The sequence below is a fragment of the Sciurus vulgaris genome (assembly GCF_902686455.1).
Source record: "Sciurus vulgaris genome assembly, chromosome: X".
Lineage (NCBI taxonomy): Eukaryota > Metazoa > Chordata > Mammalia > Rodentia > Sciuridae > Sciurus > Sciurus vulgaris.
In genome coordinates, this window is record NC_136471.1 from 17,822,490 (window position 1) to 17,894,578 (window position 72,089).

The following is a 72,089-nucleotide window of genomic DNA, read 5'->3' on the forward strand; positions in this document are numbered from 1 at the left end:
CAACTAGATGAAAGCCTAGTCTCCTCAGGTCTTCTCTGAGCATCTATCCATCCCTGGGTATGCACGTGGCTTTCTAGAGTCTTCAGCATATTGAGGAGCTTTACAAAGCCCCTATTCCCCATGCATCTCCTTCTGAAACATCTGACTTCCCAGGGTTTTGGTCCATAAATTGCTGGCTCTCTCTGTTACCCCTTGCCCCAGGCACCTTTGGCAAGTATATTTGCCTTTAAATTCTTTCAGCAAATGTTGCTCAGGAGACTTCTGAAGCCCTGAAGATGTTCTAAGACAGGCAAACAGAAGCAAGCCTCTGAACTGATTCCTTAAGGAGCCATGTGGGGTTTCCTTACCTACAGTAAGTGACATATGTATTTGATTCTGCAACCGGGCATGACTTTAAATAAGCCCTTTAACTCTAGGTTCAAGAATAGCAGCAGTTGGGAATTGGAGCACCAGGGGTGGGAAGCAAAGAATCCTGAGCCTGGATCGATGCACACTTTTTGTGCTCTTCAAGGAATTCCTCCCCTGCACCCCCACAAGTTGTTGATAGAAGATCACAAAATAACAGTGGTTATCAAGGACAGGCTCATGGAGGGAAGACCTATGAGTTCAGTCTTTTGTTTTTTTTTTGTAGCAGGAATTGAACCCAGGGGTGTTTAACCACTAAGCCACATCCCCAGTCCTAGTTCAGTCTTAAAACATGCTAAAGAGGGCTAAGGATGTGCCTTAGTGGTTGAGCAGTTGCCTAACATGCACAAGGTCCTGGGTTCAATTCACAGTGCCACAAAGAAAAAAAAAAAACATGCTGAAGAATTTTCTAGTTGGACCTGAGAAGGTTGAAGCCAGATGTGGGAAGTCCCTCCTACAGAAGGAACACCCAGCAAAGACTGGGAAGTCTGAAACATCTTGTATGCTCTGTAAAATATAAGCAGTTGGCTGAAGCATTTTGCATGCACTCTCATGTCAAATCATCATAACGTTCCTAGGAAACAGAGGTATCATTATCCCCACTTTACTGATGAGGAAACAGACTGGAGGAATTAATCAGATTGCCAAGGGCTATTCACAGAAAGTGTTAGACATTTCTAGTCACTATGCCCCACTGTCCAACACCACAGAACAGAGACTTTATTCTACCTTCACTTCCATGGTGAGACCTCAGTTAGCCCATCCTGAGTGGGGCTTATCATTCTTCCTCACCCTTGGAAGCTTCTGTTGCCCTTTTGTGGTATACCTCTATTCATAGTAGCTTTTTTTTTTTTTCTCATAGTAGCTTTTCAAGAACTAGAAGGTGGATTTCCCAGTGGCTACATATGACTCATTCGTTCATACCTTACCTCAGTAAGCAGCACAAAAAACACCTCCCTTGGCCCCTGTGTTTACCCTAAATGTTTTGCTCATGGGAGGAGGCCTAGCCATCTCCACTACTTGTTGGGAGAAATTCTAGTTCTTGGCTGGCAGCAGTGAATGTCTCAAGTGTGTAAAGGAAAACCTTTGCACATTCACACCTGTCAGGAAAAACTGCATAGAGGAGCATTCCGCTCTGGCCACCTAAGAAAGTAAACAACTGCTCCAAGTTGACTCAGTGTTCCCAAGGGAAACTGTATAGGAACCTGGTGGTCTGATCCCACGTGGCACATTGTGATTGGGCAAGAAACCTATAAAATGTATAGCTATTCCCACAATAAATGAGTTTGCAGGCTGCTCAACACAAGCCTGCTTCCACCCAACTCCCAGAGTCTGGGGGTATTGACTCGGCATCCTTACCTGAACCTAAGCTAGCCTGGCACAGCTAAAACTACTGTAAGCCTCTCATCCTGTATCCCTTCCTTCCTCCTCTCATCCCAATTCTGATACAGTGATAATCTGTGTGGTACTTTAGGATTCCAATATTGTCTACATTTCCAAAGAACTATTCTGCTTTGGAAAGTTCCTGAACAAGTCTGATGTGCTTATCTTCATTCCATTTGCCAGAACGTACTCCTGTGACAGCTGTAACATCATATTATATGAAGCTTTCTTTTCTCATACCTTCCAGTGGTTCGAGAATTTGAAAAGCGAGTAGATCCCTGCTAGTTTCCATTTTCCCAAACAGACATTTGATTACCTTTAAGTGGTCAACAATAATTAAGGAGATGCTACATGACTTGTGCTTTGCTGAGACACAATCCCTAATGAGATTGTGAGATAGCCCTGGCATCTCACTCCTGGAAAATGTCCTAGTTCAACTGCCTTCCAGGTATGTCAGTCAGGACTCACCAGAGAAGCAGAATTGTAAGATATATCTGTGTCCATATCTATATCAATCTACTCATTGAGTTTATTACATAGAACTGGCAATTGTGAAGCCTGGTTTCACAGTTGCCATTTCTGTGTGTGTATGTTCCAAGTGTATATGGCTGGTAGTCAGGAAGGATCATGGCATGCTAGAATCAATAGGCATGAGCTGAAGCTGAAGTCCACAGATGCACTTACATCTGTCTCTTAGGGAAACATCAGCCCTGCTTTTTAAATTTTTAAAAATATTTTTTATTAACTTGTATTAATTATACATTGTTTTCACAGTTCTGGGAAATGAACCCAGGACCTCACACATGCTAGGCAAGTGCTCTACCAGCAAGCTGTATCACCAGCCCTTTTAAATTTTATTTTGAAAAGGGTCTTGTTAGGTTGCCAAGGTTGGTGTCCAACTTGCGGAGTCCTGACTCAACCTCCCAAGTAGCTGGGAGTACAGGTGTATATGGTTAATTATGCATATCAGTGGGATTCTGTGCGATATTTTCACACATGCATATAATATGCATTGATCAAATCCGACCTCCCTTTACCCATCCTCCCCCCTCCAACCCTTCTCAACCTTTATTAATCACTATTCTACATTCAGGTCAACATTTTTTAGCTTGCACATATGAGAGATAACATCTGGCACTTGTATTTTAGTCTCTTGCTTACTTCTTTTAACCCAATGTCCTCCAGTTTCATCTATTTTGTTGCAAATGACAGGATTTCATTCTTTTTTATGATTGAAAAATGCTCCTTTGTGTATATACACCACATTTTCTTTATGTATTCATCTGTTGATGGGCACGTAGGCTGATTCCATATATTAACTATTGTGAATGGTGTTGCAATAAATGTGGGCGTGCAGGTATTTCTTTGGTATGCTTATTTCATTCCCTTTATATATAGACTCAGAAGTGTCAGTCCTGCTTTTGAGACCTTCAGCAGATTGAATCAGATTAACCAAGATAATCTCCCTTACCTAGAGTCAACTGATTAATTTATTTACAAATTCCCTTTATAGTAACACCTAGATTAGTGTTTGATTAAATAGCTGGAAACTGTGATCTAGCCAAACTGACACATCAGACAAACCATTGTAAATAACATGAGTTCAAGTCCCAGAGAATTCTTCCCAGGTATCTGGGACCGAGGAAAAGTTCTTAACAGATTCATATAGTCTGCTATGGGCTTCCATTCTGGCTCAAGGAAAGGTCTGTTTTTTTCTTCAAAATTCAGTGTTTCTCTGTCCTAACTTACAGACCAGTTCTTGACACTTCCTCTCCTGATGTTTCTCAAGAGATGATGCAGTCACACCTTAGGCAAATCATTCAAAGCTGGATCGTGTCCTTTAACTATATCTATACCTATATAGAAATTTGTACATCTACCTAGATATAAATTTTTGATAAACAAAAGAATCCATGTACTCATTTAATGCCATTTGAAATTACACAATAAATCAAATATCAGGAAAAACAAACCAATTCACCAATCCAAGTCAAAGGAATTACCCTTTATATTACTTTTCTATGGCTTCTGTAACAAATTACTACAAACTCAGTGGCTCAAAACAACACAAATGTATTAGCTGATGAAAGTCTTACTGGGCCAAAATCAATGTGTTGTTTGAGCTGTGTTCCTTTCTGGAAGCTGTTGAGAAGAATTCCCCTTCTTTCCTTTTCCAGCTTCTAGAGGCTGCCCACATTCCTTAGTTCATTGTTTACTTCCATCTGCAAAGTTAGCAGTGGTCAGTGGAGTTGTTTCTACCATCACATAACTCTGACATTGATTTTTATACTTCCTTCTTCCACTTTTAAGGAATCTTGTGATTTCATTGGACCTTCCCAGGTTGTCAAAAATGATCTGCCTATTTTAAAGTAAGCTTATTAGCATAATTCCACCTATAATCTTAATTTCCTCTTTCCACATAAAATAACATAATATAACTTATTCACAGGTTCCAGAGATTAGGACATGGATATCTTTGAGGGAGGCATTATTCTGCCTGGTATACCATTTTTGGCTGTTTTTCTCCCCCAGAACTTTTGATGTATTCTCTTAGGAGTAGCAATCACAATTCCTGATTTCCTTCTCATGTACATTCAGTGCTCAAACAAGGCACCTGTCCAAGGGCTAAGTGTTAATAGCCAAGTCATCTCAAAACTCTTTTTCATGATGCCTTAAAGGCCTTCAAATTTGAGAGAAGTAAATATGTTTCTCAAGGTGCCATTCTGGTAGTTTAGCAGTTGAGCAAGCATGGAAAGAAACACAATGTTCTTAAAATGCTTTAACCCAGTTAGGCTCCTAAAATGTAACCTGCATTTCTCAGGACACCAGCATAGAGATATAAATAGGGTCATTGTAATAATAAACTCTAAGAAGCAATTTTCTATCTGAACTTCCACCTGCTTTGATGATGCCCTACATCCCCTCCCCAGTGACTCCCTAAGTACTCTATTTTTTTGCAGTAATGGGGATGGAACCCAGGACCTCACACATGCTAGGCAAGTGCTGTACACTGAGCTACATCCCCAGCCCCCCTAAGTGCTTTTTTGGAAGTACCTCAGGGACTTCTCGTATGTGCTTTGAAGAAGAGTTGTCCTCAGTTTCAATTCCCACTTCCTGTCGTCGTCCATGTCTCTTGGTGCTGACAACTACTACTGCTACTGACATGGCTCCCTGTCTGCCAAGCTGTGCAGCCAGCCTAGTGGTCCCTGCTGAGAAATGATAGTGGTGCATTGGAGTGGTGGAGCAAGCAAGTGGTGGTCCAGGTGGTTTGGAGTGCCTGGTAGCAAGCATGGCCCAAGGATGTGTTGAGGCCACCATACAGGTACAGCTGCTTTAAGGCTCGGTGACTCAGCACTGAGAGGAGCCAAGGTCCACTAGCCTATCACCCCTCTGTGGCCAGGCCCGAGCACAGTATGGACACCTGCTGCAGAAGCCTAGTCCAAGTAGCAGTGCAGCCCCATCCCACAACCTCAACCTCCCACTTCTTGACCTGCTACAAGAAAAAAGGAAATGGGGCAGACCTGAATGAAAGTTCAGCCTCAAGAATTGACCAACAGTGTTAGGACACCCTAATTAGCATAAATTTGGACCAAAAGAGTTAGTACATTTCCAAACCCTAATTAGCATAAATTTGGACCAACAGCAGCGAACCAAGTGCTATATAAACCCCTAGACTAGCACACATAGGTGGAGAAAACCTTCTGAGTCCCCTGTTGCACTGCAAGAATTCTGTTCCTATTTGTTTCTCAAATCCAACTCTTTTACTCACTCATCTTGGTCTGTGGATTTCATTCTTTGAGTTCATGAGAAAAGAACCAAGAAAGAAGAATAAATTGACAGTGAACTGCTGGGGTCTGCTGCAACACCTGTGAGCTGCAGAGGCCTGCACCTTGCCCAGACGTCACCTGCAAACAGAAGCAGAGAATCAAGTTTTATCTCGAAACTCCAGTTTTACTACTACCCTGCCCAGTTCCAGAGATTATGTAAAAGGTACAGACTCCCATGACTACAGGGGTCATGAACACACAGTCCCATTAATTGAAGAATCAAATCCACTATCCTATTCTATTATTGATCTCCTAAGTACAAATGTAGAAAATAGGTATTTTATCTTTAGAATAGAAAGTTTCTGTTGTGTGTCATTCTAAATTTCCTTGGGATTACTAGTCTGGGACAGAAGGGGAGAGGATAATGCTGGCAGGCACAAAAAAGTCATGGTGAGGAGTCTCAGTGATTGACCACTGAGTTATAGGGATACGTAATCCCTCAGAGATGGTGGAATGACAACCTGAACAACTCTGATATCCAGGGAAGATTAAGAACCTGAAGTTTGGGCTTAGGGAAGCACCTGAATGTAGTAATACAGCATTTGCTATGGTGGAAAAAAGCACTAAAGTGCTGGGACTCAAAAATTCAGTTCTGCTTTTGCTTAAGTCTTTCCATGCCTAAAATAACAGATAGTGTCCCTTCCTAGACTCCCTAGTACTGGACTTGAATAGCAATGCTCCTCCACAAAGTACCTGTGGTAAAAAGTCAGGCTTTTTAATTTTCTAACCAGTATGAACGAATAGTTGTGTAAACAAGTTCAAAAATGAATTACTAGACTCATATTAAGAAGGATACTACAAAAAATGGAAAATAACCAGTGTTGGCAAGGATGTGGGAACATTGGAACACTTATGCACTGTTTCTGGGATTGGGAAAACATTATGAAAGTTCCCCAAAGATTTAAAAATATAATTATATGATCCAGCAACCCCACTTCTGGATATATATCCAAAAGCATTGAAAGCAGGATGTCTCAGCTAATTTGACTGCTGTATCAAAATACCAGAAGCAGGGTAATTTTATAAGAAATAGAAATTATTTCTCACATATTTCAAAGCAGGGAACTCCAGGATCAACCAAGTGCCTGTATTTGGTGTCTGATGAAAGCCTGGTGTCAACACATGCTGAATCATCATGTAGCAGAAGGTATGGAAAGGGAAAACCACGCCCCTGGATCCTTTGTTAAAGGCCGCATGCTCATCCATGTGTGTTCCACCTTAATCATTTAATCACATCTTAAAGGTCCCATCTCTTAAACTATCATTTTGGTGATGAAGTTTGAACATATGAATTTTGGGGGACACATTTTACTGTGGAAGAAGGCCTCTAACAGATATTTGCACACCCATGTTCATAGCAGCACTATTCACAATTGCCAAGCATAAAAGAATAGGATACACAATTGTGTACAGTACATAAAATTGATAATAAATAATTGTTACTCTATTTTAAGTCTCAGTCATGTAACATGACTGTACATGCAAAGAAATATTACACAGCCTTGAAATGACAAGAAATTCTGTTATGTCCTTCCACAAGACATGAAAGGAACCCATATCTGCATGCACAGATGAATGGATGAACAAAATGTGGTATGTAGCATCATATGTCACTTAACAAAGGGGGTATGTTCTGAGAAATACATTGTTAGGTGATTTTGTTTTTGTGAGAACATCATACAGTCTACTTACACAAACCTAGATCATATAGATCATTCACTCAGTGTGGCTTCTTGATGCAATCAATAGCCAGGCACAGTGGCACATGCCTATAATCCCAGTGGTTCAGGAGGCTGAGGCAGGAGGATCATAAGTTCAGAGCCAGCCTCAGCAACAGTGAGGTGCTAAGCACCCCAGTGAGACCCTGTCTCTAAGTAAAATACAAAATAGGGCTGGGGATGTGGCTCAGTGGTCGAGTGCCCCTGAGTTCAATCCCCAGTACCCCCCAAAAAAAGATACATAGTAAATGTGAGATGTATGAGGCTGCTGCCAGTGTAATATGGCATGTTGTTTTACAGTAAACTTTTCTTCATAAGTAGAAGTACACTCTAAAATAATGATAAAAGCATAGTATAGTAAATACATTAAACAGTAATATAGCCATTTATTATCATTATCAAGTATTATGTACTGTCCATTATTGTATGTACTGTGCTTTTGACTGTTTGCACAGTAGGTGCATTTACAACAGAATCACCACAGATGTGAGTAATATATTATGCTATGATGTCATGACAGCTACAATGTCCTTAGGCAATAGGAACTTTTCAGACCCATTATAATCTTATCAGACCACCATTGTATATGCAGTCCATCATTGACCAAAACGTTACTATGCAGTCATTTACAGCATGCAGTGGAATACTATGCAACTTTAAAAAGGAAGGAAAAATAAATAAATATAAAAAGGAAGAAAATCCTGTCACATGCTACAACATGCATAATCCTTCAGGACATTATTCTAAGTGAAATAAACCATTCTCAAAAGATAATGCTGTATGAGCCCACTTATGAGTTGTTTGATTAAATTCACAGAAACAGAAAGTACAGTGGTAGAGTTATTGTTTGGATTTAGAATGTCCCTGAAAAAGCTCATGCTTTGAAAACATGATTTCTAATGCAGGAAGATTCAGATGTGAGGCTTTTAGTCAATAAGAGCTGTAAACACTTCAGTGGATTAATTCATTTGATGAATGAATAATTTGAATGGACTACTGGATGGTTATTATAAGCAGATGTGGTATGGCTTAAGGAAGTACGTAACTAGGCAACTAGAGGGTGCTCCTAGGAATTATATCTTGTCTTGGCCCCTAGTTTATTCTCTCTCTCTCTCTTGCAGTATCTCCCTCTCTTTCTCCTTCCTGGCTGCCATGAGCTGAGCAACTTTCTTCCACCATGCTCCTCTGCCATGATGTTCTGCCTCACTTCAGGCCCAGAGCAATGGTGTCAATCAACTATTGACTGAGACCTCTGGAACTGTGAGCTCAAAATAAACTTTTCCACATCCAAGTTGTTCTTCTCATGTATTTTGATCAAAGTGATAAAAAGTTGATTACCCTAAGTAGTTACCATGGGCATGGGGGAGGGGTGGAAGGAGAATTGTTTAATGAGCACAAAGTTTCAAAAAGAAAAAGTTTTGGAGATCCGTTTCACAATGTAAATATACTCAGCACTACTGATTTGTACAATTAAAATTAAGATGGTTTTTTACTACAAAAAGTCTTTTAAAATATTAGAGCTCTATTTAAAGAAATTTTAAACCTGTTAGTATGAATAAGAAATAATTGAATGGCTAAAAAGTTAATTACAAGAGAATATAAGGGAATTAAGTCAAAATAATACAGGGCATTTATGAAAAACACAAAGCTAACATAGTAATAAATAATGAAAGTCTGAAAGTTTTCCCCCTAAGATCAGGAACAGGGCAAAAAAGGCCTACTTTCAACACAGTACTGGAAGTTCTAGACAGAGAGAAATTAGGAAACAAAAAGCATCCAAATCAGAAAGGAAGGAATAAAACTCTATTTGCAGATGATGCAATCTTTCACAAATAATTTTCAAGAAATTCAGAGCTAATAAAAAAATCAGAAAAGTTGCAGAATATAACACCAATATGCAAAAATCAGTGATATTTCTACATACCAACAACACACTATCTGAAATGGAAATTAGGAAAACAAATTGTAATTACTATACATAGTATAGTAAATACATTAAACAGTAATATAGTCATTTATTATCACTATCAAGTATTATGTACTGTCTATGAAGAAAAATTAAATACATGAGAAAAAATTTACACTTGATATGCAATTTACATTTGCATATTATTTATCTTTGCTTGTGTATGCAAAAGTATAAAACATTGCTGAAAGAAATTAAAGATGACCTAACTAAGTGAAAAGACATCCTGTGTTCATGAATTGGAAGACAATATTGTTAAGATAACAATAATCCCAAAACTGATCTACCAAATCAATGAAATCCCTATTGAAATGCCAATAGACTTTTTTGGGGGACAGAGATTGAAAGACGATCTTAAGATGTTTTTGAGCATGAGATCCTATGTTCAGTCCCCAGCACAGCCAAAAAAATGTTTGGAATTGCAAAGGACTACCCCAGATAACCAAACTGTGTTACTCACATAAAAATAGACATATAGACTAATGGAATAGGATAGAGAGTCCAGAATAAAACCCATACATCCATGGTTAATTGCTTTTCAACAAGAATGTCAAGAAAATTTAATAAGGAAAGAATAGTCTTCAAAAAATTGTGCTGGGTCAACATACACAAAACTATATAGCTGAAACCCTTCCTTAAAAACTGTACAGAAAATTGATCAAATACCTAAGTACTAGTGCTTAAACCATAAAGCTCTTAGAAGAAAACATAGGGTAGATCTTCATGACCTTGGCTTGGCAATATCATCTTAGGACACAAAAGCATAGGCAAGAAGAGAAAAAATAGGTAAATTGAACTTTCTGAAAATTAAAACCTTTGGTACATCAAACAACATTATCAAGAAAGTAAAAAGACGACTCACAGAATAAGAGAAAATATTTGTAAAATGTATATCTGAGAAGGGTCCAGCATATGTAAAGGACACTTAACAACTCAAGAACAAAATAGACAACTCATTAAAAGATGGGTGAACAACTCAAACAGACATTTCTCCAAAGAAGATATGTAAATAGCCAACAGCATATGAAAAGATGATAAATGTCATTAATTATTAAGGAAACATGAATCAAAACCACAAGTAGATATCACATTACATTCACTAGGATTGACCTTAAAAAGGAAAACAATGCTGGGTTTTGTGGCACACGCCTGTAATCCCAGTGACTTGGGAGGCTGAGGCAGGAGAATTGCAAGTTCAAAATCAGCCTCAGCAAAAGCAAGGCACTAAGCAGCTCAGTGAGATTCTCGCTCTAAATAAAATATTAAAAAGGGCTGGAGATGTGGCTGAGTGGCTGAGTGCTCTGCATTCAATCTCTAGTACAGAAGGGGAAAGAAAGGAAAATAACAAGCATTGGAGAAAATATGGAGAAATTAGAATCTTCATTGGTGGAAGTATAAAATATTGAAGCTGCTGTGGAAAACTGGTAGTTCCAAGCTAAGTGTAGAATTACCATATGGTCCAGCATTTTCAATCCTTGGCATAGACCCAAAAGAATTAGAAATTGGTATCAGATACATGTGCATTTGTACATACATAATACATAGCAACACTGTTTACCACAGACAGAAGGTGGAAACACTCCCAATGTCTATCAACAGATAAATGAGTAGATACATAAATAAATATTGTATATCCATTCAATGGAATATTATTCAGTCAGGAATAGGAATGGAGTACTGATACATGTTATGATGTGGATAATCCTTGAAAACATGAACCTAAGTGAAAGAAGCCAGACACACAATACTACATATTGCATGATTCAATTTTTATGAAATAACCAGAATAGGCAAATTCATAGAAAGCAGATTAGTGGTTGCAAGGGATGGGAAGGGGAAAGTGAAATGATTACTTAATGGATACAGAGTGATGAAAATATTCTGGAACTAGTGATGTTTGTACAACATTGTGAATGTACTTTGTGCCATTAAATATGATGCTTTAAAATAGTAACTTAAAATGGTAAATTCTATAATACATACATATATATTGCCACAATAACAAGATACCAGGGCTTTCCACTCCTGAAAAGAACAAATGTCTTGCTGGGGTTGTAGCTTGGTGGTAGAGCACATGTCTAGCACTTGTGAGGCACTGGGTTCAATTTTCAGCACCACATAAAAATAAATAAATGAAATAAAGTATTGTGTCCATCTGCAACCAAAAATATTTTTTAAAAAGAGAAGAACAAATGTCTTTATGAATATTTGCTTTAAGAGATCACTGAGGATGTTAAAGTGGTGGTGTACAAGTGTAGGTACACATAGATGCTCATACTTGAGTGTTTATGAAGAGATAGGACCCATGCTTGCTCACTCTGGTTAAGGCTAATCAGAATAATCATTAAAAGAAGAGGAAGCTAAGAAAAACTTGACCCTCCTGATCTAGAGGAGATCAGACAGCCCTGCTGTGAATACCTATGGGGGACGTGGGGCCAGGAGCTGTGGGTGGCCTTTAGGAACTGAGAGTGAACCCTGGCTGACAGCCAGCAAGAAAACAGAGACTGCACTCCTAAAACCACAAGGAAATGGACTGTATCAACAATCAGCGAGTTTAGAAGAGAACCTTGATGTTAATTTCCAGGATATACAAATAACTCAAAAAGCTTAATAACGAACAGCCCAATCAATAAATGGGCAAAGGAGCTGAACACACACTTCTCAAAAGAAGTATGATCAGTCAACAAATATATGAAAAAATGTTCAACATCTCTAGCAATTAAAGAAATGCAAATCAAAACTACACTGAGATTTCATCTCACTCCAGTCAGAATGGCAATGATCAAGAATACAAGTAACAAATACTGGTGAGGATGTGGGGAAAAAAGAACACTCACACATTGCTGGTGGGACTGCAAATTGGTACATCCACTCTGGAAAGCAGTGTAGAGATTCTTCAAAAAACTAGGAATGGAACCAAAATTTGGCCCAGTTAGCCCACTCCTCAGTATATATCCAAAGGACTTAAAATCAGCTTACTACAGTGATGCAGTCACATCAATGTTTACAGCAGCTCAAATCACAATAGCTAAGTGATGGAACCAGTGTAGGCACCCTTCAACAGATGAATGGATAAAGAAAATGTGATAATATATACACAATGGAATATTATTCAGCCATAAAAAAGAATGAATTTATGACTTTTGCCAGTAAAGGGATGGATTTGAGACTATCAGGTTTAGTGAAATAAACCAATCCCAAAAAAGCAAAGGTCAGATGTTCTCTCTGATATGTAGATGCTAACTCACCATAAAGGGGGGGGGGTGAGGGGAAGAATAGAAGTTCATTGGATTAGACAAGGGGGAATGAAGGGAAAGGAGGGGAATGGGAAAAGGAAAGACAGTGGAATGAATCAGATCACTTTTCTATGTTCATATATGAATACACAACGAGTGAACTCAACATCATGTGCAACCACAAGAATGGGAAGTTATTCTCTATGTATGTATGATATGTCAAAATACTTTCTACTGCTTGGAATGGAACCAGCATTTGACCCAGCTATCCCACTCCTTGGCCTATACCCAAAGGACTTAAAATCAGCATACTACAGAGATACAGCCACATCAATGTTCATTGCTGCTCAATTCACCATAGCCAGATTGTGGAACCAACCTAGATGCCCTTCAGTTGATGAATAGATAAAGAAACTGTGGCATATATATACAATGGAATATTACTCAGCCATAAAGAATGATAAAATTATGGCATTTGCAGGCAAATGGATGAAATTGGAGAATATCATGCTAAGTGAGATAAGCCAATCTCAAAAAACCAAAGGACAAATGATCTCGCTGATAAGCAGATGATGACAGATAATGGGGGGTGGGAGGGGTTAGTGTTAGGGTTAGGGTTAGGGATAAGGAGGGGGGCAAGAATGGAGGAAGGAAGCACTGTATAGAGGGAAAAGAGGGGTGGGAGGGGTGGGGGGAAGGGAAAAAATAACAGAATGAATCAAACAACATTACCCTACGTAAATTTATGATTACACAAATGGTATGCCTTTACTCCATGTACAAACAGAGAAACAACATGTATCCCTTTTGTTTACAATAAAAAAATACACTCTACTGCCATGTAGATCTAAAAACAACAAACAAAATATTTAAAAAATGAAGAGGAGCTTGAGCCACAGATGAAAAATGCAGTCATGGCCAACAATTTGATTTTGGCCAGGTTTAGGCCCAGAACAAAGCACCAAACGAACCTATTTCCAGACTTTTGACCCTTGTCCTTCTTGGCATGCCCCTTTCCCTACAAAGTTCCCCATTCAGAACTGATACCCTTAACCCAAGACATTTAAGGGACTATGCAATAATGGAGTCAGTTTTCACAACTCTTTTTAAGAAAGAAGTCATTCATTCCTGGTAGTTGTTGGGAAGTGGCCACTGGTGAGGAAATAATTTTTTCCAGAATATAACATACTTAGTCCTACCCTGGGATACTAGTGGCCCCACATAATTTACAGAGTTTGGAGAAATTATTCTTGTTAAGAAATCATTATTCCTCAACTTTACCCAGGGCCTATAGCGATTTCAGCAGCCACATCCATGTTATTCTAATAAACTCACACAGAAACCAAGGAACACAAACAAGTCTAAGCAGCCCATGTCCCAAATTGCTCTCTACTTTCTGTGTTGAAACCTAATAGGAACATCTGAAATTCTGGTTTATGGGAAGGACCAAGAGCAGGAGAAATAGATAGCAGTCTCCACAGTGCTCAGCCTAGTCCTTACCAGAAACTGGAATCCCAGACTTGAACTCCAACCAGCCTTGGACCTTCCCAGTGCCATATGCCTATCCTCCTTGATCTTTCCTCATTGGGCTGTCAAACTCATCAAAAAATAGTTTCTAGCAAGAACTAGGGTGAGGAATATATTGAGTCTGGAGAGAAAGTAGTGGGGACAAGGCATGGTCCTAGTTCTTGAGAATCTTGGTGTTAGGTAAGTGCTAAAGTCTGAATGTTCATGTCTCCCCAAAATTTATATGCTGATATCCCAATCTCCAATGTCATGGTATTAGTAGGTAGGGACTTTGGCAGGTAATAGTATCATGAGAGTGGACCCCTCATTAATAAGATTATTGGCCTTATTTTAAGAGACATGGGAGAGCTCTCTATCTCTCTCTCATATGTGAAGACAGCAAGAAGGCAGCCATCTGTGAACCAGAAGGAGAGCTAACCTTGTTTATTACAGAAACCTTCAAACATATGCCATAGTCAAAAGGACAGTATAACAAACTTTCATGTGCCCACTACCCAGCATCAACAAGTACTATCACTTTGTAAATCTTAATAAGTTCAACTCAAAAAAACAAAGCATGGAGATTATTTTTGGGCTTTAAAATGCTGGGACTCAGAATTCTTTCCACTACAAACAAGCCTGGCTCCAGAACCTCAATGGCTGGGCTGAACATACAGTGGAGAATAAATGGGCCCAATCAGTGGATTTGTCAGGAAGCAGGGACAGGAAGGAAACAGCACAAAGCATTCCAAGGCCTGTTTCTCCATGGCAAGGTGAAAGGCCACCTCACAGGAAGGAATGGAGTGGGGCAGGAGCCTGACTGAGCTCTTGTTTTCCTCCAAAGGGACTTGTAAGGAGGACCCAGCTCTGAGACTTGCTCAGGTGGTTGCAAGAAGTCAAAGGTTAAGGCACCACAGGACACAACAGAGCTTCGAACCAGCAGAGGCAGAATGGAGACATCAGGGAAGCTACGTGTTCACGCAATCTGCAATACAACCATCAAGAGCCAGAACAGCTCTTTTCCAAAACCAGATAAAAATGTTGGTGGACAGAATTTCCCCGATTTCATGTTTCTTTATTTTCTGGCTTTTTCTGGCAACGTCACTATCTACGTCTCAGTGTAGCAGGTGAGAAATAGAAGAAGGTGCAGACAAGGGGACCCAGTGTTAGTTGAGCACCGGGGTGGCCCTCTCGCTTCGCACAGGACCACGGCAGCCCCTCTTCCTCCTGCCCTCCCCAAGGCCGGCGCTTTTCACGCACAGCCTCATTAGTCTCACAGCAGCCCGCAGGTGGGGACATTCTAACTGCTTCAGTCATGAGTTCGAGGCTCAGAGGGGTCGAGTGATGCCCACGATCCCTTATCAAGCGGCGGAGCTTTGCTCCTAAACACCCGAGCACCCCACGGCGCTGCCCTTGGACGACCCCACGCTCGCTCGCTCGGTGTCAACAGCCGTGAATAAAGCGAGTAGCTAGCGAAGACCAGCACTCAGCCACTGACTGGCGCCAGGGTCAGGCACTGCACTGGGCCGAAGGGTGTGCCCCCCAAAGCCCAGTCCACCTGGAACCTGAGAACCTCGCCTGTTGGAAACCAGGCCTTTGTAAATGTCATTAGGTGAGGAACAGTGAGGTCAGGCTGCATCAGGGTGGCCCCACATCCAATATGACTGGTGTCCTTTTAAGGCTAGCAAGCAACAGGGACCGGCGGGGGAGAAGTCCTGCGATGATGGCTGAGAGGGTCGCAGGCCAGCCCGCGACGGAAGGCAAGGAAGGATCCCCTCCAGAGCCTTCCCGAGGCGCTCAGCCTGCAGACGCCCATTTCAGACCTTCGGCTTCCAGTCCTCCGAGAACACCTGTCATTGTTTGAGTCGCCCGGCTTGCAGGGACTCCACCCAGCCCTGACAGTCTAACACAGGCCCCGAGCGAAGTGCTCATTTATTTATGTGTACGCAGTCTTGCACTGGTTCCTCCAGAGCCCTGCGTGAGCCATCATTCCTCAGACGAAGGAAGCGGAGCCCAGAGAGTGTGAGGCACCTGACCAAAGTGGCCCAGCTCGTGACCTAACAGCCAGGATGCACGCGCAGCTGAGTGCCTCCTCCACGGCCGCCTACCCTGCAGGGCGCCTGCGCTGAACACGGTTGACCGCCCCCCCCCCCCCCATTGACTGGTGCTGTGAGAACAGCTTCCCGGGCTGTCCCGCTCCCCCGCTGCATTGTCCAGTCACTGTCGCGGCGCGTGTAGAAATCGCACGCACGTGGCCACCTCGCAGGTATTTGCTTAAGGTCTTGCGCATCGCTCCCCTTTGAAGACCTCCGTGTCTCAGCCTGACGCTTTACTCCTTCCAGAAAGTTCATTCTGCCCGCGCCCGCCGGCGCAGCGCTCCTCGCTCCGCCTCGCTCCGTCTGTCCTGCGCCCACGAGAAGGCCGCCATCTACTGGCGGCTCCCTGGAACTGCGCCTGGGAACCCCGGGGAGGCGCCGCTGGGGCTTCAGCCAGAGAGCCGGTCCCTGGCCACTGCTGCGCCTCCGGGCTTGACCGGGGAGGAGCGGAAAGGCCACGGGCCTTGGGGCGCAGGAAGGGCGAGCCTCAGCTTTGGCCATGGTGCTGCCATCCCCAGGGTGGTGTGACATCTCACCCAATTTGACCTCAGGAAAAAGCGAAGCCAGCGAGGCTGCATCGTCCCCAGGTGGCGCGTGCGCGCGAGCAAGCGAGCCGCTGTCACTTTGAACCACCCCAGAGAGGGAAAGCAGGAGAGGGAGAGCGATGCGTCTGCGGCTTGAAGCATGGTCAGGGACTGCCATCAGGGCTCCCGCCGCTGCACCGCTGCACCGGGTGCCACACGGGGAGCCAGGCGCAGAGGGAGCGGGAACGACCCTGCTCCAGCGGGGCAGGAGCCGCATCCCCAGACCGCCTTTGACTCCCGGGCCCGCTCTCTGCCCCCCTCCCTCCGCCCTCTGCCCTCGCCCGAGCAAAAGCCTGCGCGGAGGGAAGCAGGAAAAGAAGCGCGGCAGGCGCCACACAGCGCTGGGGCCACATCAGCAGAGAGGCCCCTTCCACAAGGGCTCAGATCGCCTGGGGTCTCCTGGAAAGGCCTTTGGGAAATCGCCATGGGCGCACTTGGGATCCCAAAGGAATGACCTTCCAGTAGTGCCCGTGAACCCACTGGGCTCCTCATTGTATGCGCCCTGATGTTTCTTTTTAATACCATGATTTGAAAAGAGAAACCTTTGGCCGCTGGCCTCTGGGAACCCGGAGGCCGTGTTGCAGCTCCCCTGGCCTGGGGGTCAGGTCCTTCTGATTCCCCTTTTCCCCAGAAGGAGCCTCTACTTCCTTGCGGGTGGCGGGTGGCATTCCTGCTCCCTGAGCCCTCTCGAAACCCATGGCACCTGCCCCATGTTCCCTGTGAGCTCCTCCTCTAAGTGGCCTACTGGGAAACCTACTCAAGGCCTACCGTAGGGTCACTTAAGGAAAGGGGCCGGGAAGTAGGTCATGAGCCCACTTGCAGAGTGTCCTGTGGCTGTCCCAAGGCATGGAGCTCTTCTGAGTTTGAGGAGTCCTAGGGACTTGTGGTATGAATTGGTATGTGTAGATGTGGATGTGGAAGTCCTGCTAGCTGACTGGGCCTAGAATTGCTGTGTGACTCTTTGTTTTGTCACCTTCTTGGGGCTTGCCACAACAACTTACCCAGCCCAAGGTGCAGAGCTTTCTTCTGAGTTCTGGATATACATGAGATTGAGGTTTGCTAATGTTTCCACATGGGAATTTGGAGGAACATGGACACACAGGTATTTTTCCACTGCAGTTTGTACCTAGAAATGTGATCTGGGTGGGATTTGTTACAAATGCACAATGTTAATGTGGAGAGTTCCCACCCTTCATAAATGACCTTTATTATGGTTTAGATCTACAAATGCTGCCCCCGAAAAAGCTCATGCTTTGAGAGCATGATCCCCATTTGAGAGCAGGAAGGTTTGGAGGTGGAGCTTTTAAGCAATGATGAGAGCTATAACCTCATTGATGGATTAATCCATTTGATGAATTAACTATTTGAATGGACTATTGGGTGGTAACTGTAGGCAGGAGGGGCATAGCTGAAATTAGTAGGTCACTGGAGGCATGCCCTCAGGAATTATATATCTTCTCTCTGACTCCTTGCATGCACATCTGCCCCTCTTTATATATACTTCCTGGGTGCCATGAGCTGTGCAACTTTCCTCTACCACAATGATCTTCCTCACCTCAGGTCCAGAGCAATGGAGTGGGCCCTCCCTTAGACTGAACCTCTGAAACCATGAGCTCAAGATAATCATTTCCTCTAAGTTTTCAGGTATTTCATCACCAACTTTTTGCCATTGTGACCAAAATACCTAACACAGAAACTGGAACCAAGAAGTTGGGTGATTGCTGTGACATAACTGGCCATGTAGTTCAGAAACATTTGGAGTTGATATTTCAGTAATTTTGAAAAGTTTAGAGATGCAAGCAGGAAGAGCATTAGAATGTTGTAAGCAGAGCTTAAAGGGGAATTCTGGTTGAAGCTCAGAAGACTGTGATATGTATAGGAATGTGGACAGTAAAGACTGGGCTCAAGAGGTTTCAGAGGGGAATGAGGACTCTGTAGGGAATTGAACCAGAGGTCATTTGTGTTATATCCTGATGAAGTTTGTCTACATTTTGCCCATGTCTTGAGATTTTCTGTGAGGATGAATTTAAAGATATTGGACTAATTAATCTGGTGGAGGAAATTTCAAGGCAGCACAGCATTGAGGCAGAGAATTCTGATAACAAAGGAAAAAGAGAGGGGAAGCTGTTTACTTCCTATATATTTCCCCTGCTTGTAGGTGTGGTGAAGCCCACCATTTTGTTCCTGCCTACTGCTGCCAAGGAACGCATGGATAAATAAAATGCCCAAACTCTCTCCATTGAATCCTCCAAGTTCTTTCTTTATGATTGAATAACAGTAACTTCTGCCTTTGTGGCCCTGGAGTTGAACACATCCAGTGCCTTCCTAATAGCTTATTGCTCCATGCTTTGGCCCCCTAGAGCCTATTCACAACCAAGAAGCCAGAGGGATTATCCCCTAAGGCTCCAAACCCTTCAGGAACTTCACAGATCATGCACAGGAAAAACCACTCTCTTCACATTTCCCAGGATTCTAGCTCTGATTTCCTCTGCTCCAAACATAGCTTTTCCATGAACACATCAGGTACATCCTTACCTCACAATCTCTCCATAGGCTGTTCCCTCTGTCTAGAGAGCTCCCCCAAATGGATGCTTGGTTAAAGCCAGGACTCTTTCAAGGTGTTATTTGCCTGTTGCTTTCTAATGATTCCTCTCCTGACAAGTCTCTTTTAAAATGCAATCCAACCCTCCTCCCTAGTCCCTCTGAAATGCTCTCACCCTGCTATATTTTCTCATTGCATTTATTACCTTTCAACATATCAAGTATTTTACTATTTTTTGTTTTGACTTGTTTATTTTGGTTTGTGTGTGCCTGTGGTACTGGAGATTGAACCCAGGGGTGCTTTACAACTGAGCTACATCTCCAGTCCTTTTTATTTTAAGATAAGGCTTTGCAACGTTGCTGAGGCTGGCCTTAAAACTTTTAATCCTCCTTCCTCAGCCTCCTGAGTGGCTGGGATTACAGACCAGAAACAGGCCTGTAACACCAAGACTGGTTTCTTTCATTTTTCTCCTTTACCCTTCTGCTGTGAGAATTTACCACCACCGGGCCAAGATAATTGACTATTTTGTTTGATGATTAATTCCAAGTGCCCAGAGCAGTCTCTGGCTCATGGTCAACACTCAACAAATACTAAGTGAATGAAAAAAATCTAAGACATATGGTTGAGTAACTGGCATCATTAGATGAGCAATAAATAAGTGGTGGTAATGATCATCAAAGAATTCTATGATTAATCACTATTAGCCTCATCAGGGGAGTTCTAGCATAGTAGGCAGGCAGGAAGCATCCCTAAAATGGTTCTTATACCCACTGGACCCCTGGTGAAGAGTAATTACTGATCACCAGTCCGGACATTAAGCATCATTTTGGATTTTTTGTTTGGACAGCCCAGGGGCAAGTTTCTGCAACACCTTCCAAGCTGGACCTCTGATCCTCCCAGGGAACCTCACGGAACATATCCCCTGCACCCTGAGCGTACTCCGGAAACCTTCCTAATGGACCCACAGCTTGGATGAGTAGAGCTATGACTTCCCCCCACCCACCACCTCTTATTGGTCATAGATGTGCACGTGATCACCAGCTGCATTCCCATTGGCTGGACGGTGGAAAGAAACGGACCCTTCCCGAGTCCCCTCAGGCAAAGGAGGCTAAGGCACCCCTGGGAGCCTCCGTAGGGGCGCCATATTCCTGGCCCTCCCTAGCCATCCTAGTGGTTTGGTGACCCCACCTCACAGAGTCTGAGGAAAAAAAAACAGAGGGGATCCCTGAGGTGTTGCTCTGTGACCTTAGGGTGTGCCCAGAGAGAAGGTCTGGTGCTTGATCTGTGTGACGAGGGCGGCGTCCAGGCTTGTGGTGACAGCACCATGCTCAGGATCCTGAGAAGGTTTATGGCCTTCTTTCAGAGACGGGAAGACCCTAACAGACATCTGGGGCTCCCACAAGGTAGTTTTTTTTCAGTCCCCTTGTCCTCTATGTGAGAAGTCTCCCCAGAAGGGTCTCTTCACTCCCGATCGGGAACCATGGGGACTCCCGGGACCAGGACGCTAAGGATGCGTAACTTTATGTGTGTGGGGGGGGAGGGGGGGAAATGATGTCCCTAAGGCCCCAAATTTAGGCCAACATCAGCTAATGCCTTTAACTCTCCTGTTGATCCAAAGCGGGAAAGTGTTTGGATCAACACTGAGAAGTGATGGAGAAGACTCCCCGGGTTGCCCCGTCCCCTCATTTCCCTTGGTGTGAAGCCTTTTTACACTTCCGGGATGTGAACCGCCGTGATTCAAGGGTGAATTTGGCTTCCTGTCCACTCCATGAACTTGAAGCCAAGTGGGCGAGGCTTTTCAGCCACGCATGTGAAAGCAGGAGCTGCATTTAACTCGATCTCTTTGAATCCTATGCTCCTGCCCCAGCACTGGCACCAGGTGAACACTGGGAGGTGGGGAGCAGTGGTCCAGGTGTGGCATGTGGTGGGTGCGAGTCCAATCAAACATGGGAAGGTTTGCTGTATGGATGGCATCCCTGCTCTGAATTATATTGTTTCTAATTTGTATCCAGTGTTTGTATGGACTTTAAGGGCTGCATGTCAGTAATACCCACAAAACCCCCATGAGAGAAGTTCTAGTATTGCTGTGCCCACCTACAGGTCAGTTAGGGATGCGAACAGGAAAGCAAGGGCACACAGTAACCATGTAGCCCAAAAGAATTCACACCCCGGATGTGAGGGCGATCTGGCTGCGACATCTGTCACCCCATTGATCGCCAGGGTTGATTCGGCTGATCTGGCTGACTAGGCGGGTGTCCCCTTCCTCCCTCACCACTCCATGTGCATCCCTCCCAAAGCTGCGTGCTTGGTCGAAGAGGACGACCTTCCCTGATAGAGGAGGACTGTTCTTCGGTCAAGGATATATGAGTAGCTGCGCTCCCCTGCTAGAACCTCCAAACAAGCTCTCAAGAATTCACACCCCACTCTCAGATCCAGCAGCATCTCTCATGCTCCACCCTGAGTGTGCTTCCACAAGAGCAAACTCAGTGTCTTGGGAGGGGTGGAAGAGACTCCCCAACCCTGCAGAGTTTTCTGGGCAGGTCCCTGTCTTCCTGGCTTGGGATCTTCTGAGGCTTCTTTGCCAGTAGAGTATGTACCCCCAGGGGAGGTGGCTGGGTCACAGCAAAACTTGCTAGAGAAGGCAATTTATCTATTTTTAGATGACATCACTTACACTGCAGCATCCATTATTACCTCTACTTTTCTCAACAGGGACCCGTAGAAGAGTCCGACAAGTTTTCCATGTGCCTGAGTGACAGTTGTCTTCTTTATCCTTCATCTTTATTCTGGGATATGATGTAACACATTTAATCTGTTTTTCTTTCCAGTTTGCCAGATTTTCTTGACTTTTATTTTCGTAATCTAGTATAATCAAACTTTTTCCCAGCCTTTCTTTCTATCCACCCAAGTCATTGGGTCAGCAGCTGTGGCATTGTGATTCAGAGCTCCAATGCTACAGGCAAATTGTCCCAGGTCAGATCCCAAAATAACACTTACCAGCTATGCTTGTTCAGAAAAAAACAAACCCCCTGGTGATTCAGTGGCACTTTTCATCTAGACTTAATCCCTGATATATTTTAGTGCCTCTGGTGAGATGTTTAAAAATCTGGATTTGTTGCTTCTCATTATGTTTATGAAAATGATAACATTATATAATAACATAGTTATAAAAAGTTATAAAGTTATATAATAAAGTTGTGTGTTAATATTAATTAAATTATATATTAAGAAAGTTAGATTATATAGTAATATATAATAAAGTTATGTAGGTTCTCATTTAAGGTTCTCCATGCCCAGATATGATGACAACAACATTTGTACTCTAACATGTGCAAGGTACTCACAGTTCTAAGTAGTTGACATGTATGTGTCAATTAATGCTTACAATATAAATCAGGTAAATGTTGTGATTGTTCTTGTTTGACTGACACAACAGGGTTCTCTGCCTCCAAATGTTTGCACAGGTCACCATTATACTCTAGGTCTGTGTCATCAGTATCTATATTTCTAGAAGTAGGTGATTGGCCATTGTATCTTTCTCTGGTAGGGCTCTTTTGTAATGGATGTTTGCTTTTGAAATTAATTAATAGAACCTGTTGTTTACCCATCACATAGGTGACAACAAATTGAAAACTGTGCAGGGAGTTGTGACAAGTTTATTTCATGATTATGGCTTGATTGATGAGTCCATCTACTTCAGTACTAATATAGTGACTGAAAATGTGCCTCTGAAAATTGGACAGAAAGTTTCTGCAGTTATAGAAGAAGATAAAACATCTGTCGAATTGAAAGCAATCAAAGTAAGATTTGCATGAGTTTGGGGATGTTCTCTTTTCTAGTGAGCTTGCTCTCTTACTTTCCTTCCTTCCTTCCTTCCTTCCTTCCTTCCCTCCTTCCTTCCTTCCTTCCTTCCTTCCTTCTTTCTTTCTTTCACCAGTGATTGAACCCGGAGGTGCTTAAATACTGAGCCACATCCCCAGACCTTTTTATTTTTTATTTTGAGACAGGGTCTCACTAAGTTGTTTACAGTCTCACTAAATTGCCAAGGCTAGCTTTGAACTTGAATCATCCTGCCTCAACCTCCCAAGCCCCTGGGATTACAGGCATGTGCCACCACACCCGGCTCCTACTGGGCTTTCAATCCTGCTTCTTTTTTGGTACCAGGAATTGAACCCAAGGTGCTTAATCACTGGACCACATCCCCATCCAATTTATAATAAGGGACATGTGGTGGCAGAGGAAACTGCTCAGCTCATGGCAACAAGGAAGCATAGGTGAAAGCTCTCATAATCTAATCATTTTCATTTCTGAAAATTCCTATGTTTCCTAACACATGAACTCTTTGAGGGACATTTTTAGATCCAAACCATAAAATCCCTGTTGTATGAAAAAGCCACCTCTTTCATATTCACAAGCATTTGAATCTGTCCGAACTCCTTATTGGGTTAAAGAAAAAGAAACAGAATTTGGGTAGTGAGAGTTTGACGTGAAACTTGGAGGAAAGTTTAATGTGTGGTATGGCTGTGAGCTAGTTTGGAATCGGAGCACAAAGTGATGAGAAGATGTAGTGGATTGTGCTCTTGGGTACTGACAGAATGGTGGTAGACAGAGAGGGGCCTGGTGCTTTATTCCTCAATGAAATGAATCTGGGCCAAAAGATCATGAGATTGTTATGGGAAACTAGAAAGATACCAATTAAGAAATGAATACCAATTAACTTCACTATTTTTAAAGCACAAAAATAATTTACATCTCAATGGTTTGTTTCCATCAGAAACCTCTGAACAAAAAATTCTACTCTTTAGAGTTTATTATACAGGAATAAATCAGGCTAGTAGTCAATATATTAGGATACAAGTTAAATGTCCAATGTGGAATTAGGTCAATAAATAATGGTCCACCCACTCTTCGAGATGCCTTATTTTCTTTCCAATAACCTCGTGTTCTATAAAAATGTTTGCAATTAGGTTGGGCATGGTGGTGCATTCTTGTAATCCCAGTGACTTGAGAGGCTAAAGTAGGAGGATTATGATTTCAGGACCAGCCTAGGAAACTTTAGCTGAACTCTCTCTCAAAGTAGAAAATAAAAAGGACCAAAGATGGCAAAGTATCCCTGGATTCAATCCCCAGGACCCCCCCCCAAACTGTTTGTGATTATTATGTGTTATTTTAACACTCTATACAATGTTAAATTTTTATTTTAAAGTTGAGCATATATATATGTTTGTATAGAAAAAAATCTGGAGCTAGGGTAAATACTAAAATGTGGTCAGTAGTTTTCTTTAGGCAATGGTATTACATACTATGGGCAATCACTTCCTGCATTGTGTTTATCTGTTTTTTTTTTTCTATAATGAGCATGAATTATTTCTGTAATTTAAAAAATTTCATATAAAACTTACACTTCCAATAAGCAAAAATATTTGCATGCCTCTCTATCATAAATAAAGTAAGCCCTAATTTGCCATGGTTTTATTCCAACCCTTTCTCATTTGAAATTACTTTTCCAACTTTATTTTATGCTACTGTAAGAACTGGACCTTGAATATTATAGATTTCTTCTATATTTCCCTATCTTGTGTTTGGTTTTCCTTCATCTCCCTGATCCCGTCCCCACCCCCATCCCCATTTGCCAGGTAAACTGTTCTTTCACAGCCACACTCAAATCTGACTTCCTCCAAGCAATGCCCTTTTTTCTCCTAGTCTGAACTTTTCTCTTTCCTGGCAATTCCTGAAAGCATTTTTTTGGACTTATTTTATATCCTGGGTCACAACTTCCTTAGAATTTCTCCCCCCGCCCCCCGCATTAAATTGTGAATTCCTAGAGGGCAAGGATAGTATTTTTTTTATCTTATATTTCTTGAGCTGGGTATGGTGGTGCACACTTGTAATCCTAGCTACAAGGGAAGCTAAGGCAGGAGGATTGCAAGTTCTAGGCCAGACTGGGAAATGTAGCAAGACTGTCTCAAAATTAAAAATACAAATTGTTGGAAATGTAACTCAGCAGTACAGCATCCTTGGGTTCAATCCCTAGTACTGCAAAATAAATAAATAAACTAATTAAGTAAAATATTTCTTGAATGACAATGTTTTAAGCATAAAATTCCCCTTATAAATTTTCTGTTATACTTTAAGTAACTGTTTCCTCATCTTATAGGTGGATGTCATCCCTGATAATTTTGATGACACTAAACCACTGGACTCCAGAATCAGAGTTTTAGTTGGTTGTGTTGCCTGTATAAAGAAAGATACTGTCTACATTGATAAAAAAACTTACTTCTCTATAGACATTGTTTCTGAAGGTATGATTTACATTTTTACAGCAGGAAGCGCTTAATATTTTGAGAGGACATTAGTACTGGAACTACTTCTGCAGTATACTTGACTCTAATCAGTGACTCTAATATTTGAGATGAAACTTTGGAAATGAAAAAAATATACAAAATAGGATGTGAACAGGTCATATTTCTAAAAAATCATGCTATCATTTATTACATGTTCATTAGTTGAATGCAATAAATGTCTGAATAATTTTTCATTCATTATTTAATTACTTTCATTAATTATAACTTCTGTATACAGACTTTATTTTTAAAATACTTCAAATGTTTCAAAATAAGGTTGGAGACAGAATTACATCTTTCTGTGTGTGTGTGTGTGTGTGTGTGTGTGTGTGTCCACTGTTGAATTCTATTAGTAATTAGCAGATATTCTAAGATTTTGTTTATACCCAGAGTTATACTTTGGTTCATGTGCTTTCAGCCTAATGCAGTTGTCATGTAGCTTGAATATGAAAGGAGAAATTAGCTTAGCCCTACCAGCAGCTTGCTATTTTGATTTATATGGTTGTAAAACTAAGACTCTTACCTGAATTTTGTCATGAAATGTTCTCTCTACTTTGTTTAGAAGGGACTGTGTGTGGGCAAATGTGGAGTCAGAAAATTGGTTAGGAGCAAGTTGTGATAATCCTGATGAGATGTTGGAGACTTGGATGAGGTTGTAGAAGCAGAGGTTCTAAGGATTGATTTGATTCTGGGTTTATTTTGAAGTTAGACATGAAAGCATTGGCTAATGGATTTGGAACTTTGGGTGAAGGAAATGGAAATTCCAAATTTTTTTTAAATGTGTTTATTTTGAAGTTAGACATGAAAGCATTGGCTAATGGATTTGGAACTTTGGGTGAAGGAAAGGTAATTCCAAATTTTTTTTAAATGTGTCCCCCTCTAGCTTTATTGAATGTGATTGACAAAATTTATGTATATTTAGTATATACAATGTGATATTGTATACCCTATATATATTAGGATATGCAATATTTTGATATATGTGTACATTGTGAAATGATTTCTACAATGAAGCTAATTAGCATACCCATGGTCTCACATGGTTACCGTGTGTGTGTGTGAGTGTGTACATGTGTGTGTGTATGTGTGTGGTGAGATTACCTGATATATTATTTTAGCCAATTTCAAATATATAATACATTATTAACTATAGTCAGCATCATGCACATTAGGTCTCCAGGATTTATAACTGAAGGGTTCTATTCTTTGACCTTTTTCTCTCTTTCCCCACCCTCCATGGCCTAGTTTCTGGTAACCCCCATTCCGCGGGCTGTAAAGTTCCTTAGTAGAGGAAACCTCTGGAGTCCTGTGCAGAGCAGGCCACTGGAAACAACAGTGGCTCCCACCACGTGGCAGATATTGACGGCTGTACCCTTTTTCTTTGTTCCTGATCATCTCCAAACATCTCAGCTGGCAGTTCCCCAGCATTCTGGGTGGATGGGGTGAAGCTGGAACAGGTCATTCAGACAGTGCCGTGTAATGCTGTGGAAGTTGGCTGTTCATCCCTTTCTTTTTTTCCCTTCTAGAGGAACTCATGAGAAAAGAATTCCCTCTTCATGGTGAGGAGTGTCTGCATGAGATGTGGGGTGATTCAGGAAAAATGAAGCTATTCTTCCTACCTTTTTTGGTGCAGTTTTTCTCATTGGTGTTTTCTCGTTTTGATTTGTTTTGCTTTTTTTTTTTTTTTTGGTTGGGGGGGTTTGTTTTGGTGCTGGGGATTAAACCCAGGAGCGCTTAACCACTGAGCCATATGCCCCACCCTTTTTAATATTTTATTTAGAAACAGAGTCTCACTGAGTTTCTTAGGGCCTTGTTAAGTTGCTGAGGCTGGCTTTGAACTCTGGATCCTCCTGCCTCAGCCTCCAGAGCCGCTGGGATTGCAGGCATGTGCTCCTGCATCTGGCTCCTGAAATCTTTTATTCATTTATTTTTCCTCTGGTTTTTTTTTTTTTTTTTTTTTGTGGGGGGTGCAAGGACTGAACTCAGGGCCTCGCACATGCTAGGCAAGCACTCTGCCTAAATTTCCTACCCCCCCCCCAGCTCTTTTAGAGCTATTTTTGTTGATGAATAGATGTCCAATTGTTGTTTGTGGGAGGAAAGAAGGCTTGAATCACCTACTCTGGTATTTTGCTGATGTCACGCTATTCCTACCAGTAACTGCAAAGCTTTTTATTTGAGGAATAGGGTGGATGGAGTTGCCAATTTAAGATGTGCAAGACTGAAAGGAGCAAAATTGAGTGCATGAGAAGAGCAGCAATAATTCAGCTTAAACATGCTAAATTTGCATGAGAATGTGGATAATTGAATCTGAGGTTGGTTATATCTGAAGGTATATACATTTTGAAGTTATCATTCCATGGATATTATATAAAGCCATAATAAAGAAATCAATGTAGATGAGAGAGAGAGAGAAGTGGTTCAAGACCTATGTCTTGCATCATTCCATATTGCTGGGTCACAGGATAAAGAAATGTTTAAGTTGTTGCTATTGCCAGCTTACTGGAGCAGTTGTGCCAATTTACACTCTCACCTGCATGCTTGATATTTCCACTTCCTCCAGGCACATTTGTTATCTTGTGACCTACTTTTTATTTACTGTAAAATTCTGTTTGAAACTACATGTTTGCAACCATAAAATATAAGATAAATATTTAAGTGTTCATTAGCTGGCCAAAACACCTGAGGAAATTAATTCATGCTTACAATTGCAGTATTTCCTAGTGCTTCTGCTACCCCTGATAGCAATCAATATTTACTTGGTGGTTACCACATGCCAGATATTATTCTGTGAGTTTTATCAATAGTGACTAATCATCACAGCATCTCTGTGTCATATGGACTATGATTGTCCTTCTCACTTTTAGATGGAGAAGTGAGGCATAGTGAGATGAAGGACCTTCACTAAGGTTGCAAAATGTCAGTTACAAAATTGGAATGCAGGGAGCAGGTTCAGACATGTATTTTACTTTTATACTTGACTGTCTCTCTTGAAGGGGCTTTGAGTGTGACCAACTGTGTAATAAATTCTGTGCTATTCTCAAAGAACGGTTGACAGTTTCCTCCATTTGACTTTGTTACATAAGTAGAGGAGAATCAATGGTTAAAAGATTAGACATTTACCTTCTGACAGAAAGATTTAGAAGGTATCTATTTAAATATGTGCAAAATGCACTCTATATCTATTGGGAATTTATTAAATTTACTGAAATTTCTCCATGGCTGTTTTAGGTTTTGTGCCTTATAAGGGTGACTGGTTAGAAGTTGAATATTCCACACAGCCAGGCACCTCAAACATCAAGGCACACTCAGTGAAGCCTATGAACTGTAAGCATGTGGATGAGGTAATTTTTGTCTGTGTTACACTTGTTATTAGTTTCCACCAATCCTACCCTCAGTGAGAATTTTAATGTCCAGAAATCTATTGGGTGCACTGGGAAATCTGAAAATATAAGAAAAAATATTTTTAACAAAAATGAGACTATTTCCGTATTCAAATCTCAGGATTTCCAAAAGGAAATAATTTGAAAACAATGTAAAGCACATATAACTAAGTTCTAAGTTGTATAGTTAGGTATTAGAATAGGTATGAGAGTGTTATTAGAATGTTCTGAGAACAACAGAAAGAAAAACAATCTGTGTGAAAAAAAAAAAAGAATTGGGAAAGAATGAAAGGATTTGGTTGTGGTATTTGAGCTTACCAGCCAAAACTAGATATGATTTGGGTAATGGAGCTTGAAATGAGAAAGAAATTTTGTTTGAACAAAGGTGCAAATAAAATAATGAGCTTGGAATGTGACAGAGGAGGAAGGGAAAGTTGATAGACTACTTACCAGCACATTCCTTTCTTGCTCAATCCCTTTCACTCTCTCAACCTTAATTATAGAGAGTAATGGCCATGGTGAGCAATATTTAGAACAGAATTTCTCACTGTAGACCTGAGTAACCATCTCTAGAGATTTGGCTTTAATTGGTGTGAGGTGGGATTTGGGCACAGGTGTGTTTACAAAGCACCCCTGGTGTTGCCAGTGTGCCACCAGGATGAGAATCACTTATGGGATTGGAGTGACTAGCAGGTTAGACCAAGAGTGATAGGGTACTGAGCCAGTTACAGTATAGTAGGCTTTACATAAATATTTCCATCATTTATCCTTACAGGTCTGCATTACTAGCCTGCAGGAAAGACATGGGATGATAGATTACACTATCTTTTTCACCTTGGATTCCCTGAAACTTCCTGATGGATATGTACCTCAACCATATGATGTCGTCAATGTGGTAATAGTGGAGAGTGTTCAGTTGTGCTGTGTTTGGAGAGCAGTTTCTATGACTCCAGTGCAAAAGTCATCTTAAGAAAACATTTTATTCTCTGTTCATCTTTTCTTCTATGGCAGGAAATAGTCAGGTTTAACTGAAAAACTTAGCAAGCGTAAACAATGTTTGAAGTTTGATTCTTAGGTAATACAAATTGAAAAACTTAGTAAGCATAAACAATATTTGAAGTTTGATTCTTAGGTAATCCAAATTGAAAAACTTAGTAAGCATAAACAGTATTTGAAGTTTGATTCTTAGGTAATCCAATTAAGATGCTGGCTCAGTTGGGTGTGGTGGCACATGCCTGCAATTCCAGTGATTCGGGAGGCTGAGGCAGGAGGATTGCAAGTTCAAAACCAGCCTCAGCAACTTTGCAAGGCCTTAAGCAACTTAGCAAGACCCTGTCTCAAAATTTAAAAAACAAAATTAAAAAGGGCTGAGGATGTTGTTCAGTGGTTAATCACCCATTTGTTAAATCCCTGGTACCAAAAACAAACGAAAAAACAAACAAAAAAAGACATGCTGGGGCTGGGGATATAGCTCAGTTGGTACAGTGCTTGCCTCGCATGCCCAAGGCCCTGGGTTCAATCCCCAGCACTGCAAAAAACAACAACAACAACAACAACAAAACATGTTGACTCATTCGCTTGGGATCAGTTCACTTTAGGGGAATGCCTTAGTTCAAAAGCATGTGAAAGTGGCCTATAAGCCTGTATAAGAAAGAAACAACACTGAAATTAAATTTAAATTCTTTGTTTTCCACATCCAGGAGTGGATTCTGAGACCTGGTATGGCCCTGAAATAACTAACCTTCAGAGGCAAAGTATTTAATTCCAGAGGCAGCAGGGCCACCATGTTAATGGACAGGATTTAAAATTACAGATTTGAAAATTAACAAATATAAATATAAATAAATTAAAGGGCATGGTGGCACAAGCCTATAATTCCAGTGACTCAGGAGGCTGATGCAGGAGGATTACAAGCTCGGGTCAACCTCATCAATTTAGTGAGGCCCTGAGCAACTTAGTGAGACCCTGTCTCTAAATAAAAATTAAAAGGTCTGGGGATGTGGCTCAGTGGTTAAGCACCCCTGGGTTCAATCCCAGTACCAAATAAATAAATAAAATTACAGAATGCCTTCAATTTTGAGTTCCCCTATGCTTTCTGTTCAGTACTCATTATTCTGTAGCATTTTCATCTCCTATCACCTACCTGATTTGTTATATTTATTGTTTATCTGTGTCCTTTCCCACATTAGAATGTAAACTCCTCAATGGTAGGCTTTTTTAAAATTTGTTCTTTCCATTAATACATTACTGAGCATTTAGAATAGGGTCTAATACATACATGTTAATAAATGCAACAAAAGAATTTTCTGAGCAAAAATAATTCTTACCTGTGGCTAACCCATCGTTTGTTTTCTAGGAATAAAATTGTTAAGCAACTCATTAAGACCTCAGTTGTTTTCTTACCAGAATCATCCCCTCAGATTTGATGCATAAAATCTCAAAGTGGATAAAAATCTTTGTTACAAAGGTGCAGCCCAGCTCCACACATGAATCACGGAGTGAACTTCTAGCCTCATAAAGAGGAATTTCCTTACTGTAGGTATGAGGTACTAGAAGTCCCACAAGTACCCTTGAAAAGTCCTCATTCCTTCCTCAATCAACACATTTAACCAGGTAACTGTTCTCCGGAAAGAGCTATTTCAAAGCTTTCAGCACCACTGGAAAGTGTCTGTGAGCCCCAGTCCTGGGATTCCTGATTCCATGATCCCCTGCCCCCGGAATAAACAAAGTTTGCTTCTGGGTTTGTTTTACAGGTCTAGTGGGACCTCCCAACCACCCGGTGGTTACTTCTCCATTTGCGGGGAACACGGTAGTCAGGAAAAGCTTGTGGAGGTTGTGTTTTCACTCAGTGGTTCACTCTGCAGGTTCTTGTGGATCCCATTTTAGGTGCCAGGCACTGGAGTGAAGCCAACAGGACCAAATCCCAGGCCCTACGGGAACCTGGCTTCTGTCACTGCCCCCTGGGCTTCCTGACCCATGGAGCAGGAACTCCTAGGAGAGAAAGGGCCAGCAGGGGCTGTGGCAGCTGCAGCTACAGGTGCCTGGGGGAGTCACCATTCCAGGATGGTCCCACACCAGTGGGAATCACAGAGAAGTCACTGATGTGAGAGATGTGTGGGCCCTGGATTCTGCCACTCCCATTTGAGTCTCCATTTTGACTGAGGTGGAAGCATGTTTCCTGAGAGCAACAGTGGATTTGGTCAGTTCTGTCAGGTTGTGAATCAGTCAGAGCCCTGTTTTCAGATTCCTCCCTGGACAGAGGAAATCACTTGGGCCCCTGGGGAGCCGCAGTTGTGGGGTGAATAAGTTCCCCTCACCTTTGTAGATGGCAAAGCTCAGGATGCATTTGCTTTCATAGGCAGGCCCAGCACAGCTGCACGTTAAACCTTTTGCATCAGAGATATGTTAATTCTAAGGCTCTTTGCTATAAATTGGGAGGCCAGTTCTCAAACATCTCACACTCATCAAACTGGCCTCCCTAAATGGATGTCTTTATGATGCTAGGACTGGGGAGCACGAATTTCATAGGCTTTGTTAGAGAATTTTCTGTATACAGGAAAGAAATGGCATACAAATACAGGGCCTGGCACCACAAGATCCTGTGTCTCCCATGTTGTTCCACAGAGCTGGGCCATGCTTTAGATGTTGTATGTACCCCAAAGGTTCATATGATGAATGAAAGCTTGGTCCACAGTGAAATGGTATTGAAATGTGGTGGGACATTTAATAGGTGTCACCTGAGGGATGGTAACTGAATTGGGATCACCCTCATGAAGGGATTAATGCTGGTCTGAAGGAGTGGGTTAGGTCTCACAGGAGAGGATTAGTTCCCTTGAGAGTGTGTTGCTATGAAAGAGTGAGCCTAGCTAGTTCTGGGTCTCTGTGTCCCTTTATAGACTTCTTTCTGTCTTACATGTGCACATGCCATGTGATCCCATGAGTCCTCTCCAGTAGCTGATAATGGCACCATGCTCTTGGACCCCCAGGACTGTAAGGAAAACTCTCAGGTCTCAAATCCTCGCTCTACCACAGCTGTGTCCTTGAGCAGGCTACTTAGCCTCTCGGAGCCCAGTTACCCCATCTTCACAAAGAGAGATAATATGAATTTATTTGGGGAACCTTGTGAGTATTGCATTACTCTATGTAATATGCTTAGAGCACTACCTGACACAAACTAAGCTCCTCCAAAATATTTTTATTCTTTCTCTTCTTTCCTTAATCATCAATACATATTGAGCTTTTAAAACCCATTAACGAATAGTTACTTGCTATTTTTTCTTGATATCCATATCTTCTATTGTTCTATTGCTAACACACACCCTTTAGTCAGTCTTTGAGCAAGATTTGATGAAAAGTACATTTCTGTGCCTCCTTGTGTCAGAATGTGTTGATTCCTCATTCATGCATAAATTCTATGCTAACGGGAATTTTCTCTGAGCATTTTGAAGACATTACTTGGGACACACGTGGTGAATTGGGATTCAGTACTTGTCCCAGTCTCCTAATGTACCTTGCTCTACTGCACAGTCCGTCAGAGAAGTGAAAGTCTGTACGTGCTGGTTGCCCAGGATGTGAACGGGATGCCACCAGTTAGGTGCCCTCGAGTGAGACTCCTGGCGGCCAATCAGGGGACCTCGTCCTGCTTCTTCGACTCTTCTGCTGGTGGGTCTGATCATGGAGCCTGTGGGTTTGTCTGCTGCAGTGTCCTTTGTCTAGTCACTGGCTTTATGAGTGCCAAGAAGTTGGTTGTGGTGGTGGCAGCAGCTCAGGGGTGTGTTCTTGAAGTCAGTAGCTTCAGGGTGAGCTTCCTGACTTCCTTCCACCCTGCCTGGGGACTAGAGCTTTTGCCCTTGGGGGACCAGTTCTTTGTCATCTCTGGGAGTGTTTTGGATTCTTTCAGTCCCTAAACTAAGTTTGCAGGCATCTGGTCCCTGGCTGAATTGAACTTTGGCTTAAAATGGCTGCTGACTGTGGTTTCTGTTTGCTGCCTCCGACCCCTCACTGATACATTGTCTTCTGGCCTTGGGGGCTGGGGATGACATTTGGTGTCAATATGGTTGTTATTCTGTTTTTGGTGGAGAGTAATGTGTTTTTCCTCTCTAGCAGCTTTTCTGTTCTTCCCTTTGTCCTGAATGTGCTTCAGCTTCACGGGAAGTGGCTTAAGAGTCCATTTTGAGTGCATCTGTACTTTATTCAACTCTCTGCATGGGGTTTTTCTCATGGAAAATTCAGGCTCTGCACCAAGCACAGTGCAGGCATGGGGACTGAGAGCCTTAATGGTGGCTGTTTCAACCCATCATCTGGGCAGGGGATTTACTTTCAAGAGAGACCCCAGGTGGGCAGGTCAAGAAGTCCTGGTTCCCCTTCATGGCAGACAGCACATTTCCACCTCCTAGAGCCACACCGAGCCCCAGTTCTGGCTCCTACCTACAGAAAGGGCCTTTCTGGCTCCTCAGACCTGCTCTATATGCTGCCTCCAAGGACTGTGCAGCTCCAGGCCCACCTGCTGCCTGCATTCCTGCTGCTCCTCTTTCACTTTTGAGACTGGGCAGCATTTTAAAAGTACTGACAAAAGAGGATGGGAGGAATGGGTTAGGGTGATATACAGACTGAGTGCAAGCTCACATCCTGATGCAAAGTCATTTCCCATCATGCAATGATGGAAGGCAAATCTCATTTCCTTTAAAAAGTGACTCCCCAAAAACAAAAACAAAAACCAAAAAAAGTGACACCCCATAGCTGCAAAGAGAAGCATGGATGGTCAATAGGTGTATGAAAGTATCTCATCCTGCTTATGTGTTCTAAGGAGTGCACAACAAAATGTCCAAATGAACTATTTAAATGTATGAAATTGAGAGATTTACAGATCTGATGTGAGTCCTAGGTACAGGTAAAGATTGTGGAAGGAAAGATTGTGGGAGATGGGGAGACCGGCTTTTATCCTAGGTGTAAATTGGAGATGATGGGAAAGAACCAGCTTTAGGAAAGTGGTTCAATTACACATTAGGTTGGTGTTGGAGAGAAATGCACCCACTTGAAGTAATGAAAGGCAGTAACAAAAGAAAAAAAAATCTGTCGTGACATAGAATAGTCACCCTTCTCTTCAAAAACTCATTCCTGACTGGAGTGAGTAACTTGGTGTCACAATGCTGGGGGTATCAAAAGCCCCAAAGCGTGCATGTCTTTTGGCCCACTTCTAGCAGCCTATATTAAGGAATGACTGTCCACAACGACATCTGTCAATGCATGAACTACAACTACACACACACACACACACACACACACACACACACACACACTCCCCACACAACAAGAAGAAACAAGAAATATTCACAAATGCATGGTGATATCTTTGTTCCAGGCAGGCACTGCTAGGCAGCTTTGGATGTAGACTCAGTACCATGGAGAGATAAGCAAGGAGTGAGAGCAGCAGATTCCGCAGCAGGATGTCCTCTGCACACCTGTGCTCATGCATGCACAGCTCATCCCAAACCCAGCAGCGTCCCTTGAGTGGGGCAAGGGTGGGAGTGACATGGGATTTGCACGTTCTTCATGCACTTGCTCTCCTGCCTCCTGCTCTTACTCTCTCGTGACTCAGTTGCTTAGGTTTCAACCAGTGTCTGCAAGTGGGAAAAGGGGAGAAGGCCCAACTTGGCAGTGGCCCCAGCTGTTCCCAGCAGGGAGCTCCATTTGGAGATGACCCCCAGGACTGTTCTCCAAAACTCAGGTTTTCTTCTGTGTCCTGGACTCCACCCAAAGGGCAGGGTCACCTTCCCCCTTTGTCATTCCACCACCCTTTGTGCCTGTAGGGACAGAGAGCTCAGGAAAGAGTCTCTGCTTAGGATCTATTTCACCCTCGATGTCTCTCAAATGGGGAAAGGGTTGGGTGTGCCTGAGATTCTGCTGAGATTAGGAACGCAGAGCACCTAGCACAGTGCATGGCACACAGCACTCTTATCTGGCATCAGTTCCTGTCACTTGCACCTGTCCTCACAGCAAAAACTAACGAATGTTTAATAGGCTTCATGCCCTTTAATGCTCACAAGCACCTGAAGGGTCCTTACTGAAAGGATGGAGGTGTGCGCCGAGTGCCAGGGGCCACGTGAAAGGGATGATTTGGTGTATAGTGGGGGAGGGAAGCAGGCATCCGGGCGCAGGGCTTGCTGGGTGGTTGATCCTCTCCAAGAATCCCTAGGAAGCTGCTGAGGGGAGTCTCTGCACCACACATTGCAACCTGCACTTGGTCTGCCTGTTTCCCTTTACTCTAGAGGTTCAGCTGCGTTCAGCAGTTTGAACACCCAGTTCTATAATGGAAGAAAAGACTCATTTCAGGTCCTTTAAGCAAAGGTTGTGAAAGGCAACAACCACCCTCCTCTGGGCCAGGCTCTGCTCCTGCTCAGGGACAGGGGGAGTGGTCCTGCCAAGTCTTGTCCTGCAGCAGCTTCTGATGGGGCAGCAGGCTCTGGACAGGGGCCTAGCCCTAGGAGGCTCCCAGCCCCGGGGAGCTCCCTCCCCTGTGCCCCAGGCAACTGCTCACATCCAGCAGAAAGAAGAGGCCTCCAGCCAGTGTAGTGTTCTGAACGCAAAGACTTTCTTTTTAACATGGGGAGACAACATGTGACAATATCAGAAACAAGAACATGTCCCTGACCAGATGGTGCTGGCCTGCACAGAGATCATCACACAGAAATGTAAAGTCATCCAGGCTGGGTCTCTGAATTTGCAGAAGCCCCAGCACCTGGAACACAGACTGCAAATAAATAAAGTGCATTGAGACCCCATCACGCAGCAAGGACCCATGGGGGAGAGAAAGCGGGCAAGAGGGGAGGCAGGAAAGCAGAAGCTCAGCCACAGGTCAAGGCCCCAACAGTGGAGGAACTCCTGGGGCCGATCCTTTTTGGCAGAGGTGCCACAGACCAAGCCAGGGTGCTGGGCAGGGTTGGGTTTCCCTGGAGTGGAGACCTGAGGGTGGGCCCTGAGGCTCCACACACCTCTCTCCCTGTAGGGAAGGGCTCCAAGGCCCCAGGCTGGGCCCTATGCAGAGAGGGCTGGCAGCTAGAGCAGCTCCTTATATTCAACAGCTCCATGCCCTAGCTCACACCCACACTAGCTCACTCACACACATGCGTACTCAAACACGTGCACACAACAGCGAAGGGGCCTTCCTCCTTCCTTCCCTGCTGGCTGAGGAAGAGGCTGGAGTTGAGGTCTTGTCACAGAGGGCAAGACCAGGGTCTGAAAGGGCCACAACTGAGTAGTAGACCCAAGGAGCGCCCCCGGCTCCTGCTTTCCTCTTCTCCTGCCCTGGGTGTCTCTTGTCCCACAGAGGTGGCACCCAGAGACCTGTGGATGAGGTCAGAGGCTAACAGGTCTCCGGAAGTGGTCCTGAGTGTACAAGACTGGGGTGGATGAGAAGGGTCAGCAGATGCAGGGCTCCAGAGACCTGGCACAAGGAAGGAAGCTATCAGGCCTAGACTTTGGGAAACCGCAGGAGTACATGGCAGCCATGTTAAGGCCTCCGAACAAATTGAGACAAACTGAGATCTTCATTGGAGACCCCAGGTTCAGTGGGCAGCTGAGGGCAGAGGGTGGGAGGCTGGGCCACTCGGTCCCTGGGACTGGCCAAGGGTTCTGCAGCTTTGGGTCCCAGGAACTCAGCACATGGGCCTTGAGCTGAGGGAATGGGCATGGGTGGTGAGGACTCCACTTCTGGCCATTTGGGGATCCCAAACAGCAGCAAGCCTGGGGCCTCCAGGGCCATCCCAGGTCATGTGGATGAGATGCTCCTGTGTGATCCTAGGGATAGGAGCCTGAGCCCGAGGTCAGGGGGACAATCCCAGCCCTATTTCACCCCACCTCCTGGATATATCATGTCCCTAGGAGCAGAGAGCCACCCTCTTCCCCACTCCACCACCAAACTGAGAGGCTTGTGCCACGCAGCTGCTGAGGAGTTGTCAAGCTAAGGTGCTATGGGAAGGGGAGGCTCTCTGCTGAGGACTCCACACACCAGAGGGTCCTGGGACACATCTCTCTTGTGCCCCATCTCAGCTCACTGTTCCTCCTCCCTGGGACCTTCCATACCACTCCAAGGAAAGCCAGATCCCCAGATTTCCTACCCCTGGACCCTCTCTTCCTAGGTCCCCTGGGAGCTCCGTGCTCCCTCCCCATCCCAAATGCTGCCAGGTCTTAAGCAAGTCTGTGGAGGGAGTGGGAGGCTGCAGGTCCAGCAGCAGACTCAGCTCCACCCTCCCACCTGGGTGACAAGGGCAAATCCCAGCCCCTTCCCTGGAGCCCTATCAGGCAGGAGAACACATCTCCCTCACAGTGTTGCTAGGAGAGCTCAGTTCCCAGGAAACAGGACCCCCCTTCCATGCCAGGGCCCAATCCCGAGGCCACCCCCCCCCCAGGGCCTCTGCCCATGCTAGGCCTCTACCAGGAAGGCCCTTCCTCTCCTCCTGGGCATTCCACTCAGTTGCTCCCAGGCAGCTGCAGGTCAGAGGCACCTCCAGGCAGGGATCAGACTCTTGACAAGGCCAGAGAAGGAGCGGGCCACCACCTACAAAGACCACTGCCTGGAAAAGAAAGAGATGGAGACCTCAGATTTGCTGGCCACAGACAGAGGACCTTGTGTCCTGTGGAGCTTTCTCTGCAACCCCCTTCTCCTTCTGCCCTCACCACCTCCCCAGACTGAGAGCTGCTACCTGCTCAGGGAGAGTCTTTCATTTTCCCAAATTTCCTGCGCACACAGTGGGCTTCCTGGCTTGTCCATGGCTGGAGGGTGGGCTTCTGTGGTTCTGAGAGGACAGTGGCCGGCCCTGTAGGAAGCCTGGGCTGATGGTCACAGAGCAAGGCTGCGGGGGGGTAGGGAGAGGCAGGACCACCTCTTTTCCACTCATCCGTGTCTGCAAATGAGAATGGCCCCGGATGGAGCTAGCGGAGCAAGAGGGATTTCAGGAGAGGGCAGAGGCCAGTCCTCTGGCCCCAAGGAGAGGGCAGGAGGCAGTTTTGCAAATGGCTGTGTGGAGCTGAGGAGAGCCCCAGGGGCCTGAGCTCTGAAAAGGGGCCAGACCTGGGGTTTGGCTATAAGGCAACCATCCTTACCACGAGTCCCCCGAGACAGGTGGAGAAGGGTGGGCACATCTTTTCTCCTCCAGGGCCTTCCTGGGACCTCCCTGGCCCATTCCCCAGCGTTCAGGGGACACCGCCACAGTCTGTGTGTCAAGGGGGTAGGGGATCCGAGCCGTGCATGAGAGGGGGCTTCTTCTCTGTCCCCTGGTGATGTCCTGACCCTCCCGGTTGCCAGGCCGCTACCAGCCGTCACCGCCTAGAGGAACCACGCAGGGCAGGGGAGCAGAGGAGAGCCTGGGTCCGCCTTGCCTTTCCCCTGCCTGGCCTGCAGCTCTTCACGCTGCTTTGTCCGGGTGCCTCCCTGTTGCCCCAAACCTCCAGGGTTCCCCGACATCAAGATGGTTCGGCCACCGGACCCCACCCCCATCCCACCCTTTCCCCTCCTACCTTTTTGCTCAGACTTGGCAAATGAATTCGCTGCGGTAAAATCCCCTTTCCGGTTCCCCGGTTCCCCGGTCCTGGCCAGCGTGAGGCAACAGGTCGGCCGGACTCGGGCTCCTCATTTCCTCGAGCCAACGCAAAGGACTCGTGGCTCTTGCAGTCGGGGCCGGGCCGGGTGGCGGGTGGCTCTTGCAGTCGGGGCCGGGCCGGGTGGCGGTCCCCCCGCCGCGGGTGGCTACAGCTGCAGGGGCCCAGGCCACTCCGCCTCCGCGCCCCGAAGCGTCCGGGCGGCCCCGGGAGGTCCCGCTGCCCTTCGCAAGGCGTCCTGGCCGGGCGCTGGAGGGCGGGCGACGCTCCGACCCCGCCGCCGCCGCGGCTGGCGCTCACTCGATCCGCACCTGCAGGCGGACGTTGAGCATCACCGAGGCCACCACGTAGAAGTAGGGGAAGTTCATGCGCAGCCGCCAGGCCAGGTCGAAGAAGGTGAGCAGCGTGCGGGTGAGCCCCTTGCAGAAGGCGCCGTAGGAGCCGCGGACGGCGGCCGAGCGTGACAGCCGCACCGCCAGGCCCGACAGAGCCGCCGCGGCCGCCGCCGCCGACAGAGCCGCCGACGCCGCCATGGGCCGGGGCCGCCGCAGGCCCAGCTGACCCGCTGACCTACAGCAGCGCAGACCTACAGGGCGGCGGCCAGCGAGGTCTGGAGCGCCGCTGTCCTCGGGGAGCCCTGCCCTCCGGCTCTCCCCGCCCACGCCTGACTCAGGCCGCCCAGCGCCTGCGACTCTGGCAGGTCAGCCTCCAGCTAAGCTCCCCCTACATCATGGCCCCACCCCTAGCCAGGAGCCACAGAATGGCCCCTAACCATGAGACCCCGCCCACGAGTCCCGTCCCTCTCGTAAGCCCCGCCCATAGGACACACCTCACCGGCACAGCCCCGCCCACGGGACCCGCCCCACCTCTACTGCCCAACCTCCTGGCGGTTCCTGAGACCATAGCCCGAGGCCTGAAAGGATTGGAGGGCCCTGGGGCCAGGAGTTGCCTTTGCAGAATCCCGGAGTGGGTAGTGTGAGTGGAGGAATGGCTGGTTTGGACGGCTATGCTGAGTCTATGCAGAAATCTCATCCAGAAGGCCCTGTACATTCACAGCATCAGCCTTCTCCCGTAGTGTCCCCAGAAAACCTGGCAGGACGAACCTCTGTACCTTCCTTTAATTTGCAGTCCTCTTTCTGTAATTGACTAGTGCAGGAACCGTACCAACGAGGAGTGCCACCAAACTCACAGGAGAGCATTTTTTCTCATTTCGTCTGTTCACTGGTCCTGTATACTTCTTTGTTGGTGAATCTGCCCTTGTCTTGGCCCTTTCTAAGCACTCGTCTTAAGCCACTGTTGGCCCTGGTTCCTGCACAAGGTTCTCCGGTTTTCATTTGCCCTTGGTTGTGGCATTTTTGGCTGGTGTGCTTAAGAGCCCTTTCCTGGTTTCATCTCATCTTTACATTACGTAAGCTGAAACAAACCCATTGCAAATTCGGCTGTTTTCCAGACTAGTTAGTGAAATGAGGAAATGCTTATGTTTCCTTAGGGTTATGACTCTAAAAGCAGTCACTATGACTCCATTCCAGTTTTACAAGAACTGTATTTAGAACCTCTCAAAATACCTGTTCATTGTCACAGTTGAACATTTCGATGGCATCCTCTAAGACTGTTAAGGGAACCCAAAAGATTCACATACACTTGGGCAATTGTTCTACCTACAAGATCAAGTAAAAAAGAAACAAAGGAAGAAAAAGCAGTTCCAGAACCACCAGGTTTTTGTGTAACATGATTTTAGCAATGACATGCATTAGTATAAATGAGTTTTATAAAATGCTGGGCAGATATAACGAATTGTTCAACATTGTTCACCTCTGGGAAAAGCAGTGGGGGAAGATTTAGACTTTTTAGTTTCTCTCTCTCTCTCCACACACACACACACAGACACACACACACACACATACACACACACAAAATCTATATCTATACGTACTATTTAATACAATTAAAAAGTGTTGTGAAAGTAAACAATAACATAAATGTGGACTTAAGCCACATAGAATCCCTTTATTCCATACTGGATTGAGCACCATTCATTTGCAAAGTGTGTTTCCTTCAATCATTTCTGAAACTTCTCCTCAACCTCTTCCCATTTATTTTTTAAAATTTATTTTTATTGTAAACAAATGGGATACATGTTGTTTCTGTTTGTACATGGAGTAATGGCATACCATTTGTGTAATCATACATTTACATAGGGTAATGATGTTTGATTCATTCTGTTATTTTTTCCTTTCCCCCCCACCCCTCCCGTCCCTCTTTTCCCTCTATACAGTCCCTCCTTCCTCCATTCTTGCCCCCCTCCCATCCCCCATTTATTTTTTAATATTTTATTTTAAAATAATTATAGACTCACAGGTAATTGCCCAAGTAGTATAAAAACAATGTTGTGCCTTTCATCAAAAGGTGACATTTTCTGTAGATGTTGCATTATATCGAATCCAGGAAACTGACATTGGTATAGTCCTGATAACTAGAATACAGGCATAAATCTTTTGCCATTTGCAACCTGCATTGATGTGCATGTATGTGTGTGTACATCTATAGCTCTAGCAATTTTATAGCATTTGAAAATTTGTGTAATATCACTACAATAAAGATACACAAATGTTCCATCACCCAATTTGGGCTCCTCTTGGCCCTCACACTCAGCCACTCTGTACATATTTTGTGAGATATATACCTATTTCATTCTCTTTGCAGTAACTGTACATGGTATTGTGTTTTTAATATATGTTAGACATTTGGTTTCCACAAGTTCTTCCTTGAATGTATATTTCTTACTGTACCCCACAAATGTCCCTTAACTGTGATAGCCCACATTCTCCCTTGAATATGTTTCTGCTTTCCTGAATCAATGTCTGTGTCTCTGGTGTATGCTGAAATTCTTATTCTTCACATACAACAAGGACTCCACTTGTCCCAGGTAGAGGTTCCCCTCTCTCGGAACTCCTCCTATGACAGTATGATATGCAACAGGCCTTTTGCTATACATGATGTCAATAATCTTGTTTGCTTCGGTTAAATGTCGTGGAACTATAACTGCAGATTATTGTACAATCTTGCAGTTGGAGTTGGTCTGTCAAAAGTAAAATAAGCGTAAGAACCAACTGCAACTTATTTTTTTTTAAATGGACATGTTTCTTTCGCTTCCTCTCTCCCTGCTCCTCCACAATCTCTCCCCTTAACTAATCTCAGGGGAAACAGGATCACCTTGCTTCCCCATTTTAGGCAGAGTTATCTATACTTCAGGACACACCCATCACAGGAAGCAAGTAATCAATCCAGACTTTGGGGATGGCACCAGAAGATCTCAGAAATGACTATCTCCCAAATTAACAAGTGAATTACTATTCCAGACAGAGAACACAGGGAGTGTAGCCTTTGAGTCACCTCTTTAAAAAGACCCCTGCTCCTGCTGATAGGTGGAACCACAGCTTCTGGGACAGGACTCCTCTGTGTTTCTCCTTTGCTAGCAAAGCAATAACCTTCTTTTTCCTTTTTCTCAAAACTCTGTCCTTGTTATTGGATTGGCACTGGGAAAAGGAACTAGCTCCCAGCAACAAATTTGGACATAAGATGGACCCCGAGAGCAGCCCCCACTCCAGCTTTCTTGGGCAGGCCTGGCTCTCCAGGGAACCCTAATTCCAAGCCAAGGATTCATGGTGCTGACGAACTTGTTGAGAGCCACCTGCAGGAGTTAGGAGACGGTGAGTTTGCCTCCGGTGGAACCAGGGGAGCTAGCTGTTCCTGTGAGTAAAGGGAGGGACCCAGGGACCATCCCAGCAGCTGCCGAAGCTCCTTTTGCTTTGGGGAATTCCCACCTTCTCTCCATGAACAATGCAGGTTGCTCAGTCCTAGTCCACTGTGAGAAAAAAAAAAAAAAACTGAACTCAGGAAAGTCAAGACAAATTTGGTCATTTGGTAAGCTCCCCTGGTGTGCGTACCAAGACCCTTGATTCCACAGACCTGGTTCCTCTTGGTGGAAACATCTGATCTCTGTCTGGGGACGTTGTAGCACCACTGGTGTAGGAGTCATGATAAAGCAGGACTTGAGAACCTAGGGATATGAACTCCCTTCTGGTCTGTTCTGGGGTCTCATCTGTTTGTTAACCTTGGACTTGGGAATTCTCTCTGGTTGCCTGTCTGGGTCTTTGTTTTGTTGGTATCTATTACTGTCCCTTTTAAGGCATGGCCAATACTGCATTGATCCTACAGGTAGTCTCTTGGGAAAGATCTTGGTTGGTCAATTTAAAGGTCCCTGTCTGTCTGCTATGGTTTTGGGGCTCCTCTCTGATTGTCTCTCTCTGTTTCTTTGTACAATCTTGCAATTGGAGTTGGTCTGTTATAGGTAAAGTTGAAGAACGGGCCGCCTAGAGGTATAAGCCTGTGTAAGATAATGTTTTACTGTAATGATCTGGCTTTTAAGTAGCTTTCTGGATTATTGTACAATCTTACAGTTGGAGTTGGTCTGTCAAAAGTAAAGTAAGTGTAAGAAATTTGTACGTGCAGGTCTATCTGTTTTAAAGGTTCCCATCTGTCAGCCCTGATTTCAGTTATCCTCTTTTGTCTGTCTGGCTTTTTGTCTGTTACTGGCCCTTAAGACATGGGCCATGATGCATTGATCTTACCAGTAGTCTCTTGAGCAAAGAAATTTTGGATGAATGGGCCACCAATAGGTATAAGCCTGTCTAAGAGAAAGACAGTTTACTGTCACACAATCTGGGCTTTGAATTGTTTTTCTGGATTGTTATACAGTCTTGACATTGAAGTTGGTCTGTCAGGGGTAAAGTATATGAAAGATTCTGTATGTACAGGCATATATGCATTTGCATGACAAGGGATCAGAACAGTCAGGAACTAATTTGAAGGGGCCAAAAGGCACTGCCTCTGGTGTGCAAGGATAGCAGGACACTAGAAGAAAGGGTTAAAAAGATTTCAATCAGTCTGGCCCCAGGCAGCCACAGATCACCTTGCTGTGGTCAAGGACACTAACCCTAATCTGCAAAAAAAAAAAAAATCCTGAAAAGCTGCCTGGGCTGTAAAAATAATGGCCAAAGAGAACCTGATCTCTGCCTTTCCTTTAAACCCCTTTTGCCCCAGGGAGTGTGGAGGTTGATGACCACAAAGGATGTGGCAGTAGGCTTCAGCACTGTTAGTTTATGAACTGGGGACAGGAATAGTCTCCTTTTTACAGATGTGACAGCAGCCAGGCATGGTGGTGCACACCTGTAATCCCAGTGGCTCAGGAGGTTGAGGCAGGGGGATCTCAAGTTCAAGGCCAGCCTCACCAATTTAGCGAGGCCCTAAGCAACTCAGTGAGACCCTGTTTCTAAATAAAATACAGAAATGGGCTGGGGATGTGATTCAGTGAATGAGCACCCCTGAATTCAATCCCTGGTACAAAAAAAAAAAAGAAGAAGAAGATGTGACAGGACAATCCATTTGGCCAGGGGATATCCATCACTGGAGCAAAGCAGTTCTTACTATAACATTATTCCATCAAACTAAATTCCTGGGGAAGACTGCTAGAATAAATAACTGCACCCAGAAAAGAAAAAAGACAGAAACAATGTACAACCCATGTTTTGTAGGCAGCCTCTGAGAAAGATTCTTTAAGGGAGCCTTCAGAAAAGGATGGAAGGGTCCTCCTCCATTGCATATCAATATGCCTAGTATAAGAAAAAGGCCCCAAAGGAGGCTATGGGTACAATTGACAGTGGGGAACTGAAAGTTGATGGCATTGTGATAATAAGGGAGACAAATGAGGCTCAAAAATATTCTGTGCTCCAACCACTTAAATGCCACAAGGGAGAGAAAAGATTGTCACAGTTTTTGTATATGACGGATTGTCTGATCCCTCTCCTGGGATGAATTTGTTGTGTAAATTACATGCACAGATAACATTCATAAGAATTTTTTCAGAATATGAATATGAATTTAATAAAGGATCTGAAACTTAAAAAAAAAGAAGAAAGTTACAGGTATGGAAATATTTTAGTATGGAAAATTAGAAGGTAAAAGAAATACTTCTGGATGAGAAAGTATTTTGTCTGGTAAAATAATATTCTTGGGCTAAAGTCCAAAATGAAAGAGGACAAAACTAAGGGTATAAATTTATGAATGTCTAAGTAAGTCACATTTGTGGAAGGTAAATCCCAGAAAATTTGTGGAAGGTAAATCCCAAAAAGTTTGTTTTTGTGATTAAATTGGCTATAATTTGCACAATCAGTTAAAGTTATTTGAACTTTACTGATATGAAGCAAAGTCTGAAACATTGATCTGCTCTTATCTATCAGGATAATTTTCTTGTATTTGTTAGGTTTTATTATTTGGGGAAACTAAATCTTAAAAGAATTAGGGTTTGTACCTGTTGTAAAGTCTTAAAAGATTACTTGGTAACTGGTTAAACAAACAACTGTTACTATAGTTGACACCCTAAATATATGTGACTAAGTATACGTATGCATCTGAGAACTCTCTTTCTATGCCTTGTCTGTTATGTGAAATTTTATAAAATGAAAGTTTATGTAAGTTTACCAGCAAGATAAGCAACAAGTGGTCTCTTTTATACATTGTATCTGACATAGAAGGGCCACACTATCATTTGAAGACCTGTCTTGTATCTGTATGCTTTGACTAAGTCAATTTCTGATCATTAACACTGTTTCTTATATGTGTAAGAGATTTAAGGCTACTCTTTGATTTTTGTTAACCCATGCAGACCTGTGATTATCCTTACCATACACTCCAGATTTTAAATTGTACTTTAAAAATTAAACTAAATTAAATGTAATGCTTAGGAGAGCATTTTGCCAAGTTGGTGTTCTCCAAACTAAAATTATCTATAGCAAAATTCTTGGATAAGAAATATGGTTGGTATTTATTCATGTCATTTTTTATGTTTTATAGCTGGATAAAGTAACCCGTTGTCAATAAGTTATATATACAAATTTGTGTTACCCTTTGTGTTTGATTTGGAACTTAAATGCATTTTGTGAAGATAATAAGGAGAGCCTGATCTGTTTAAAGGTGACATTGTAAAACATAGAAGCACCCTGTCACTTTTTCCACCAAAGAAAGTTAAAGCTCTCTTAGCCTTACTTTGATTAATGTTTCAGGTGTAATGCTGTATTGTGTTAGTTGTGAAGAGCCCCCGCCTTACCTGAGATAAGGCTCTACCTCCCACCTTTTTCCATGTTAGAATGGCTCCAAAATAGGCTAGATTTCAGCTCATTTAAAGTTATGTTCAAAAGATTGGTTTTTGTTTTAAAGATTACTGTGATCTCAAACGGGGAATATAATATATAACTAAGTAAAGGTTCAAGATTTAAAAAGTCAATTTTCTTGCTTCATAGCTATTAAAGAAACTGAATGTTTTTGCTCTGTAATTTCATTTTGTGTTTTCCTTGTAAATTTTATAGCTGTTGCCTGTTAGTATTTTGCAGAGGTACTGCTTCTAAAAAAAACCAACCTGGGTTAATTTGAGATAATAAGTGATCACCTACAAGACAGACAGGATATAAGGCTGAATTCCAGTACTAATACTGACCCCAATTAAATGAAAGGGGTACCTGTAAAATTATAGATATTGAAGTTATAACCTGTTACTCCCTCTTTAAGACTGGTGAAACTGGCTTGCTGCATGTTTAAAACCAAACATGGAGACCAAAGACAAGAAAGTAAAAGGGCCAAAGAAAAAGTAGCCATCATTTTGTTTATTGCCCTCTAAAGTCAGTCAAGATCAGAGAATGGCAGGACCCCTCTTTGGGCCCTGTAACTCTGGTGAGTCACCCAACGTGCTGATCAGGGAGATTGAGAGGATCCTAGAGTACAGGAAGCCAACCAGTGCACATTCTGCAAAGAGGAGGGTCATTGGAGAGGGAAATGTCCCTGATGCTTCCAAGAGAAGTCACATATTGTCAGCAAGACCCTGACCCATCACAGCAGATGGTACCACTGGTAGATGAAATCTAAAGGAGTCAAGAGACTTTGCACATGTCCACGAGAGTGATCTCTCAGGAATCTCAGCTGACTCTTAAGAATAGATAGGAACAAGGTCAGTTTTCAAAGAACCAACTTTTTGTTTTGTCAATTTTTTGAATTGTTTCTTCTGTTTCAATTTCATTGATTTCAGCTCTGATTTTAATTATTTCCTGTCTTCTACTACTTTTGGTGTTGATCTGTTCTTCTTTTTCTAGGGCTTTGAGCTGTAATGTTAGGTCGTTTAGTTGTTGACTTTTTATTCTTGAACGTGCTCCATGCAATGAATTTTCCTCTTAGTACTGCTTTCATAGTGTCCCAGAGATTTTGACATGTTGTATCATCATTCTCGTTTACCTCTAAGAATTTTTTTTCTCCTCCCTGATGTTTTCTGTTATCCATGTTTCATTCAATAGCATATTATTTAGTCTCCAGGTGTTGGAGTAATTTCTGTTTTTTATTTTGTCATTGATTTCTAATTTCATTCCAATATGATCTGATAGAACACAAGGCACTATCTCTATTTTTTTGCATTTCCTAAGGGCTGCTTTGTGCCATAACATATGGTCTATATTAGAGAAGGATCCATGTGCTGCTGAAAGAAAAGTGTATTTGCTTGTTGATGGATGGAATATTCTATATATGTCTGTTAAGTCTAAGTGATTGTGTTATTAAGTTCTGTGGTTTCTTTGTTTAGTTTTTGTTTGAAAGATCTATCCACTGGCAACAGCAGTGTTAAAGTCACCCAGAATTATTGTGTCATGGTCTATTTGATTCCTGAAATTGAAAAGGATTTGTTTGATGTTCATGGATGCGCCATTGTTTGGGGCATAAATATTTATGATTGTTATGCCTTTTCTATGTTTCCCTTAAGCAGTATGAAATGTCCTTCTTTATCCCTTCGGACTAACTTTGGCTTGAAGTCCACTGTATCTAATATAAGGATGGAAACCCTCGCTTTGTTACTGAGTCCAGGTGCATGGTAGGTTTTTTCCCATCCTTTCACCTTTTGTCTGTGAATGTCTTTTTCTATGAGATGAGTCTCTTGCAGGCAGCATATTGTTGGGTCTTTCTTTTTAGTCCATTCTGCCAGTCTATGTCTTTTGATTGATGAGTTTAGGCTATTAACGTTCAGGGTTATTATTGAGATATGATTTGTATTCCTAGTCATTTGGGCTTATTTTTGGTTTATAACTTGGCTTGGTTTCTCCTTTGAGTGGATTTTTCTCTAAGGTAGTTCCTCCCTTTGCTGACCTACAGTGTTGTTTTTCATTTCCTCCTCATGGAATATTTTGTTGAGAACATTCTATAGTGCAGGCTTTCTATTTGTAATTCTTTTAACTTTTGTTTATCATGGAAGGATTTTATTTCATCTTCAAATCTGAAGGTAAGTTTTGCTGGGTATAGGATTCTTGGTTGGCAACCAGGTTCTTTCAGAGCTTGAAATATGTTGCTCCAGGACCTTCTAGCTTTTAGAGTCTGGGTTGTAAAGTCTGCTGCTATCTGTATTGGTTTCTCCCTATATGTAATCTGATGCTTTCTCTCTCAGCCTTCAAAATTCTATCTTTATTTTGAATGTTAGGCATTTTCATTATAATGTGCCTTGGTGTGGATCTGTTGTGATTTTGTTCATTTGGTGTTCTATAAGCCTCTTGTATTTGATTTTCCATTTCATTCTTCAGGCTTGGGAAATTTCCTGATATTATTTAATTGAAGAGGTTGCTCATTCCTTTAGTTTAATATCTCTGTGCCTTCCTCAATCCCAATAATTCTTAAATTTGGTCTTTTCATGATGTCCCATAGTTCTTGGAGGTTTTGTTCATGATTTCTTACCATCTTCTCTTTTTGGTCAACTTTATTTTCAAGATTAAATATTTTGTCTTCATTGTCTGAGGTTCTGTCTTCCAAGTGGTCTAGTCTTTTGGTGATGCTTTCCATTAAGTTTTTTTATTTGGTTTATTGTTTCCTTCATTTCAAGGACTTTTTTTTTTTTTTTTTTGAGAATCTCTGTCTCTTTTTTGAAATGATGTTTTGCTTCCTGCAGTTGCTCTTTCAACTGCTTATTGGAGTGATCATTCATTGCCTGCATAAGCTCTCTTATCTCATACTTTACTTCACAAATCATTTGAATTATGTTTGTTCTGAACTCCTTTTCTGACATTTCTTCCACCATGCTGTCACTGGATTCTATTAATATAGAATCTAGGTTGTTTGGAACATTTTCTTCCCTTGTTTTTTCATGTTGTCCATTTATCTTCTCCTCCAGCAGTGCAGATCTGGGGTATTGCAGATTCCCCCCTATAGCCTTATAGTGACCCCACAGGTTTCCAAATCCTCTTCTTTAATGGGGAGATCAATATTAGCAGCACATTGTACAGACTATATGCAGCCCTAATCCAAATAACCCCTATGAAGACATTAACAATATTGTCACAATAAACAGAATGAGTTCAATTATTATCTACAGCGTAACAAATAGATTTGCAATAAGGTCTCCAGTTTCTAATGGAGGACAAAAAGGATGGGGAGGGGTGGAGGATGTAACTGTTAATGGGATAAGAAAAGAGTATATAGAAGTTTTAGATTGTAGAAAGAGTGCAAGTATCATCAAAAGAAGTTGGTTGTTAGCATGAGAAAAGGGAGAGACTCTGAGGAAAAAGTAAACAAAAGGAAAATAGAGCAAGAAAATTAAAGAAATAAAAACTTAAAATTTTTCAAAAAGGAGAAAAAAAAGAAAAAAATCTACAGTGAAACAGTCATATAGTATTCAAACCTCTCAGTCTTCAATAGCCTGATGTATGAGAGGTACCTGACAATGACCTTCCAGTCTCCAGCAGGCATCTCAGGATGGGAGTTGCCCCACCTAAAGATGGCAGCTTCTGCTTCCAGGATAATCCAAGATGGCTGCACTGGCTTCCAAATGTGTTGGCAAATGGGGAGCTGCAGCTCAGGATGTGGGTGTGGTCAGCCAGGGGTCCTGGAGGCGGGTTGTGGTCCATCTGGTTGAAAGGTCCTGGAGGCGGGGCAAGATCAGTCTGGCTGGGAGTCCTGCAGGTCCTGGCTGTTGTCTCAAAATGGTGGCAGTCACTTGTAACTGTGGGTACTGTGACAGTGGACTTCCAGGCAACAGCAGGCACCTGGCGATCCACTGGCAGTCTGCAGTCAGTCTGCAGGCTATCAGTGGACAATCAGCAGGTGGACCTCAGGCAGTGGGTGATGAGTAGGTGAAAGGCAAGTGATGGGCAGGCAAGAGGCAGGCAAACAGGCAAATGGTGGATAATAGGTGCCAGTCAGTAAGCAATCTGCACTCAAAAAGTAGTTGGTATGCTGGCAGACTGCAAGTGATCACACTGGACAAATGTGTAAACAGGAGGGGTTGATAAGCAGGAAAGACTGCCTCATAGAGAAACAGATATCCTCTGCTTGAAACCCAAGTTATGGAGCAATAAGGAATGTAGCCCCCCTCTAGTCTACCATCTTGGATCCCAAGGTCTGTTTTGACCAACTTATTCTTAAACACCCGGCAGGAGAGTCTAGCCTGAGCACAGCCCTACATGGACATTTAAAAGAAAAAACAGTGTTTTTTTTTTTTTAATGTAACTTAAGATGTATACTTGTGTTAGCCTTACCAAAAGTAAGTAAAACTGGAGGCTATAAATTAAGGGTTCTTGTGTGGTAGTGCCTAAGAATAATGATGATCACAAAGAACTCTAGACTTGCAAATTTGTCCCGAGTCAATTTGAGCCTAATCTCATAGACATAAATTTTCCTGACCTCTTATATTAATAAACTCCATCTGTTTTTCAGTGATATGATTATAAGTTACTGTCTTCATGGTTTTCAGAGACTGCCTGAAATACTAATTGTTTTTGTGCTAATTGTTTACAAAAAAGTAATGCTTTGCTGTCTTATTTATTGTTGTCTTAGCATGATCCCTGCCCTATGTGTGCCTTGTCCAGTCACCTGCCATCTGCTGCTGTAGAACTCTGGATGGCCCTGATCCTGAATGCTCTTGACTGTCCATGCCCCACCTCATAGAGAAGAAAGACTTTGGGTTACTGCCTTCAACTTTGCCCCCTTTCAGCAAGAAGAAGATTGGAGATGTTGTTGCCCATTTTTCCATTGAAATGGAATGTAGAAATTGACAGTGGGGAAATGCAACAGTGTCCACTTTATGCTTAGAATACAGCCCTTGCTATTCTGCCACTGTGACTTATTTTTAAAATGGACATGTTTCTTTCTCTTCCTTGATACCTGCTCCTTCCTAATCTCTCCCCCTCTCTAATCTCAGGGAAAACAAGATTACCTTTCTTCCCCATTATCTGTCCTTGAGTACACATACACACCATAGGAACAAGGTAATCCAGACTTTGAGGATGGCACCAGAAGATTGTTGGGACTAATGACACGTTAACTAACTTAGGCTGACTCCTTACTTCCTGGTGGGTGAGCAAGATCAAGGCCTCAAAGACGGTTTCAAAAGTTAAAGACAATAAATCGGAACACAGTCAGGGATTGGTTAACAACAGTTCCGCGAACGTGATCAGCTCGTGCTTGCCATATAGTCCTATAGGACTCTCACCTGTGTGAACACCCCATGCCTTGCTGACCTTTAAGCTGATTGGTTCCCGCCTAGCCCCTACCCTACATAAAAGCTGTGTGACTTCCTCAATAAATGAGTTCCTGCTGTGACTGGTCTCCCTGACGCATCTGATTGTCCTCCGCCCGAAGGGCTAGGTGCGGGTGGTCAGTCGGCCCTACCTTCCCCGTCTGGCCTTGTTGGGGAGTGCCTCCTTCCCTTATCGATGGTTGAGAAGAGCAAGGGGCTAAAGACCCCAACATTAGATCTCAGAAATGATTATCTCCCAAATTAACAAGTAAATTACAACACCAACAGAGAACATGTTGAATGTAGCCTTTGAGTCACCTCTTTTAAAGCCCCCTGTCCTACTGATGGGCAGAATCACAGTCTTTGGGACAGAAGTTCCCTGTTTTTCCTTTGCTGGCAAAGCAATAAAACTTATTTTCCTTTTTCTCAAAACATTTTCCTTGTTACTGGATTGGCATTAGGCACAAGGACCAAGTGTTGGCAACAGAAACTTTCTCACATGGTCTGTGCTCCACAATAATTGTGTTATGAATTAGTATATTTGGGAAGGAAATTTCTGGGAGAACAAAATTGAGGGAATAGAGTAGACATTCAGTAAAGTAAAAGAAATGGAAAAGATATAGATATACACACACATACATATCTATATATATATGTGCATACATATGCATACAGAGATAAGTATGTATTTCACCTTTCTGTTCTGCTTGATTCATGTTTAAATTGTAGAAAAATGTAAAGAATCTCTTACACTATTGATCTGTGCTTCTCAAAGTTTACAATGTACTGGCCTAATGAACCTAAACCTGTGTTTAGGTTTTTGATTGCTTCAGAAAGTTAAGTCTTAAGAGTGTTAGGGTTTATTTATACCTTTATTTATTCTAAAGGCTGTTGGTGGTTTATAACACTGGTTAAATGAACTACTTTGTAATGGCATGGGGGGTTGTTTGGTTGTTTGGCTGTTTTGTGGCATTGGGGATTGATTCCTGGGGCACTGTATCATTGAGCTACATCCCCAGTCCTTTTTAATATTTTTAAACTTTGATACAGGGTCAGACTTAGTTTTTCAGGCCATCCCCTGAACTTGGAATCCTTTTTCCTCAGCCTCCAGGGTAGTTGGGATTACAGGCATGTGCCACTCCACCTGGCTCCAATATGTTTTACAAACCATAAAGTTTTAGAAATCTGATAGTTCTGATATAAAACTTGATGTCTTAGCATGCTACAAAGCTTACTAAATTGTTTTTGTAATACAAAGCTGCTCCCCCTCCCTTTACGCTGCATCACAACCTAGCTTGTCAGTTTGAAAGCTGCTCTCCCGCCCTTTCCTGTGCAGCCATTTTCCCCGCCTCCCAACCACTTGTCAGTCTGTGAACATCCTATTGGTTCATCAGTCAGCTTGCAAGTATCCTTTTCCATTATTGGTCCCCTTTTGGCCTGGCGGAATTCAACTGCTTAAGGATACCTTCCCTGCCATCTTTTCTCTTGCTTTCTCTCTCCTATTCACTTTCTTTCTCTCTCCTCCTCACTTTTCCACTCTCTCTAGTGTGCGCCCTTTCTCTTTTCCTCTCATTTTCTCTCTTACCCTGCAGAGAGACACTTTGTTTGCTTAATAAACTCCCTTATGTGATTTCCCGTGTCCAGCGTGGTTTTCATGGGTTTCTTACAGTTTTGTTAAGTTATTAAGTTCTCTATATGGTAGTAACATCTTGTATTTTTTAGTAATCATTTTAGAGGTCATGAGCCATGTCCCTGTAGTTAGCAAGTAGCAATCTTGCTTTATTCATCTTCCATCTCATGAAAATTTCTAAATTAAAGATTTAATATAAGACATAAGTGTGACTTTTAAAGTTTTCTCAATTATGCTGTTAGCAATGTAATTTGGTTTGCAAAATATGTTTTAGATATACTGTATATTTAAATGTGCTCTTAATTGATAAATAAACAATTCTTGTAGTCTGTATTCAAAATTTTTACCATTCTGTGGTGTGTACCTAAAAATTCTAAGGTTGTTTTAAAATGTAATTCTTGTAATAAGTTTTCAAACCAAATGGTAAATAACCTTGATTTGTATTAGAATGACTAGCTAAGGGGCACACCTGAATGCAAATCTCTAGCGGAACTATTGTTACATATCAGTTGATTTGGTTTTGTTGTTGTTGTTGTTTTGAGGTACTGTCACAGAAGAGATGTCTCCAGAGAAGTGTCCTCGGAGTTCCCAGAGGAGAGGGGGACTCAACTCAGGGTCAGCAGGCTTCTTGGCATTTGTGACAGAAAATCATTTTAGCCCCAGTGAGACAGAGGTTTATTTAGGAAGGTAGTTACACATTCAAGGGAGAATGTGGGCTGTCTAGGGAGGGAGAAGCAGCCCTGATTGGGCTGGGGGTTCCATATTTATAGAAGGGCTGTATCAGGGGCCAGACTGGAGGGGGACCCAGGGTGGAGCTGCCCAATATGGAACCAGTTTTCCCTGCACTTGTGTATTTCCCTCATTTTGTGTTTCCTTCGTGGGCCAATATTGACAAGGGCTTGTAGGCATTTTCTGTAAGACTCAGGATTTCTCTCTCTTTATCCTAAGTCCCTATCTCAGTACTGGGGATCTAATCCAGGGCCTCACACTTACTAGGCGAACACTCTACCACTGAACCACATCCCTAGCCCTGCAAGTTGGTTTTATTTGATGAGATAAAAGTGTAACAGTGGTCCACTTTATGCTTGAATATATCCTTTGCTGCTCTGCCACTATGACTTATTTTTAAAATGGACATTTTTCTCTCCCTCCTCCTCCCTAATCTCTACCCTCCCTAATAGCAGGGTGAACAGGATTGCCCTTCTTCCCCATCCTACACAGAGTTGTCTGTCCTTGAGCACACACCCATCACAGGAACAAAGTAATCCAGACTTTGGGGATGGTACCGAAGTTCTCAGAAATGACTTACTGTATGTGGATTTATGATTACACAAATGGTATGCCTTTGCGCCATGTACAAACAGAGAGGCAACATGTATCCCATTTGTTTACAATAAAATAAAAAAAAAAGAAAAAAATAAAAAATAAAAAACAAAATAAAAAAAGAAATGACTATCTCCCGAATTAACAAGTGAATCACAACTCCAGATAGAATTGGAAAGTAGCCTTTTAATCCCCTCTTTAAAAATCCCCTGTTCTGTACTCCTTCGTGGGTAGAATCACAGCCTCTGGACAAGAGTCTCCTGTGTTTCTTGCTTGCTGGCAAAGCAATAAACCTTCTTTTTCCTTTTTCTCTCATTTATTGGATTGGCATCAGGGACAAGGACCAAGCTTTCAGTAACAAAAGCAATAGGACTAATGAGATTCCGTTTATTAGTTGAAATTTACTCAATTTGCTTTGCTTTTTTGCAGTCACATGAATTGAACCCAGGGCCTTTCACTTGCTAGGCAAGCACTTTTGCACTGAGTTCCACTCCTATCCCTTTTGTTACTTTGAGATACAAAGGGAACTTTGACTTGCTGACTGTAGAAACAAAAAGCACAGCCAGGTGAGAGAACACACAGACAGGCTTTTGTTAGGGCTTCTCCTAAGAGCCGGAAGAGGCGGAAGAGGCGGTACTGATCTGAGTGTCAGGCTGGCCCCTGAACAAAGGGAGTGTGTATTTTATTCATGGAAAGGGCTGTTTGCAAGGGGGGAAAGGAGTAAGGTATAGGAATGTTAATTGACTTTAGGTACAGTTTTAAAGATGTAGGTGTTTTTTTCCCTAAAAGGTCATTTAACTCTGAGGAAGGCATGATCAGATGGTCATCCTGGAGTCCAAAGTTAGTTTTTCTTATTGACACTGCATTCTATATAAACATCTGTCTTGTGCTGAGGATGAAAGGCTGTAAAACGTTCAGGGAACACATAGGTGGGAAATGGAAGAGAACCCAAATTATGGCAAGTGACAAGTTAAGGGCCCTGGAATTTGCCATTTTGATGACTACTCAACAGTTTATACCCTTTATATTGTTTGTCTCCTGAGAGCTTGGTCCTCATCCCCAATGTCAATTCAATAAAGACAAGGTTTTGAGAAAAAGGAAAAAGAAGTTTTATTGCTTTGCTAGTGAAGGAGAAACAGGGGGTTTCTGTCCCAGAGTCTATGATTCTCCCCATCAAGTGGAGCAGGGGGGTTTTAAAGAGGTAATTGAGAGAAATCCTGTTTCCTGACATTAGGGAGGAGATATTAGGGAGGAAATAATCAGGGAACAGAAGATCAGGGAGAAGAAGGTCAGGGAAGAGAACATTGGGAAAAAGAAAAAAAAATGTCAGTTTTAGAGCAACAAGGGATATAGTCAAAGCATAAAGTGAACCACTGTTACACTCAGAGATTCCAGGCAAGAGCATCCTGGTCTTAAAGTTGCATCTGGCTTCTGAAGCTGATAAGGTCTTTTAAGGGGGGGAATTAATGCACATACCAAGCTTTTATTTATGTTTTTGTGGTGCTGGGCATTGAACCCAGGGCCTTGTGCTTCTGAGGCAAGCACTCTACCACCTGAGCTATATCCACAGCCCACATATCAAACTTTATTAAAATATTTTTTATTTTTACAGACTGCATTTTGATTCATGGTACACAAATGGGGTACAACTTTTCATTTCTATGGTTGTGCACAATGTAGATTCACACCATTCATGTAATCATACATATACATAGGATAAAACTGTCTGTTTCATTCTACTATCTTTCCATCCTCCACCCCTCCCATCCCATTTTCCTCCACACCATCCAAAGTTCCTTCATTCTTCTCTTCCCCCCATCACTCCCTTTCGTTATATATCATCATCCACTTATCAGAGAAAACATTCGGCCTTTGGTTTTTGGGCTTGGCCTATTTCACTTAGCATGATATTCTCCAACTTCATCCATTTACCAGCAAATGCCATAATTTTATCATTCTTTATGGCTGAGTAATATTCCATTGTGTATATATATATATATATACCACAGTTTCTTTATCCATTCATCAACTGAAGGGCATCTAGGTTGGTTCCACAGTCTGGCTATGGTGAATTGAGCAGCTATGAACATTGATGTGGCTGCATCACTGTAGTATGCTGACTTTAAGTCCTTTGGGTATAAACCGAGGAGTGGGATAGCTGGGTCAAATGGTGGTTCCATTCCAAGTTTTCTAAGCAATCTCCACACTGCTTTCCAGAGTGGCTGCACTAATTTGCAGCCCCACCAGCAATGACATACCAAGCTTTTAATACCTAACAACCATGAGTTAAGATGAGCACATACATAAAACTTACACTATCTCCCCTTTATTTTATTTATTTATTTATTTATTTATTTAATTTTGGTTCTGGGGATTGAACCCAGGGGAGCTTTACCTCTGAGCTACATTCCCAACATCCCCAGTCCTTTTTATTTTTATTTTGAGACAGAGTCCTGCTAGATTGCTGATGCTGGTCTCGAACTTGTGATGCTCCTGCCTCAGCCTCCTGACTCACTGGGATTACAAGGATGTATCATCACACCCTCCTTATGCTATCTTTTAATGGTAGTCAGGCCCTGAGTTAAGGCCCAGGAATGTATTTGTCCTTTGTCCCTTTGGTGGTCTCCATCTAAACAGGGCCTCACTAAATTGCTCAGGCTGACCTCAAAATTGGGATCCTCTTTCCTCAACCTCCCAATCACTGGGATTACAGGTGTTCACCACAATCCCCAGCTGCTTTGCTCTTTTTGGTATTTTGCATTTTTCTTGCCTGTGAAAATTCTTAATAATGGACTTCTAGGTAACCCTAGCCTAAAGACCACTCTTTCTAAACCTCTCTTTGCTTAATTTGATATTTTAAAGGGGGTCTTTATGAGATATTGATTTGGGGATACAGAAAAAGAAACTGAACCTCAAAAGAGAAGTGCCCATGAACCTTTGAAATGCAAAAAAAGCATCCTGAGTAACCCAGTCCTCACGTTTGGCCTGCACCTTTGACTCATGCCCTTGCCCCACGCCTGTGCCTACAAAATGTAACAGGATGTAGGCAATATGCAAATGCAGGGAAAACTGGCTGGGAAATTGTGTAACTCTGCCCTGATTTCACCTACAGTTCAGCCTCTAACTACTCTCCCTTTATAAATATTAACACCCACACTGAAGTATTGCTGTCTTTTCCTCTGGAGATGGCCCACATTCTCGTTTCAACATGTATTTTTTACTTTATTCCCCAAAAGTCTTTTTCTTGAGATGTTCCACATTCTCCCTTGAATGCATATCTTTTTTCCTAAACCAATCTGTGTGTGTCTCTGAATGGCATGTGCTGAAATTATTTTCCATTACTTATGCCAAAGATCCCACTTGTCGCCAGTTGAGGCCTTCCCTCATGGACACTCCTCTGGTAACATTTTGACATGAACTCATGGCTGCCTGTCACTTCCCCTCTGATGTAGGACCAATCAGATCAAAGAACAGGACTATGCTCCTGCAACATAGGACTGAACCACTTGATTAATAATCAGCAATGTCTTCAGATGAAATCATTTTGAGAGATGGGAGAAGCTCTCCTGCCATTTTCTCTCCCAGCCCTGAGAGTGGACACTCTGGTTGTCCACCTAGTACAATCTCTTGTGTGAGTTCCTGCATCTGGAGTGGTTTTCTGGGTGCATTCATTGGGGCCATGACTCAGATTGGGCACCCCAGAGTGCTTGCTCCTCTACATTCAAGGGTCTGAGCTTCCTTGGGACCTGAACTGAGCCACATTTTTCTTACAATGAGTACATTCACTTTCTCTGTATCTTAATCAGCTCCTCAGTACTAGAATGATTACCTGATATAATCAACTTATAAAGTGAACTGTTATTTTGTCTTTCAGTACAATAATGTATACCTAAGATAATCAACTTATTAAAAGTTTTATTTTGTCTCATAGTTTTGTCTTATGACCAGCTGACTGGATTGCTTTGGGCCTGTGACAGCACATGATGGAGCACATGGCAGAGCAAAACCATTCACTTCATGGCTAGGAAGTAAAGGAGAGCAAGGAGGATGCTGGAACCCCACAGTCCTCTTCAAGGGCATGTCCCCAGTGACCTGCCCCTAAACTTCCCACTAGGCCCCACCTCTTAAAAGGTCCACCAGCTCCTAATAATTCTATAGGCTGAGGGACCAAACCTTTAATGCACGGACCTTTAAGGGACACTTAGCCAAACCATAACACTTTACTTCATTGATGGCATTTGGTGTTAGCATCATTTTTTATATTGGTGATATTGATATTTCATTTTGTTTTTATTTTTTGTTTTGGTACCAGGGATTGAACCCAGGGGTGCTTGACCACTTAACCACTGAACCACATCCTCAGCCCTTTTTATGTTTTATTTAGAGACAGGGTCTCGCTAAGAGGCTGAGGGCCTCACTAAGTTGCTGAGGCTGGCTTTGAACTGGAGACACTCCTGCCTCAGCCTCCCAAGCTGCTGGGGTTACAGGACTGCACTGCCAACCAAGCCTGGCTTCATTGTGGTTTTAATTTGTATTTCAAAAATCTTACTTTCATTTTTGTCAATTGGGCAGCAGATTATTTTTATTAGTACATTATAGCTATACATAGTATTTGGGTTCCTTTTGATAAAACTATACATAGAAAGAATTAGATTTCAATCCCCATTCCCTCCCCTCTTTCTTTCCTCCCCCCTCCACTTTTTCTCCCTCTACTCTACGGACCTTCCCTTCACTTATTTATTTATTTATTTATTTATTTATTATTGGTACTGTCTACATATACATAAAGGTGAAATTCCATGTGGCATATTTATGTGTGCATAACGTGATTTTGTTAAATCAATTCTGCATTTCCTCCCCTTTCTCTTCCTTCCTCCCTCCCTCTCAATCTGCTTCTACTCCAATGATCCTCCCTATATCTTCATGATATCCACTTCCCTCCCCCACTGCCTTCTTTCCCTTGTTTTGCTCTAGCTTCTGCATGTGAGAGAAAATATTCGACCCTTGATTTTCTGAGTCTGCTTTATTTCACTTACATGAAAAGTTGACATTCTATATGTATAGACTTTAGGTAAAATTGTTGGGTTTGTTTCTTTTTATTTTTTGCCATTTTTCTAATTACACTATTTGCTTGTTAACTATTAAGTTTTCAGAGTTTGTCACCAAGGTAAGACAAGGACCACTATGCCTGTCCCAGGACTGACAGCCATACCTTTTATTTAAAAAGGCTTACACAATACACTAACCATGCTTCCTACAACCTAGAGATAAGGAAGTTGTTTAACCGCCTACCCCCAAATAGAACAGCTTAGAAACAGACAAGTTTCTACAACAAAGGACACCATGTGACCTAATACTCACCCCCTCATTACCATCCCATCCTAATGCACCACCGTAGTAACATTCCTGTGTACCAGTACCATCTTGCTTCCACGAGCTGCCAACCCAGACCAGAATCAGCCAGGAAAAAGGGGGATCCTGTAACTGAGCACTCGATCTTTGTCCCTGATGGCAATCTAATAATGAGGACACAGTTTTGAGAAAGAAGGGAAAAGATGGTTTATTGCTTTGCTAGCAAAGGAGAAACACAGGGGACTCCTGTTCCAGAGTCTGTGATTCTGCCCTTCAGCAGGAACAGGGGGTCTCTTAATGAGGTGATTCAGAGAAAATGAGATTAGGGAGAAGTTTAGGGAAAAGAAGATCAAGGCAAAGATCAGGGAGAAGGTCAGGGCAAAGTTGGGAAAAAGAAAAAAGCATGAGTGGGGCTGGGGGAGATAGCTCAGTTGGTAGAGTGCTTGCCTAGCATGCACAAGGCCCTGGGTTCAATCCCCAGCAGTGCAAGAAAAAAAAAAAGAAAGAAAGAGAAAAGAAACAAACATGTAAGTTTCAAAGGGACAAGGGATATAGTTAAAGCATCTAGTAAACCCCTGTTGCAATCTCATTTCCAAGAGATGCTGATCCCTCGCCTGTCCTTAACTAAGACCTCCTCCAAACAGTAAAGAAAAGCCCTTTGACCTTACGGCCTGGAGAAGTTGATTTGTGACCTTTTGTCACTTCTGTTCTTTGACCAAGAATAAAAGTTCCTTTTGATTCTCCTCTGGTGCTCAGTTTTGTTATTGGCCTTACAACACCAAGAAAGGACTCGGTTTGGGGACAGATTCAGTGAAAATTCTTTACATATTCTAGGTATGAGTTCTTGTCAGATTGTAACAATATTCCACTTTATGCTTTGAATATAACCCTTGCTGCTCTGCTACTGCCACTTATTTTATAAAGGGACATGTTTCTTTCTCTTCCTCTCCCTGCTCCTCCCTAATCTCTCCCTCCCCCCCTAATCTCAGGGAAACAGAATCACCTTTCTTCCCCATCCTAGGCAGAGTTATCTGTCTTGAGTACACACACACACCACAGGAATGGAGGAATCCAGGCTTTGGGGATGATACCAGAAGATCTCAGAAATGACCATCTCCCAAATGAACAAGTGAATTACAACTCAGAACACATGCAATGTAGTCTTTGAGTCACCTCTTTAAAAGTCCCCTGTTACTGCTGATGGGTGCAACCACAGCTTCTGGGACAGGAGTCCCCTGTGTTTCTCCTTTGCCAGCAAAGCTAAAAACCTTCTTTATCCTTTTTCTCAAAACTGTCCTTGTTATTGGATTGGCATCAGGGACAAGAACTGAGCTTTCATAACAAGATATGTGGCTTGGAAATATTTTCCTCCCAATCTGTGGCTTCTCTTTTAATTCTTTTATTAGGGGCTTTCTCAGAGCAAAAGTTTTTCATTTCAGTGGGGTACAATTTATTGACCGCCTTTATTTATGGATTTTGGTGTCATGTGTGAGAATTCTTTACCAAGTCTTAGGTCCTGAAGATTTTCTTCTACATTTTTTTTCAAAAGTTCATACTTTGGGGACAGGAGGGGAATCAGTGGTAAGGGCTTGCCTAGTATATATGAGCCTCTGGGTTCAAACCTTAGCACCAGGAAAAAACAAGTTTATAGTGTGTGAACCCAGGGACACGTAACCACTGAATGACATCCCAAGACCCCAGCCCTTTTTATTTTTTATTTTGAGACAGGGTCCAACTAAGCTACTGAGGGCCTCACTAACTTGCTGAAGCTGGCCTCAAACTTGTTATCCTCCTGTCTCAGCCTCTTGAGTCTCTGGGATTACAGGTGTGTGCCACTGCAGACACCACAAGTTTATAGTTTTATATTTCACAATTAAGTTTGTGGTTCATTTTGACTTGATTTTTGTGTGTGGTTTGAGGTTTAGGTCCAGGTTCAAATTTTGCCTATGGACATCTAATTGCTAGAACACAATTTTTTGGACAGACTCTACTTCCTGCATTGAATTTCTTTTTCATCATTGTAAAAAAATTCAGTTGAACTATTTCTGTGCATCTCTTTTGGTGCTCTCTATTCTGGTGTATTGACCTGTGTATCTATCCTTTCTCCAATACTATAATGTTATGATCCCTAAAGCCACATAGCATGGACAGTGCCTGACTTACAATGGTGAAACTTAGATTTTTCAACATTAGAAACTGTATTTTCCATTTTGATCTTTCCTACACTAGTGCTATGCCAATGGTGCTCTTTGGTGATGATAGGCAGCAGCAGCAAGCCATGGCTGCCAATCAACCATGCCATCATGAGGAGAAACAACCAAGACAACATTCATCTGAGCCCATGGTGAAGCATCTCATCATCAGGGAAGGGAAGAGCAAAGGGAAGCTTCTTAGCTCATGATAGTGTCAGGAAGCAGAGAGAGGAATGGGGAAGGGCAGCAGGGAAGACACACCCTTCCAGGGCACGTTTCCAGTGACCCTCCTTCTCCAGCCATGCCCCATCTGCCTACAGTTGCCACCCAGGCAGTCCATTCAAACTAGGATGGACCAATGAGATTATAGCTCCCATAATCATTTTGCCTTGGAATATTCCTGCATTAATAGGAGCTTTTGAGGAATACCTCACATCCAAACCATAACACTTTAGAATTGTTAAAAGTTTTAGTTATATTAATTTTTTTGTACCAGGCATTGAACCCAGGGATATTTAGCCACTGAGCCACATTCCCAGTCCTATTTTGTATTTTATTGGGAGACAGGGTCTCACTGAGTTGCTTAGCACTCACCAAGTTGCTAAGGGTGGCTTTGAACTTGGGATCCTCCTGCCTCAGTCTCCCAAGCTGCTGGAATTACAGAAGCGTACCTCTGTGGCCAGCTAGTTATATTAACTTTAATAGTTTATTTGAGGAAAGAATGATGTATGAATCAGGCAGTGCTCAAAACTAGACAAGGTTCAGAGAGCTCTGCTCAGCAGTGTGAGCAGTAAAACTTTATAGGCTGAACATGGGAGCAAAGTGGAAAGATGATCCTATTGGCTATAGCCAGGTGTTTATCTTATTTTGGTATGGTCTGACAGGAAGTCTCTAGTTGTATAACCAATCAGCTGATTGGCCATTTGTGATTGGTTGAGGGTTTTTTTTGTTTTATTTTAAGTTAGTTAAAAGAAATGTTTCTAAGTTAAAATCTGGTTTGCTTACATAAGAGCTCTAGTTATCGAGACAACTTTGAGCCAATTACCTCTTATTTACTTAACTTTACCACATTTTTCAGTGTTTTCCTATGCTTGAGGGAACAATCCAATAAAATGCAACCATATCAAGTATACATTTTTATGGGTTCTATTAAATTTATATATGTGTGGAGCCACCACTACAATCAAGATTTGAATATTTCCATCACAACAGAAAGTTTCCTGTGTCCCTCCAAGTCCACACCTTCCCTCCACATCGAGGTCCAGGCCACCCCTGATTGATTTTCTGTCACTGTAGTAGGACTTGTTTTTCTTGGGGTTCACATAAATGGAATCATATGAATTTATGTTTGCTTGGCCTCTTTGACTAAGCATAACATTTTAGAGATTCATCTAGGCTATTGCATATATGAATATTTAGTTCATTTTTTACTGATAAATAGTATTCTATTGTAGGGATATGCCACATATTGTTTACACATTCTCTTGTGTTGGGTAGCCTTTACGATTTCCCCCAGCAATCACTATATCTTGGTATTCACTCCCTTGGGCAATTCCCAGCACTGAATGTAGTCTGAACTCAATGACTTACTATCAACTAATATGACACATTTAATAGCACACTTGGTACTGTGAGTCTTTTTACTTTTAGCCACCCTAGTGGGTATTTTGTGCTAACTCATTGTGGTTGGTTGACATTTTTCTTATGGTTGCTGCTGAATTTCTTTTTGTATGCTCGTTTGCCATTCAACCTGTATTTTCTTAAGGCTGGCCATATGGTACTGTGGTAGAGCACTTGCCTAGCATGCACAAGGCCCTGGGCTTGATCCTTAGTAACACACACACGCACACACACACACACACACACACACACACACACACACACACACACTCAGTGTCCATTCAAATCTTTTACTCCATTAAAAATCAGGTTTTTTTTGTCTATTACTATAAGAGGTCTTTATATATTTTATATACAAAGCATATGTTGGGTATACATTTTGCAAATACCCAGTCTGTGTCTTGATGTTATGTTATAGAGTAGGAGTTTTTAATTTTGACAAAGTTTTATTTGTTCTTTTTAGGTATACATGACACTAGAATGTATTTTGACACATCATACACACATGATGTATAACTTCCCATTCTTGTGGTTGTCCATGATGTGGAGTTTCATTGGTCGTGTGTTCATATATGAACATAGGGAAGTGATGTCCAGTTCATTCCACTGACTTTCCCATTCCTGTCCACTCCCCTTCATTCTCCTTTGTCTAATCCAATGAATTTATATTACCCACTCCACTTATTGTGAGTCAGCATCCATATATCAGAAGAGAATATTCAGCCTTTGGTTTTTTGGGATTGGCTCATTTTACCATTTCACTTGGGATGATAGTCTCCAGATCCATCCATTTACTGGCAAATATCATAATTTCATTCTTCTTTATAGCTGAGTAATATTCAGTGGTCTTTTATTGTTTTGTTTTGTTTTGTTTTAACTAGGGATTGAACCTAGTAGCACTTTACCACAGAGCCACATCCCCAGCCCAGCCTTTTTTTATTTCTTTCTATTTTTAGATCTAACTATTCATTTTTTAAATTTATGTTTCTTAATTTATTTTTATTGTAAACAAATGTGATACATGTTTCTGTTTGTACATGAAGTACAGGCATACCATTTGGTTAATCATACATTTACATAGGGTAATGTTGTTTGATTCATTCTGTTATATTTTTCCTTTCGCCCACCCCTCCCACCACACTTTTCCCTCTATACAGTCCCTCCTTCCTCCATTCTTGCCTCCATCCCACCCCCCATTATGTGTCATCATCCGCTTATCAGTGAGATCATTCATATTTTGGTGTTTTGAGATTGGCTTCTCTCACTTAGCATGATATTCTGCAATTTCATCCATTTGCCTGCAAATGCCATAATTTTATTTTTCTATATGACTGAGTAATATTCCATTGTGTATGTGTGTATATATATATATATATATATATATATATACATACATTACAGTTTCTTTATCCATTGGTCAATTGAAGGGCATCTAGGTTGGTTCCATAGTCTGGCTATTGTGAATTGAGTAGCTATGAACATTGATGTGGCTGTATCTCTGTAGTATGCTGATTTTAAGTCCTTTGGGTATAGGCCAAGGAGTGGGATAGCTGGGTCAAATGGTGGTTCCATTCCAAGCTTTCTGAGGAATCTCCACACTGCTTTCCAGAGTGGCTGCCCTAATTTGCAACCCCATCAGCAATGTATGAGTGTACCTTTTTCCCCACATCCTTGCCAACACCTATTGTTGCTTGTATTCTTGATAATCACCATTCTAATTGGGGTGAGATGGAATCTTAGGGTAGTTTTGATTTGCATTTCTCCTATTACTAGAGATGTTGAACATTTTTTCATGTTTGTTGATTGCTTGTACATCTTCTTCTGTGAAGTGTCTGTTCATTTCCTTAGCCCATTAGTTGATTGGACTATTTGTATTCTTGGTGTAGAGTTTTTTGAGTTCTTTATAGATTCTGGAAATTAGCGCTCTATCTGAAGGATGAGTGGCAAAGATATTCTCCCACTCTGTAGGATCTCTCTTCACATTACTGATAGTTTCCTTTGCTGAGAGAAAGCTTTTTAGTTTGAATCTATCCCAGTTATTGATTCTTGCTTTTATTTCTTGTGCAATGGGAGTCCTGTTAAGGAAGTCTGCTCCTAAGCCAACAAGTTGAAGGTTTGGACCAACTTTTTCTTCCATAAGATGAAGGGTCTCTGGTCTGATTCCAAGGTCCTTGATCCATTATGAGTTGAGTTTTGTGCAGGGTGACAGATATGGGTTTAGTTTCATTCTGCTGCATATGGATTTCCAGTTTTCCCAGCACCATTTGTTGAATAGGCTATTTTTTTTCCATTGCATATTTTTGGCCCCTTTGTCTAGTATGAGAAAATTGTATTTATTTGGGTTTGTGTCTGTGTCCTCTATTCTGTACCATTGATCTACCTGTCTATTTTGGTGACAATACCATGCTGTTTTTGTTACTATTACTTTGTAGTATAGTTGAAGTTCTGGTATTGTGATACCCCCTGTTTCACTCTTCCTGCTAAGAATTGTTTTAGCTATTCTGGGTTTCTTATTCTTCCAGATGAATTTCATGATTGCTTGCTCTATTTCTGTAAAGTACATCATTGGGATTTTAATTGGAATTGCATTGAATTTGTATAGCACTTTAGGTAGTATGGCCATTTTGACAATATTAATTCTTCCTATCCAAGAACATGAGAGATCTTTCCATCTTCTAAGGTCTTCCTCAATTTCTTTCTTCAATGTTTTGTAGTTTTCATTGTAGAGATCTTTTACCTGTTTGCTTAGATTGATTCCTAAGTATTTTTTTTTTTTTGAGGCTATTGCAAGGGAGTTATTTTCCTTATCTCTTTCAGATGTTTCATCGCTTGTGTATATAAATGCTATAGATTTATGCGTGTTGATTTTATAGCCTGCTATTTTTCTGAATTCATTGATGAGGTCTAGAAGTTTTCTGGAGGAGTTTTCTGGATCCTCTAAATATAGAATCATGTCATCAGCAAATAGTGATAGCTTAAGTTCCTCTTTTCCTATTCGTACCCTTTAATTTCTTTAGTCTAATTGCTGTGGCTAGTATTGCAAGAACGATGTTGAATAGAAGTGGTGAAACAGGACATCCCTGTCTTGTTCCCATTTTTAAAGGGAACAACTTCAGTTTTTCTCCATTAAGAATGATGTTGGCTAACAGTAGCTTTGTGGCATAAAACATGGTCTATTTTAGAGAAGGATCCATGTGCTGCTAAGAAGAAAGTGTATTCATTCTTTGTTGGATGATATATTCTATATAAGTCGGTTAAGTCTAAATTGTTGATTGTGTTATTGAGATCTATGGTTTCTTTATTCAATTTTTGTTTGGACGATCTATCCAGTGATGAGAGAGGTGTGTTAAAATCACCTAGTATTATTGTGTTGTGGTCTATTTGGTTTCTGAAATTGAGAAGGATTTGTTTGACGTACATGGATGAGTCAACGTTCGGGGCATAGATATTTATGATTGTTATGTCTTGCTGATTTATGCTTCCCTTAAGCAGCATGTAATGTCCTTCTTTATCCCTTCTGACTAGTTTTGGCTTGAAGTCCACATTATCTGAAATGAGGATGGATACTCCAGCTTTTTTGCTGAGTCCATGTGCATGGTATGTTTTTTCCCATCCTTTCACCTTTAGTCTGTGGGTATCTCTTTCTATGAGATGAGTCTCTTGCAGGTCGCATATTGTTGGATTTTTCTTTTTAATCCATTCTGCCAGTCTATGTCTTTTTTTTTTATTGTAAACAAATGGGATACATGTTGTTTCTCTGCTTGTACATGACATAAAGGGATACCATTTGTGTAATCATAAATTTACATAGAGTAATGTTGTTTGATTCATTCTGTTATTTTCTCTCTTCCCCCCACCCCTCCCACCCCTCTTTACCCTCTATACAGTACTTCCTTCCTCCATACTTGCCCCCCTCCCTAACCCTAACTCTAACCCTAACACTAACCCTTCCCTCCCCCCCCCCATTATGTGTCATCCTCCACTTATTAGCGATATCATTCGTCCTTTGGCTTTTTGAGATTGGCTTATCTCACTTAGCATGATATTCTCCAATTTCATCCATTTGCCTGCAAATGCCATAATTTTATCATTCTTTATGGCTGAGTAATATTCCATTGTATATATATACCACAGTTTCTTTATCCACTCATCAATTGAAGGGCATCTAGGTTGGTTCCACAGTCTGGCTATCGTGAATTGAGCAGCTATGAACATTGATGTGGCTGTATCTCTGTAGTATGCTGATTTTAAGTCCTTTGGGTATAGGCCAAGGAGTGGGATAGCTGGGTCAAATGGAGGGTCCATTCCAAGTTTTCTAAGGAATCTCCACACTGCTTTCCAGAGTGGCTGCACTAATTTGAAGCTCCACCAGCAATGTATGAGTGTACCTTTCTCCCCACATCCTCGCCAACACCTGTTGTTGCTCGTATTCTTGATAATCGCCATTCTAATTGGGGTGAGATGGAATCTTAGGGTGGTTTTGATTTGCATTTCTCTTATTACTAGAGATGTTGAACATTTTTCCATATGTCTGTTGATTGCTTGTACATCTTCTTCTGTGAAGTGTCTATTCATTTCCTTAGCCCATTTGTCGACTGGATTATTTGAATTCTTGGAGTAGAGTTTTTTGAGTTCTTTATAGATTCTGGAGATTAGCGCTCTATCTGAAGTATGAGTGGCAAAGATATTCTCCCACTCTCTAGGCTCTCTCTTCACATTACTGATAGTTTCCTTTGCTGAGAGAAAGCTTTTTAGTTTGAATCTATCCCAGTGGTTGATTCTAGCTTTTATTTCTTGTGCTATGGGAGTCCTGTTAAGGAAGTCTGGTCCTAGACCAACAAGTTGAAGATTTGGACCTACTTTTTCTTCTATAATCTGCAGGGTCTCTGGTCTGATTCCGAGGTCCTTAATCCATTTTGAGTTTAGTTTCGTGCATGGTGAGAGATAGGGGTTTAGTTTCATTCTGTTGCATATGGATTTCCAATTCTCCCAGCACCATTTGTTGAAGAGGCTATCTTTTCTCCATTGCATATTTTTGGCCCCTTTGTCTAGTATGAGAAAATTGTATTTATTTGGGTTTGTGTCCATGTCCTCTATTCTGTACCATTGATCTACCTTTCTATTTTGGTACCAATACCATGCCGTTTTTGTTACTATTGCTTTGTAGTAGAGTTGAAGATCTGGTATTGCAATACCCCCTGTTTCACTCTTCCTGCTAAGGATTGCTTTAGCTATTCTGGGTTTCTTATTCTTCCAGATGAATTTCATAATTGCTTGCTCTATTTCTGTAAGGTACACAATTGGGATTTTCATTGGAATTGCATTGAATTTGTATAGCACTTTAGGTAGTATGGCCATTTTGACAATATTAATTCTTCCTATCCAAGAACATGGAAGATCTTTCCATCTTCTAAGGTGTTCTCTAATTTCTTTCTTTACTGTTGTATAGTTCTCATTGTAGAGGTCTTTCACCTCTTTTGTGAGATTGATTCCCAAGTATTTTATTTTTTTCGAGGCTATTGTGAATGGGGTAGTTTTCCTAACTTCTCTTTCTGAAGATTCATCACTTATGTATAAAAATGCGTTGGATTTATGAGCATTGATCTTGTAACCTGCTACTTTACTGAATTCACTTATGAGTTCTAAGAGTTTTCTGGTGGAATTTCCAGGTTCCTCTAAATATATAATCATGTCATCAGCGAACAGGGATAGTTTGAGTTCTTTTCCAATTCGTAACCCTTTAATTTCTTTGGTTTGTCTAATTGCTCTGGCAAGAGTCTCAAGAATGATGTTGAATAGAAGTGGTGAAAGAGGGCATCCCTGCCTTGCTCCAGTTTTTAGGGGGAATGCTTTCAGTTTTTCACCATTTAGAATGATATTAGCCATGGGCTTAGCATAAATGGCCTTTACAATGTTAAGGAATGTTCCCACTATCCCTATTTTTTCTAGTGTTCTGAGCATGAAGGGGTGCTGTATTTTATCAAATGCTTTTTCTGCATCTATTGAAATAATCATGTGATTCTTGACTTTAAGTCTATTAATATGGTGAATTACGTTTATTGATTTCCTGATGTTGAACCAACCTTGCATCCCTGGGATAAAACCCACTTGATCATGGTGCACTATCTTTTTAATATATTTTTGTATGCGATTTGCTAAAATTTTGTTGAGAATTTTTGCGTCGATGTTCATTAAGGATATTGGTCTGAAATTTTCTTTCCTTGATGAGTCTCTGTCTGGTTTAGGTATCAGTGTGATATAGGCTTCACAGAATGAGTTTGGGAGGGTTCCCTCCTCTTCTATTTTATGGAATACTTTGAGAAGTATTGGAATGAGCTGTTCTTTAAAGGTTTTGTAGAACTCGGCTGAGAACCCATCTGCGGACTTTTCTTTGTTGGGAGGCTTTTGATGACTTCTTCTATTTCAGTACTTGAAATTGGTCTATTTAAATTGTGTATGTCCTCCTCGTTCAGTTTAGGCAATTCATATGTCTCTAGAAACCTGTTGATGTCTTCGAAATTTTCTATTTTGTTGGAGTATAGATTTTCAAAATAGCTTCTAATTATGTTTTGTATTTCAATCGTGTCTGTTGTGATATTTCCTTGTTCATTCCGAATTTTAGTGATTTGGGTTTTCTCTCGTCTTCTCTTTGTTAGTGTGGCTAAAGGTTTATCAATTTTGTTTATTTTTTCGAAGAACCAACTATTTATTTTGTCAATTTTTTATATTGTTTCTTTTGTTTCAATTTCATTGATTTCAGCTCTGAGTTTCACTATTTCCTGTCTTCTACTACTTTTGGTGCTGTTCTGTTCTTCTTTTTCTAGGGCTTTGAGCTGTAGTGTTAGGTCGTTTATTTGTTGAGTTTTACTTCTTTTATTAAATGCGCTCCATGAAATAAATTTCCCTCTAAGTACTGCTTTCATAGTTTCCCAGAGATTTTGATATGATGTTTCTTTGTTCTCATTTACCTCTAAGAATTTTTTAATTTCCTTCCTAATATCTTCTGTTATCCATTCATCATATAATAGCATATTGTTTAATCTCCAGATGTTGGAATAGTTTCTGTGTTTTACTCTTTCATTTATTTCTAACTTCAATCCATTATGATCTGATAGAATACATGGTAGTGTCTCTATCTTCTTGTATTTGCTAACATTAGCTTTGTGGCATAATATATGGTCTATTTTAGAGAAGGATCCATGTGCTGCTGAGAAGAAAGTGTATTCGCTCTTGGTTGGATGGTATATTCTATAAATGTCCGTTAAGTCTAAATTATTGATTGTGTTATTGAGATCTATGGTTTCTTTGTTCAATTTTTGTCTGGAAGATCTGTCCAGTGGTGAGAGAGGCGTGTTAAAATCACCTAGTATTATTGTGTTATGGTCTATTTGGTTTCTGCAATTGAGAAGGATTTGTTTGACATACATGGATGAGCCACTGTTTGGGGCATAGATGTTTATGATTGTTATATCTTGCTGATTTATGCTTCCCTTAAGCAGTATGAAATGACCTTCTTTATCCCTTCTGACTAACTTTGGCTTGAAGTCCACGTTATCGGAAATGAGGATGGATACTCCAGCTTTTTTGCTGAGTCCATGTGCATGATACGTTTTTCCCCATCCTTTCACCTTTAGTCTATGGGTATCTTTTTCTATGAGGTGAGTCTCTTGCAGGCAACATATTGTTGGATCTTTCTTTTTAATCCAATCTGCCAGTCTATGTCTTTTGATTGATGAATTCAGGCTATTAACATTCAGGGTTATTATAGAGATATGATTTGGTTTCCCGGTCATTTGG

The 72,089-nt window shown here is 42.1% G+C and overlaps 2 protein-coding genes and 1 long non-coding RNA gene across 3 annotated transcripts; 1 reads left to right on the forward strand and 2 right to left on the reverse strand.

Moving 5' to 3' along the window:
* Window positions 1-16,213: 16,213 nt before the first annotated feature.
* On the forward strand, window positions 16,214-30,407 carry CT55 (cancer/testis antigen 55). The gene is made up of 6 exons (XM_079124633.1): window positions 16,214-16,307; window positions 20,111-20,666; window positions 22,879-23,063; window positions 25,421-25,565; window positions 28,836-28,948; window positions 29,763-30,407. The coding sequence occupies exons 2-6, from the start codon at window positions 20,588-20,590 to the stop codon at window positions 29,955-29,957; spliced, it is 717 nt and encodes a 238-aa protein (XP_078980759.1). The 5' UTR covers window positions 16,214-16,307; window positions 20,111-20,587; the 3' UTR covers window positions 29,958-30,407.
* A 6,168-nt stretch (window positions 30,408-36,575) lies between these two features.
* Window positions 36,576-39,642, reverse strand: LOC306651793. Its single transcript, XR_013761207.1, has 3 exons — window positions 39,503-39,642; window positions 38,689-38,889; window positions 36,576-38,559 (listed from the first exon to the last, which is right to left on the reverse strand). It is a non-coding gene; the product is annotated as an uncharacterized lncRNA (long non-coding RNA).
* A 50-nt stretch (window positions 39,643-39,692) lies between these two features.
* On the reverse strand, window positions 39,693-40,296 carry LOC306651791 (small integral membrane protein 10-like protein 2A). Its single transcript, XM_079124640.1, has one exon. It carries the CDS (start codon window positions 40,114-40,116, stop codon window positions 39,880-39,882), a length of 237 nt encoding a protein of 78 aa, XP_078980766.1. The 5' UTR covers window positions 40,117-40,296; the 3' UTR covers window positions 39,693-39,879.
* Between the last annotated feature and the right edge of the window lie 31,793 nt (window positions 40,297-72,089).

Bases quoted from the DNA above. Each gene is read 5' to 3' on its own strand.
- CT55 (XM_079124633.1), top strand. From the start codon at position 20,588: ATGCTCAGGATCCTGAGAAGGTTTATGGCCTTCTTTCAGAGACGGGAA. The intron at 25,566-28,835 runs GTATGATTTACA...TGGCTGTTTTAG, and splicing joins TATAGACATTGTTTCTGAAG to GTTTTGTGCCTTATAAGGGT. The intron at 28,949-29,762 runs GTAATTTTTGTC...TTATCCTTACAG, and splicing joins ACTGTAAGCATGTGGATGAG to GTCTGCATTACTAGCCTGCA.
- LOC306651791 (XM_079124640.1), bottom strand. From the start codon at position 40,116: ATGGCGGCGTCGGCGGCTCTGTCGGCGGCGGCGGCCGCGGCGGCTCTG.